The 72,089-nt window shown below is 37.6% G+C and overlaps 1 pseudogene; it reads right to left on the bottom strand.

Moving 5' to 3' along the window:
* Positions 1 to 12,883: 12,883 nt before the first annotated feature.
* Positions 12,884 to 42,219, bottom strand: LOC112840200 (NXPE family member 2-like; annotated as a pseudogene).
* Between the last annotated feature and the right edge of the window lie 29,870 nt (positions 42,220 to 72,089).

The following is a 72,089-nucleotide window of genomic DNA, read 5'->3' as shown; positions in this document are numbered from 1 at the left end:
CTATTTCTGCAAAAAAAAAAAAAAAACACTGGAACTTTGATAAGGATTGCATTTGTAGATTGCCTTGGGTAGTATGAACATTTTAACAGTATTAAAGTCTTCCAGTCCACAACTATGGGATGTCTTCCCATTTATTTGTATCTTCTTCAATTTCTTTTAACAATGTTTTATATTTTTCAGCGTACAAGTCTTTCACCTTCTTGGTTAAGTTTATTCCAAAGTATTTTATTCTTTTTGATGCTGTAGCAAATGAGATTTTTTTCTTAATTTCCTTTTCAAATTGGTCATTGTTAGGTATAGAAATGCAACTAATTTCCAGGTGTTGATTTTGTGTCCTGCAAATGTGCTAAATTTACTAGTTCTAACAATTCTGCTGTGAAATCCTTAGGGTTTTCTAAATATAAGATCATGTCATCTGCAAACAGATAATTTTAATTCTTTTCCAATTTGTATATCCCTTATTTCTTTTTCTCATTTAATTGCTCTGTCTAGAACTTCCAGTACTATGTTGAATTGTGCTACAAGCCCTTGTTTTGTTCCTGATCTTAGAAGAAAAGCTCTCAGTCTTTTTCTTATTGAATTTTGTTAGTTGTAGGCTTTTGATAATACAGCTTTTATTATTTTGAGGTAGTTTCCTTCTATTCCTAGTTTGTTGAATGTTTTTCTCATAAAAGGACATTGAATTTTGTCAATTTTTTTCCTGTATTAAGATGATGTGGCTTTCGACATTTTGTCAGTGTGGCATGTTACATTGATTTTAATATGCTGAACTATCCTTGTTTCTAGATATAAATTCTACTTGTCACAATGTACAATCACTTCAATGTGCTGATGAATTTACTTTGTTAGTATCCTGTTTAAGATCTTTGCATCAGTATTCATCAGGGGGGATATTGGTCTATAGTTTTCTTTTTGGGTCTTTGTCTGTTTTTTGTATTGAAGTAATGCTGGCCTCACAGAATGAGTTAGGAAGTGTTCCCTCCTCTTCTATTCTTTGTAAGAGTTTGGGAAGGACTGATGTTAATTATTCTTTAAATGTTTGTTAGAATTCTCCAGTGAAGCCATCTGGTCCTGGGATTTTCTTTGTTGGGAGGTTTTTGATTACTGCTTCAATCTCCTCCTTGTATTAAATGTAATTATGTTTTTTCAGATTTATTCTTTCTTCATGAGTCAGTCTAGGTAGGTTACATATTTCTAGGAATTCATTTCTTTTGGGTTGTCCAATTTGTTGGCATATAATTGGTCATAAACTTTTGTAGCACTTTTGCTGCATCCCAGAAGTTTTGATATTGTTTTTATTTTCACTTGTCTCCACATATTTTCTAAATTTTATTTCTTCTTTGACCTATTGATTATGAGTGCATTCTTTAATTTCCATATATTTGAGAATTTTTGTTTTCCTCACGCTAATGATTTCTAGTTTCATTCCATTGTGCATACATGGGTTTTTGAAAGAGGCCTGATAATACCAGTAAGGAACCTTTTTTACCATTTCAAATGGCTTACTCAAGTCTTACATATGAGCGATATAGTCAATGTCTGCAGTAACCTGAAACTATCACTTTAAGGCCAAAACATTATAAAATATGTAGATACCAGGATTTTTTTTTTAAAGCCTGAGCTGGAAGTAAATGTCTTAAAAGTTAGGAGTTTGACACTTAACATTTGATGAATTCTTTTACTCACCATAAAATTAATAAAATATCACTGGTTTATTTTTAAAAAACACATCCAAATACTACAACAAAACTTAAAAAAAAAAAAACTACTCTCCAGAGGCAATGCAAGCAAATATTGTGGTTTCAGTACAGTGCCACTAGGCACATGTGTCTATTGAACACTTGAAATGTGATTGCAACCAAGGAGCTAATTTTTAATTAAACAGTCACATGTGACTCGTGGCTATGATGTTGCACAGTGCAGGTCTAGAACAAGAGAAGTGATAGATTCTCATTTTATACTAATTGATCACATTTACGTTGGGGCATGTGAGATGGGGTGGAAGGCATGTTGTAGAGTGACGTAGACAAACTTCAGTGTATTCAGAGAAGAGCCATGATAAGTAAAGTAGACACTTTGTTCTATTAGAACTAGGATGAAGGAATTTGAAGTGGCCTTGGTGGGGAAATGCTAACTCATGTAAGCAGGTAAGAGTACAACAGCTGGAAGAATGGATTTATTTTGAAAGTTTCCTTTAGGGGCTCCTGGCTGGCTCATTCAGTAGGGCATGTGACTCTTGATCTTGGGGTTGGGAGTCCAAGCCCCATGTTGGGTATAGAGATTACTTTAAAAAAACTTAAAAAAAAGTTTCGTCCAAAAAGAATTAGAACTAGTGGGTAACTTGATACAAGAAAGAGCTTTCTAATGTGTGTTCCCTTGTTGAGAGGAGCCCAGTCCTAACCTGAACTTGGCCATGGCACTATTACTATACTACCAGAGTGTGTGTGTGTGTGTGTGTGTGTGTGTGTGTGTGTGTGTATGTATGTATAAATACACACTCACTATAATATATATAATCACTTCCTCTCACTATGAAACACATTCCAAACAAAGTAATCATCCTGGAGTCACAACAGTTCCACTCTTGAGACCTTGAACATGTTAATGGGGAGAGTGCATACTTTCATGCTGAAAGGAATATTTAGAGACAAAGTTCATAAAGTCATTTCAGGTTCTCTGCAGGGGATCTCACCTCATACTTTTAGGGTCTACAAGAATCAGTGTTTCAGGATCTGTATCTTGATCTAATACTTAGTTTCTCTCAATGCACTTGTGCATTTTTGACTGTGATCTCTGACTCTTACAGGGATCCAAAGGACAACTGGTTACCAAATTCCAAATAATTAAGACTTCTTTTATGAGTCCACCAAGTTTTCTCCTACAGATCACTTTTCTTCTAAACTTAATTTAGGCTATTCAGGGCGCCTGAGTGGCTCAGTCATTAAGTGTCTGCCTTTGGCTCAGGTCATGACCCCAGGGTCCTGGGATCGAGCCCCGCATCGGGCTCCCTGCTCAGTGGGAAGCCTGCTTTTCCCTCTCCCACTCCCCCTGCTTGTGTTCCCTCTCTCGCTGTGTCTCTGTCAAATAAAATATTTTTTAACAAATTATTTAGACTATTCATGTCTGGGCCAGGCATTTCTTTCAGTTAAATTATGAATGATGATCTGCTATTCTGTCACCACACTCAGCACTGGAGACATTCCTTTAAGTTTGGGTTCCTCTTCATTGCAACATTATTCACAATTACCAAAAAGTAGAAATATCCATCAACAGATGATATCCATCAAAAGATGACGGATAAACAATGTGGTTTGTACATAGAATGAAATGATACTCAGTCTTTAAAAAAAAAAAAATCTGACACATGCCACAACATGGATAAACCTTGAGGACATTATATTGAATGAGATAAGTGGATACAAAAGACATACTGTATAACTCTACTTATATGGGCTACTTAGGATAGTCTAATTCATAGAGACAGTAGAATGGTGGTTGCCAGGTGCTCGGGGTAAGGGATAATGAGTTTATGGATACAGAGTTTCTGTTTTGGATGATGAAAGACTGGGGGGAAAAATCATGGTTGCACAATATTGTGAATATATCTGAATTGCACAACCACTGAATTGTACACTTAAAAATGGTTTAAATGGTAACTTATGTATATTTTACTATATTTTTTAAATTTCATTTCTTCATACTTAGATTGCATTTAACTGTCCTTATAATGTAAGTTAGGTCATTATAGAGAATGGCTAGTACTGGTTTTTCTGTATTTTTTCCTCTAGCAATATAGTTTAAGAATGTGGTAATCCAATTTCCAAACACATAATCAGGTGGATGGGCATTATTAGTGCCATAGGCAATAATCATGTCCCAGGCATCAATAATACCCACTTTGAGATCAGGGATGGAGCAAGATGGCGGAGGAGTAGGAGACCTGGATTTCGTCTGGTCTCAGGAATTCAGCTGGATAGGGATCAAACCATTCTGAACACCTACGAACTCAACAGGAGATCGAAGAGGAGAGTAGCAACAACTCTCTGAACAGAGAAGCGACCACTTACTGGAAGGTAGGACGTGCGGAGAAGTGAATCTGAGGCCATATTCGGGAGGATAGACGGCAGGGAGGGGCCTCCGTCGGCCGCTTCTGGCAAGTGCTAGAGCCGCGGAGCACAAAATCGGAACTTTTAGAAGTCGGCTCCGCTGAGGGACGTCGCTCCAGTGGCTAAGCGGGGGGTGGAGTCCTCCCGGGACAGTGTGGTCTCAGGACCCTCGGGGTCACAGAAAGACCCAGGGGTGCCTGAGTGCGCCAGAGCTCCCAGGTATCGGAGCGGGGAAGCCGGCTGCAGAGACGGAGCCGAGGCGCGGGCTCTCAGCTCGGGGTGGCCATAAACTGTGATCCGCGGCCCAGTCAGACCACTGCTCCTCCAGCAGGAACCCAACAAGCGGCAGATCCGGGGAGACTCCCCTCCCTCCCCCGGGAGGAGCGGGGCGGGAGCGCACCGCAGGGATCTCCTGGGTTTGGAGACTCCGCACGGGGTCGGGTGCCAGAGATAGAAACGCTCGGTCACAGGCCGGGTGAGCAAGAGTGTGGCCGGAGACTGGGGAGATGGGAGTGATTGACTTCTTTAATCTGGGGGCGCACTGAGGAGCGGGGCCCCGAGTTCTCAGCTCCTCCGGGCGGAGATTGGGAGGCCACCATTTTCACCCTGGTCCTCCAAAGCTGTGCCGAGAGCTTGCAGGGAACAAAAGCTCCTGAGAGCAAACCTGAGCAGCTTGCTTAGCCCGGACTCACAAGGGCAGGGCAATTCGGCCTCCAGCAAAGACATTTGGGAACCACGGCAACAGGCCCCGCCCGAGAATATCAGTACGAACAGCCAGCAAGCCAAGACCAAGTTTACCGATCAAGGAGAACAGGAGAACTCCAGCGCTAGGGGAGTACTGCACATAGAATTCATGGCTTTTTTACCATGATTCATTAGTTTTCCAAAGTTAATTTTTTTAACTGCTTTTTGTTTTTTTTTTTGAATTTTTCGTTTTCTCTTTTTCAACCAACATCTTATCAATCCCTTTTTTAAAAAAACATTTTTCATTTTTAGTCATATTTTATCCCTTCATAGTAGTTACCCTTATTTTTGGCATATATATGTAAGTTCATCTCTCTTTAAAATTTTTATATACAGTTTCTCCTAACAGATCAAAATATACCCTAAATCACTAGTGTATGGCTTTGTTCTAGTCTCCTGCCTGATCACAGTCTTTCCCATTTTTTTTTCTTTTTTCTTTTTTTTTAAATCATCTTTCTTCTTTCAAACAACTTCTTATCAATTCCGTTTATAAAACCTTTTATAAGTTTCATCTTTACATTCATCTTCCATCCCTTTATTGTATCAACCCTTATTTGAACATATATGTCTTTCTTCCTTTAAAATTTTAGGAGGCACTTTCTTTTAACAGGCCAAAATACACCCAAAATCTAGTGTGCGACACTGATCTATGCACTAGCCTGATCATATTTGATCATATTGGTTTTTTTCTGTTTTTGTTTGTTTTTATCTTTTTTTTTTCTCTCTTTTCTTTCTTTCCCTTTCTTTTCCCCTTGTTTCAGGTCTTTTCTGATTTGTATAGAGTATATTTGCTGGGGACGTTGTTACCCTGTTAGCATTTTGTTCTCTTATTTATCTGTTCTCCTCTGGACAAAATGACAAGATGAAAAAAATCACCTCAGCAAAAAGAACAAGAGGTAGTACCGTCTGCCAGGGACCTACTCAATACGGACATTAGTACGATGTCGGACCTAGAGTTCAGAATCATGACTTTAAAGATATTAGCTGGGCTTGAAAAAAGCATGGAAGTTATTAGGGAAACCCTTTATGGAGAAATAAAAGAACTAAAATCTACCCAAGTCGAAATCAAAAAGGCTATTAATGAGGTGCAATAAAAAATGGGGGCACTAACTGCTAGGATAAATGAGGCAGAAGAGAGAATCAGTGATATAAAAGACCAAATGATGGAAAATAAAGAGGCTGAGAAAAAGAGAGAGAAACAACTACAGGATCACGAGGGCAGAATTCGAGAGATAAGCGATACAATAAGACGAAAAAACATTAGAATAATTGGGGTCCCAAAAGAAGAAGAAAGAGGGGCAGAAGGAATATTGGAGCAAATAAATCAAAATCCAGGAGGCACAGAGAACCCCTCTCAAAATCAATAAAAATAGGTCAACACCCTGACATCTAATAGTAAAACTAACGAGTCTCAGAGACAAAGAGAAAATCCTAAAAGCAGCTCGGGAGAAGAGAGAGGTAACCTACAATGGTAGAAACATCAGATTGGCAACAGACCTATCCACAGAGACCTGGCAGGCCAGAAAGGACTGGCATGATATATTCAGAGCACTAAATGAGAAAAATATGCAGCCAAGAATACTTTATCCAACTAGGCTGTCATTGAAAATAGAAGGAGAGGTAAAAAGCTTCTAGGACAAACAAAAACTAAAGGAATTTGCAAACACAAAACCAGCCCTCCAAGAAATATTGAAAGGGGTCCTCTAAGCAAAGAGAGAGCCTAAAAGCAGCATAGATCAGAAAGGAACACAGACAATATACAGTCACAGTCACCTTACAGGCAATACAATGGCACTAAATTCATATCTTTCAATAGTTACTCTGAATGTAAATGGGCTAAATGCCCCAAGCAAAAGACACAGGCTATCAGATTGGATTCAAAAACAAGACCCATCAATATGCTGTCTGCAAGAGACTCATTTTAGACCTAAAGACACCCCCACATTGAAAGTGGGGTGGAAAACCATTTACCATGCTAATGGACACCAAAAGAAAGCTGGGGTGGCAATTCTTATATCAGACAAATTAGATTTTAAAACAAAGACTGTAATAAGAGATGAAGAAGGACACTATATCTTAAAGGGTCTATCCACCAAGAAGATCTAACAATTGTAAATATCTATGCCCCTAACACGGGAGCAGCCAATTATATAAGGCAATTAATAACAAAAGCAAAGAAACACATTGACAACAATACAATAATAGTGGGGGACTTTAACACCTCCCTAACTGAAATGGACAGATCATCTAAGCAAAAGATCAACAAGGAAATAAAGACTTTAAATGACACCCTGGACCAAATGGACTTTACAGACATATTCAGAACATTCCATCCCAAAGCAATGGAATACAAATTCTTCTCTAGTGCCCATGGAACATTCTCCAGAATAGATCATGTCCTAGGACACAAATCAGGTCTCAACCGGTACCAAAAGACTTGGATCATTCCCTGCATATTTTCAGACCCCAATGCTTTGAAACTAGAACTCAATCACAAGAGGAAAGTCGGAAAGAACTCAAATACATGGAGGCTAAAGAGCACCCTACTGAAGAATGAACGGGTCAACCAGGAAATTAAAGAAGAATTTAAAAAATTCATGGAAACCAATGGAAATGAAAACACAACTGTTCAAAATCTTTGGGATACAGCAAAGGCAGTCCTGAGAGGAAAGTATATAGCAATACAAGCCTTTCTCAAGAAACAAGAAAGGCCTCAAATACACAACCTAACCCTACACCTAAAGGAGCTGGAGAAAGAACAGCAAATAAAACCTAAACCCAGCAGGAGAATAGAAACAATAAAGATCAGAGCAGAAATCAATGAACTAGAAACCAAAAGAACAGAACAGATCAATGAAACTAGGAGCTGGTTCTTTGAAAGAATTAACAAGATTGATAAACCCCTGGCCAGACTTATCAAAAAGAAAAGAGAAATGACCCAAATCAACAAAATCATGAATGACAGAGGAGAGATCACAACCAACACCAAAGAAATACAAACAATTATAAGAACGTATTATGAGCAACTCTATGCCAGCAAATTAGATAACCTGGAAGAAATGGGTGCATTCCTAGAGATGTATCAACTACCAAAACGGAACCAGGAACAAATAGAAAACCTGAACAGACCTATAACCACTAAGGAAATTGAAGCAGTCATCAAAAATCTCCCAACAAACAAAAGCCCAGGGCCAGATGGCTTCCCATCTATCAGATGGGAATTCTATCAGACATTTAAAGAAGAATTAATACCTATTCTCCTGAAACTGTTCCAAAAAATAGAAATGGGAGGAAAACTTCCAAACTCATTTTATGAGGCCACCATTACCTTGATCCCAAAACCAGACAAAGACCCCATCAAAAAGGAGAATTACAGACCAATATCCTTGATGAACATGGATGCAAAAATTCTCACCAAAATACTAGCCAATAGGATCCAACAGTACATTAAAAGGTTTATTCACCATGATCAAGTGGTATTTATCCCTGGGCTGCAAGGTTGGTTCAACATCCGCAAATCAACCAACGTGATACAATACATTAACAAAAGAAAGAACAAGAATCATATGATCCTCTCACTAGATGCAGAAAAAGCATTTGACAAAGTACAGCATCCTTTCTTGATCAAAACTCTTCAGAGTATAGGGATAGAGGGTACATACCTCAATATCATAAAAGCCATCTATGAAGAACCTACAGCGAATATCATTCTCAATGGGGAAAAGCTGAGAGCTTTTCCCCTAAGGTCAGGAAGGCGGCAGGGATGTCCACTCTTACCACTGCTATTCAACGTAGTATTAGAAGTCCTAGCCACGGCAATCAGATAACAAAAATAAATGAAAGGCATCCAAATCGGCAAAGAAGAAGTCAAACTCTCGCTCTTTGCAGATGATATGATACTGTATGTGGAAAACCCAAAAGACTCCACCCCAAAACTGCTAGAACTCATACAAGAATTCAGTAAAGTAGCAGGAGATAGAATCAATGCACAGAAATCAGTGGCGTTCCTATACACCAACACCAAGACAGAAGAGAGACGAATCAAGGAGTCGATCCCATTTACAATTGCACCCAAAACCATAGATACCTAGGAATAAATTTAACCAAAGAGGCAAAGGATCTGTACTCAGAAAACTATAAAATACTCATGAAAGAAATTGAGGAAGGCACAAAGAAATGGAAAAACATTCCATGCTCATGGATTGGAAGAACAAACTGTGAAGATATCAATGCTACCTAGAGCAATCTACACATTCAATGCAATCCCCATCAAAATACCATCCACTTTTTTCAAAGAAATGGAACAAATAATCGTAAAATTTGTATGGAACCAGAAGAGACCCCAAATAGCCAGAGGAATCTTGAAAAAGAAAAGCAAAGCTGGCGGCATCACAATTCCGGACTTCCAGCTCTATTACAAAGCTGTCATCATCAAGACAGTATGGTACCGGCACAAAAACAGACACGTAGATCAATGGAACAGAATCGAGAGCCCAGAAATGGACCCTCAACTCTATGGTCAACTCATCTTTGACAAAGCAGGAAAGAATGTCCAATGGAAGAAAGACAGTCTCTTCAACAAATGGGGTTGGGAAAATTGGACAGCCACATGCAGAAGAATGAAACTGGACAACTTCCTTACACCACACACAAAAATAGACTCCAAATCATTGAAAGACCTAAACGTGAGACAGGAGTCCATCAAAATCCTAAAGGAGAACACAGGTAGCAACCTCTTTGACCTCAGCTGCAGCCACTTCTTCCTAGAAACATCGCCAAAGGCAAGGGAAGCAAGGGCAAAAATGAACTATTGGGATTTCATCAAGACAAAAAGCTTTTGCACAGCAAAAGAAACAGTCCACAAAACCAAAAGACAACTGACAGAATGGGAGAAAATATTTGCCAATGACATATCAGATAAAGGGCTAGTATCCAAAATCTGTAAAGAACTTATCCAACTCAACACCCAAATAACAAATAATCCAATCAAGAAATGGGCAGAAGACACGAACAGACATTTTTCCAAAGAAGACATCCAAATGGCCAACAGACACATGAAAAAGTGCTCAACATCGCTTGGCATCAGGGAAATCCAAATCAAAACCTCGTTGAGATACCACCTCACACCAGTCAGAATGGCTAGAATTAACAAGTCAGGAAACGACAGATGTTGGCGGGGATGCAGAGAAAGGGGAACCCTCCTACACTGTTGGTAGGAATGCAAGCTGGTGCAACCCCTCTGGAAAATAGTATGGAGGTTCCTCAAACTGTTGAAAATAGAGCTACCATACAATCCAGCATTTGCACTACCGGGTATTTACCACAAAGACACAAATGTAGGGATTCGAAGGGGTACATGCACCCCGATGTTTATAGCAGCAATGTCCACAATATCCAAACTGTGGAAAGAGACAAGATGTCCATCAACAGATGAACGGATAAAGAAGATGTGGTATCTATACACAATGGAATATTATGCAGCCATCCAAAGGAATGAGATCTTGCCATTTGCAATGACGTGGATGGAACTGGAGGGTGTTATGCTGAGTGAAATAAGTCAATCAGAGAAAGACATGTATCATATGACCTCACTGATATGAGGAATTCTTAATCTCAGGAAACACACTGAGGGTTGCTGGAGTGGTGGGGGGTAGGAGGGATGGGGTGGCTGGGTGATAGACATTGGGGATGGTATGTGCTATGGTGAGCGCTGTGAATTGTGCAAGACTGTTGAATCACAGATCAGTACTTCTGAAACAAATAATGCAATATATGTTAAGAAAAAAGAAAGCAGAAGATAGCAGGAGGGGAAGAATAAAGGGGAGTAAGTCGGAGGGGGAGACGAATCATGAGAGACGATGGACTCTGAAAAACAAACTGAGGGTTCTAGAGGGGATGGGGTTGGGGGGAATGGGTTAGCCTGGTGATGGGTATTAAAGAGGGCACGTTCTGTGTGGAGCACTGGGTGTTATGCACAATGAATCATGGAACAGTACATCAAAAACTAATGATGTATGGTGATTAACATAACAATAAAAATTAAAAAAAAATAATACCCACATTGAGACCCACAGAAATATCCCTCATAAGATTTTGAATACAGACATGGAAATCACTAAACATCTCTGTTCAGATATATCCCCCTGGTATTTTCAGTTTTAGGGGTCACCTTGGTCTCTGTGCTTTTCAAGAGTAGACAGTCAACACCTTTTGAACATTGATGGCCCTATGAAGAAAATCGTGACAGAAAAGGATCTAAAGTGCTGGCCAAGGGTAATAACAATGGCTGTGTCACCCTCTCTGGCCACCAGATCAATTTCTCTTGGGATATATAGTTTTCATCTGTCACTGAAAACAGATTTTTGGTAATAAATGGATAATCATGTCTTTCCACTGAATCAAAATACATCTTTCAGCATCACGAAACATGTTTTTCCCCCCTCATGGTTAGTTTTGTTTCTTCCACAATATTCAGATGTGCAAGAAATTTCACAAGAAAACAAGTCAGCAACCTCATAAGAGGCAGCAAATTCTTTACAAGTCAACAGGCTCTTAAACCCACAAAAAGACAAGAAGCAAATAAGATCATAAAATGTTAAAGATGAAATTCCAACACAATGTCCTTTTTTTCAGCTCTACTGCAAATTTAACATAAATATCGGTGTTAATTATACTTTGTCATATGATTTGAGATTGCTTTAACCTCATACACTGAATAGAAGGCTCATTTCATACCCAAAAGCTGTTACAGGTCTGGCTTACTTAAAACCACAGGTGAACATTTCCAGTGCCAAAAAGAATTTAGCAAAGCTAAACTACAGGAAAACGCAAGTTAGTAAGTTTTCCTTGGCGCTTCTGAGTAACAATGTAAAGTCATCAAACTGATACTTAGAAATGGTAAAGACATTATCTTGACAATTTCATTTTAGTTTCAAAACCAAACATTGTAGAAAGCATTCATGTTTCTGTTACCATTTTCTAATTTAATCATGATGATCAATATTTAAGGTCAAAAGGTAAGTGCCCCAATTCTTTTTCTTTTCTCAAGATTGATTATTTGAGCGTGAGCATGCTCACCTGAGAGCACAAGAGGGGGAGAGGCAGAGGGAGGGACAATCCTCAAGCGGACTCCATGCTGAGTGCCACAGGGCTCCATCTCAAGACCCTCCAAGATCATGATCTGAGCCAAAACCAAGAGTCAGACGCTTAACTAACTGAGCCACCTGGGTGCCCCAAAGTGCCCCAATTCTATTTCAAGTTTTGCCATGTGTCTTCCATTAGTGTGACCATATTTATGCCATTTACCTTCTCTTCAATAAGGTTGTTGCTGAGGGTGCTTCTGCTAGTTTTCGATGCCTGCAGTTTTGAATACTTACCGTACATTGAAGACCCCAGCTCTATGATGATCAAAATATTTTAAAGCTGATGGAAAACAAACCGATAAATCTTTTTAACAAAAGGAAAAGAATCATTTTAAAATGCACACATTTTTAAAATTCTAACCAAGAGAATTTCTAACTATAATAGCATTACTGCCTTTGGGACGAAAACTATATCAGATACATTAAAATCTTAACACAATTTTTGGGGGCAGCTGGGTGACTCAGTTAAGCGTGTGCCTTCAGCTCAGGTCATGATCTCCGGGTCCTGGGATTGAGCCCCATGTTGGGCTCTCTGCTCAGTGGGGAATCTGCTTCTCCCTCTCCCTCTGCCTCCTCCCCGCTGCTCATGCTCTGTTTCTTTCTCTCTCTCTCTCTCTCAAATCTTAAAAAAAAAAAATTAAAATCTTAACACAGCTTTTAAACTTTTTATTAGGATATAGGAAGAGGAAAAACGTTAATATTTGTAAGTGAAAAAAATAAAATTGAACTTTATTAAAAGCCCAAATCCAAATGTTTGACAAATTTTTAAAAAAGTAAAACCAGCATCAGGAAAGAAGTATAATTATTATAAAAACAACCTTAGAAGCCAACTGTAATTTCAAAATAAAAATACATACTTTTCACCACTTTTTGTAAGTAATAAATTTACTGTTACAGTGTTGAATCTCCCATGAGGTAGAGAAGTTTTCTCTTCAAGCAGTCATTTATATTTTGCATTTAATTTAATCTAGTTACAAAATGCTATAATCCACCTTCTTTTTACAATATAACCACTGGGGAAAGGAGTCTTCATTCCAATCTGACCTTTCTTTTCTATGTTCTCACTCTCTGGTATAAAAAAAAAAACAAAAAACAAAAACAAAACAAAAAAAACACCCACAGTAAATCATTATTACCACAAATTATTTCTGAAACAAATTCTTCATTTATTCCCTTTTCCTCCTTTCCCTCCATCCTTCTCGATTTATACTCTCCCATAAATATTTATTTAACAAGATCATGTTAAAGGGAGGACTTAAAAACTCTCACTGTTGAATAGTCTCACTAATGAATAGTTTATCCTAGAGTGGGGATAATTTTTCTTGTGCATTTGCAATATCTCCCTCAGTCTTTACCTTGTCCCCAAAGCTACTCAACAGCTAGCCAAATCAGGAGGAAATGTATGGGCATGAAATAGCAGGATTCAGTAGCCCAGCTAAATATTGTACCAATAACATGACCTTGTTAAATGGTAGATCTTCTCCTCAAACTCTACTTATCCATGAAGAAATCTTGAACGTGTTTCTGAAATGATGTCCCACATTGCTTGAGTGTACCAGAATCAGGTTCTCAGGTTAAACATTTCATTGTGCCCAGGCTGAACATAATATTACCAGTGTGGTCTGATTAGTGCTGAAAAAGGGAAGACCTCTCTATTCTTAATACTCTACTATGAAATTAGCCTAAGCTTATTCACTGATTCATATCAAGCTTTCACCCACCTAAGACTCAGGTCATTTAAAAAAAATTATTATTGAAGTATAGTTGATATAAAATTATATTAGTTTCATGTGTACAACATAGTGATTCCACAGTTCTATGCATTACTTAGTGTTCACTGCAATAACTATAGTCACCATCTGTCACCATACATACAGTATTATTGACTGCATTCCCTATGATGTACTCTTCATCTCCGTGACTTAATTTATTTTATAACTGCAAGTTTGTACATCTTAATCCCCTTCACCTATTTCATCCATCTTCCTAGCCCTATACCCTTCTGGCAACCAACACTTTGTTCTCTCTACTTATGAGTCTGTTTCTGGCTTTCTGTTTTTGTTTTGCTTTGTTTAGATTCCACACAAAAGAGAAATCATATGGTATTTGTCTTTCTCTGTCTGACTTCTCTCACTTAACATAATACCCTCCAGGCCTATCCATATTGTTGCAAATGGTAAGATCTAATTCTTTTTATGGCTGAGTAATATTCCATCGTATTTATATATATCACATCTTTTTTTTTCCCCCATTCATCTACGGATGGACATTTAGGTCGCTTCCATATCTTGGCTATTGTAAATAAGGCTGCAATAAACATAGGGGTGTATATATCTTTTTGAATTAGTGTTTTCATTTTCTCTGCATAAATACCCAGTAGTGAAATTATTGAATTACATGGTATTTCTGTTTAAGTTTTGGTTTAAACTTGAATTAGCGTGTAGTATAATATTGGGTTTAGGAGTAGATTTAGTGATTCATCACTTACATAGAACACCCAGTGCTCATCACAGCAATTTTTTGTGGAACCTCCATACTTTTTCCACCAGTGAATGCACCAATTTACATTCCCACAAACAATGCACGAGTGTTCTCTTTCATCCACATCCTCACCAACACTTGTTATTTCTTGTCTTTTTGATTCTAGTCATTCTGACAGGTGTAAGGTGACCTCACTGTGGTTTTGATAGGCATTTCCCTGATTTGTGATATTTAGCATCTTTTCATGTGTCTGATGGCCATCTGTATGTCTTCTTTGGAAAAAATGTCTATTCAGGTCTTCTGATTTTTTAATGGAATTGTTTGTTATTTGGGTGTTGAATTATAAATGTTATTTCTATATTTTAGATATTAGCCCCTTAAAAAATCTATCATTTGCAAATATTTTTCTCACATTCAGTAGGTTGCCTTTTAATCTCGTTGATAGTTTCTTTCAGTTTGCAAAAGCTTTTTACTTTGGTGTAGTCCCAATACTTTTTTTTTGCTTTTGCTTTTGTTTCCCTTGCCCAACATCTAAAAAAATGTTAAGGCTCACTTCAAGAGATGACTGCCTGTTTTCTTCTAGGAGTTTTATGGTTTCATAAAGGTCTCTAATCCAATTTGAGCTTAATTTTGTGGATGAAGTGAGAAAATGGTCCAATTTCATTCTTTTTCATGTAGCCCTTCAGTTTTCCCAGTATCGGTTACTGAAGACACTATTCCCCATTATATATTTTTATCTCCTTTGTCATAGATTAATTATATAAGTGTGGATTTATTTCTGGGCTCTCTATCCTGTTCCTGCCAATAGCAGACTGTTTTGATTACCATAGCTTTGGAGTATATCTTAAAATCTAGGATTGTGATACCTGCAGCTTTGGTCTTATTTCTCAAGATTGCTTTGACTATTCAGGGTCTTTTGTGCTGCATACAAAATTTAGGATTATTCTAGTTCTGTAATTTTGTAAAAAAATAGTTCTGTAATTACAGAACTATTCTAGTTCTGTAATAGATTGTTTGGGGTGATATGGACATCTTAACCATATTCTTCCAATCTATGAGCATGGACTATCTGTTCATTTGTTTGTGAAATCTTCAGTTTCTTTTATTAATGTCCTATAGTACTTTTCAGAGTATACCTCTTTCATTTCCTTGGTTAAGTTTATCCCTAGGTATTTTATTCTTTTTGGTAAAATTGTCAATGGATTTTTAATTTCTCTTTCTGATGCTTCATTATTAGTGTATAGAAATGCAGCCAATTTCTGTAAATTTTATATCCTGAGACTTTACTAAATTCATTTATTTCTAATAGTTTTTTGGTGAAGTCTTTAGGGTTTTCTATATGCAGTATCATGTCATCTGCAAATAGTGATAGTTTTACTTCTTTATCAGTTTGGATGCCTTTTATTTCTTCTTCTTGTCTGATGACTGTGGCTAGGACTTGTAGTACTATGTTAAATAAAGGTGGTGAGAGTGGACATCTTTGTCTTTTTCCTGATCTTAGAGGAAAAGCTCAGCTTTTCACCATTGAGTATGATGTGAACTGTGGGTTTGTCCTATATGACCATTTTATGTTGAGGTAGGTACCCTCGAAACCTACCTTGAGGGTTTTTATCATGAATATATGTCGAATTTTGTCAAGTGCTTTTTCTGCATCTATTAAGATAATCATATGGTTGACCTCACTGATATGAGGAATTCTTAATCTCAGGAAACAAACTGAGGGTTGCTGGAGTGGTGGGGGGTGGGATGGATTGGGTGGCTGGGTGATAGACACTGGGGAGGGTATGTGCTATGGTGAGCACTGTGAATTGTACAAGACTGATGAATCACGGATCTGTACTTCTGAAACTAATGCAATATATGTTAAGAAAAAAAAAAGATAGCAGGAGGGGAAGAATGAAGGGGAGTAAGTCGGAGGGGGAGACAAACCATTAGAGATGATGGACTCTGAAAAACAAACTGAGGGTTCTAGAGGGGAGAGGGGCGGGGGGATGGGTTAGCCTGGTGATGGGTATTAAAGAGGGCACATTCTGCGTGGAGCACTGGGTTTTATGCACAAACAATGAATCATGGAACACTACATCAAAAACTAATGATGTAATGTATGGTGATCAAGATAACAATAAAAAATTATTAAAACAAACAAAAGATAATCATGGTTTTTATCCTTCCTCATCTTAATGTGATACATAATATTGATTTGCAAATATTGAGCAATTCCTGCATCCCCAGAATAAATCCCACTTGATCATAGCAAAAAATCATTTTATTGTTTTGTTACATAAGTACAGTTGACACGTTACATTAGTTTCACATGCATAACATAGTGATTGGACAACTATATGTTCATCTGTGCTCACCACAAGTATAGCCACCATCTGTCACCATGCAGCATTACTAAAATACCATTGACTCTATTCCCTATGCTGTACCTTTCAAGCTAATGGTTTGTTTATTCCTTAACTGGAAGCCTGTACCTCCCACACCCCTCACACTTTTTGACCATGGCCTTACCTTCTTCCCTCCAGCAACCATCAGTTCGTTTTCTGTACTTATGGGTGTGTTTCTGTTTTTGTTAGTTTCCTTGTTCATTTGTTTTGTTTCTTGGGTTACACATATAAGAGAGATCATATGGTATTTGTCTTTCTCAGACTTATTTCACTTGGGGTAATGCTCTAGGTCCATCCATGTTGTTGCAAATAGCAAGATCTCATTCTTTTTTTTTTTTTTTTTATGCCTGGGTAATATCCCATTGTATTTATATACCACATCATCTTTATCCATCCATCTATCAATGGACACTTGAGTTGCCTCTATAATTTGGCTAAGATAAATAATGCTGCAATAAACATAGGGGTACATATATCTTTTCAAATTAGTGTTCTTATTTTGGGGGAGTAAATACCCAGTAGTGGAATTACTGGATCATATGGTAATTTTTCAAGGAACATCCATACTGTTTTCCACAGTGGATGCCCCAGTTTCCCACCAACAGTGCACAAGTGCTTCTTTTTTTCTACATCCTCACCAACACTTGTTATTTCTTGTCTTTTTGATTAAAGCCATCCTGACAGGTGTAAGGTGATAGCGCATTGTGGTGGTGATTTTCATTTGCCTGATAATCAGTGGTGTTGGGCATCTTTTCATGTGTCTGTTGGCCCTCTGTATGTCTTTTTTTTGGAAAAATGTCTATTCAGGTCCTCTGCCCATTTTTTAATCAGTTTTTTTTTTTTTTGGTGTTGAGTTGTAGGAGTTCCTTATATATTCTTGATATTAACCCCTTAGGAGATATATCATTTGCAAATATCTTCTCCCATTAAGTAGGTTACCTGTTCATTTTGTTGGTTTTTCTTTCCTGAAGCTTTTTATTTTAGTGTACTCTCACTAGTTTATTTTTTCTTTTGTTTTCCTTGTCTGAAGAGACCTATCTAGAAAAATGACGCGAAGGCTTATGTCAAAGAGACTACTGCCTGTTTTCTTCCAGGAGTTTTACGGCTTCAGGGCTCACATTTAGGTTTGTAATCCATTTTTAGTTTATTTTTGTGTATGGTATAAGAAAATGGTCCAATTTCATAATGAAGTAGCTGAAAGAGAAATTAAGAAAACCATCCCATTTAAAATTGTACCAAAAAAAAAAATACCTGGAAATAAACTTAACCAAGGAGGTGAGAGGTCTGTACTCTGAAACCTGTAAAACATTGACTAAAGAATTGAAGATGACACCAACAGGTGGAAAAGTATTCCATGCACGTGATTAGAATAAAAGGTCCATATTACCCACAATTTACAGATTTAATGCAATCCCTATCAGACTTCCAGTAGCATTTTTCACAGAACTAGAACAAATAATCCTAAAATTTGTATGGAGCACCAAAGACCCTGAATAGCCAAAGCTGTCTGGAGAAAGAAGACCAAAACTGCAGGTATCACAATCCCAGATTTCAAGACATACTAGATAGCTATAGTAATCAAAGCAGTATGCTACTGCCACAAAAACAGATATGTAGATCAGTACAACAGGATAGAGACACAGAAATAAACCCACACCTGTATGGTCAATTAATCTATGACAGAGGAGGCAAGAATATACAATGGGGAAAAGACAGTCTCTTCAATAAATGGTATTGGGAAAACTGGACAGCTACACACAAAAGAGAAGCTTTTTAAATGTATTGTTGAATTTGGTTTGCTAATATTGAGAATTTTTGCATCTATATTCATCATGGATATTAGCCTATAGTTTTCTTTTTTCATAGTGTCTTTATCTGGTTTTGGTATCATGGTAATGCCAGACATGTAGAAGGAGTTTGGAAGTTTTCTTTCCTCTTCTGTTTTTTGGAATAGTTTGAGAAGAGTAGGTATTAGCTCTTCTTTAAGTGTTTGGTAGAATTCACCTGTGAAACCATTTGGTCCTGGACTTTTGTTGATTGAGAGTTTTTTGATTACCAATTCAATTTTGTTACTAGTAGTCTATTTGAGTTCTCTATTTCTCTCTAATTCAGTTTTGAAATATTACGTTTCCAGGAATTTATCCATTATTTCTAGGTTGTCCAATTTGTTCACGTACAATTTTTAATAGTATTCTCATAATCCTTTTTGTATCTATGGTATTGTTTGTTATTTCTCCCTTTCATTTTTTATTTTGAGTCCTCTCTTGTTCCTGATGAATCTGGCTAAAAGTTTATCGATTGTATTTATCTTCTCAAAGAATCTGCTCTAATTACATTGATCTCATCTATTTTTTAATCTCTATTTAACTTATACGGTGATCTTTATCATTTCCTTTACTGATTTTGGGCTTTGCGCCCCCCCTCCCTTTTTTTAGTTCCTTTAGGTGTAAGGTTAGATTGTTTTAGATTTTTATTTTATGAGCTAGGCCTGTATTGCTATAAACTTTCCTCATAGAACTGCTTTTGTTGTGTCTCAAAGATTTGCGACCGCTGTTTCCATTTTCATTTTTCTGCAGGTATTTTATTTCTTTGATTTCTTCATTAGCACATTGGTTATTTAGCAGCACATTGTTTAGCCTCTACGTGTGTGCATTTTTGCATTTTCTTCTTGTAACTGATTTCTCATTTCATAACTTTCTACAGATCACGTTAGGCCATAAAACAAGTTTCAATAAATTTAAGATTGAAATCATATCGAGCATTTTTTCTGATGAATGTTCCATGCACATTTGAAAGAAATACACATTCTGCTGTTTACGGATAAAATGTCCTGTATATATCTGTTAAGTCTGTCTGGTCTAATGTATCATTCAAAGCCCCTGTTTCTTTATTGAATTTTCTGTCTGAATTCTATATCCACTGATGTAAGGGGGGGGGCCTCAAAGTCCCCATCTAGTATTGTTATGGTCAATTTCTCCATCTGTTAATTTTCGTTTTATGGATTTAGGTGATCCTATATTAGGTGCATAGATATTTATTACATCCTTTTGTTAGAGTAATCTTTTTATCATCATGTAATACCCTTCTTTATCTCTGGCTACAGTTTTCAAGTCTATTTTGTCTGATATAAGTAGTGCTACCACAGCTTTTTCTTTTTTTTTTTTAATTTTTTTATTGTTATGTTAATCACCATATATTACATCATTAGTTTTTGGTGCAGTGTTCCATGATTCATTGTTTGTTCATAACACCCAGTGCTCCATGCAGAACGTGCCCTCCTCAATACCCATCACCAGGATAACCCATCCCCCTCACCCCCTCCCTTCTAGAACCCTCAGTTTGTTTTTCAGAGTCCATCATCTCTCATGGTTCGTCTCCCCCTCTGACATACTCCCCTTTTCTTCCTCTCCTGTTATCTTCTTCTTTTTCCACAGCTTTTTCTTTTTTTATCTTTTTGCTTCCATTTGCATGGAATATCTTTTTCCAGCCCTTACAGCTTCAGTCTGTATATGTCTTTAGGTCTGAAGGGAGTCTCATGTAGGCAGCATATAGATGGATCTTGTTTTTTTGTTGTTGTTTTTGTTTTAATGACTGGCATACTATATCTTTTAATTGGGGCATTCAGACAATTTACGCTTAGAGTGACTATTGATAGGGGTGTGTGTGTGTGTGTGTGCGTATACATACATTTTAGTGGGTATTTTTTTGTTTTTGTAGTTCTGTTGCTTTCTTGTCCTCATGTTTTGATAGCTTTCTTTAGTGTTACGCTTGGATTACTTTCTCATTTTTTGTGTATCAATAAGTTTTTGATTTATGATTACCACAGGGTTCATATATAATATCCTATGTGTGTAGCAATCTATATTAAGTTTATGGTTACTTAAATTTAAGCACATTCTAAAAGCACTACATTTTTACTGTTCCCTCCACGTTTTATGTATATGATGTCATTTTACATCTTTTTTACTTTTTGTATCCCTTGATTAGCTTTTGTAGATATAGTTGATTTTACTACTTTTATGTTTTAATCTCCATACTAGCTTTATAAATAATTATTCTGCACTTACTGTTTGCTTTTACCAGTGAATTTTTTCCTTTCATAATTTTATTCTAGTTATGGCCTTTTCTTTCCATTTAAAAAATTCCCCTCAACATTTCTTGAAAGGCCAGTTTAGTGATGATGAACTCCTTAAGCTATTTTTTTGTCTGGAAAACTCTTTATCTCTCCTTTTAATCCTGAATCTTGAAGGGCAGAGTATTGTTTGTTGTACATTTCTTCCTTTCAGCACTTTGAATTTGTCATGCCATTCTCTTCTGGTCTGCAAAGTTTCTGTTGAAAAATCAGCTCATAGCCTTATGGGATTTCTCTCGTACATCACCGGCTTCTTTTCTCTTGCTGCTTTTAAGATTCTGTCTTTATCTTTGATTTTTGCTTTTTAAATTGTTATGTGTCTTGGTATGGACCTCCTTGGGTTCATCTTGTTTGGGGCTCATCTGTTTTGAATCCGGATGTCTGTTACCTTCCCTCAGATTAGGGAAGTTTTAAGTTATTATTTAAGTTTTCTGCCCCCTTTCTCTCTCTCTCTTTCTCTCTGCATCCTCTAATTTGCTGTTGAATCCCTCTGCTGTATATTTTATTTCACTTATGTATTCTTTAGCTTCTGACTGGTTACTTATATTTTCTACCTCTTTGTTGAAGTTCTTACTGAGTTTATCAAATCTTCTTTCAAGTCCAGTGAGTATTTTTATGACCGTTACTTTGAACTCTTTATCAGGCATATTGCTTAACTTTGTTTCATTTCTCTTTATGTGATTTTTTTTTCTAATTCTTCATTTGGAACATTTTCCTCCATTTCTTCATTTTGTTTATCTTTCTGTGTGGCTTTTTTTTTTTTCCCCTGTGTATCAGGTAGGTCAGCTATGTCTCCTGGTCTTAGAAGTAGTGGCTTTAAGAAGAATTTCTGTGGTGTGCTGTAGCATAATCTCCTTTGGTCACCATCTCTAGGCCCCCCATGGGTTTCCCCTGTGTAAGCTACATGTACCATCCTGTTATGGCTGAGCCATAATTGCTATAGGCATGCTGGTGAGTTAAGCTGGCCCTCAGCCCAAACTGCTGTAATGACCCACTTTGTTTATTGTGGGAGCACTGGTGGGCCCAGGTGTGCTCCTTATGCTGCTAGAAGACTCAGCTACAGACCCACTGGAGGGTGGGACCAGCCCTCAGCCCACCTGTCTGCTTTTAGCCACTGTGACAGCTGTGGGAGCATCAAAGAGCAGGGCTCATTCTCTACACAGGCAACTGAGAGGCCCAGTTGCAGGAACTGTGGGATGCTAGTGTGTGGGCTTAGTTTCCACCCTCTTCAGTGCGTGAGGGGCTGCCCACTGAGTGTAACAAGGTGCTTTGGAGGGATGCCTCCTGGGGCAAGTGGATTGGGTGATACAGGTCTGCAGGGGAATGCTGGCTCCAGTGAGCATTTGGCTATGTAGGCTGGGGAGGGTAAGAAAAATGGCACCTACCAGCACTTTCATTCCTATAGAAAGCTCCTGCCCCACCCCAGCACACATCCTGAAATTAATAATAGATCTCCTTCACATATACCCCAGACACTTCTCAAACTGCTGCTCTTGTACTATGTCTCAGGCTGAATTATCTAGTGGCTAGCTCTTTAAGGGATGGGATTCCATTTCCTATTGCCCTCTGGCTCTCCTGGAGTTAAATCCTCTGATTTTCAAAGCCCGACGCTACAGTGACTGGTCTTCCCAGTGCAGGTCTCCAAGACCAGGGATGCCCAGTATGGAGTCTGATTCTTTTGTTCCTCTGTGCTTGTGATGTCCTTCCCATTTGTGGTCAGTTATGTCAGGGGTTTGGTTTCCAACTGCATCTGCACCCCTCCTGCCCTTTCTGATGTGACTTTCTCTCTACAACTAGCTGTGGAAGATCTCTTCTGCCAGTCTTCAGATGGTTTTTGGAGTCAGTTGTTGTACATATAGTTGTTGCCTCATTGTGTCCGTGGGACGAGATGAGCTCAGGATCCTCCTAATTTACTATTGTTCCTCTCTCAAGAATCAGGTCATTTATATATTTTTCCACTTAAGTGACTATATCTTTTTTGTCATCTACCTGCATTGTTGGGACTTGTGATATAAGTTTAGGAACTTAAATTAATGCATATTGTTATATCACGTTTATAAATGGCTCAAAAAATAATAATCTGACATTATCTTCTAGAAATTGTGGTCCAGGTAATAGGGAAACCATAGAAATGTTAAGAGGACTCAAGTTGTCTTGAGTCTAAGAACTTTCTTCAGTGTAAAAGTTGGGCATGGATGATGGCTGCCATGGCAGAGAGAAGGGCTCTGTCTTTTCCATAGACTGTGAGCTTTCAGTGGGTTCATGATTTATTTGTATGTTCTCCACAGGGTTTTGCAAAGTTCCTTGCATACAGTAGGTCCTTAGTAAACATTTGCTGAACACATGAGAAAGGGGCAATAGGTAAATGGATACACCATTGATTGTTATAACGAAAGTCATTTGATTTTTCTGAAATTCACTTTAATTCCAGTATAGCAGAAACATCGCTTTTATGAGTGAGATGGCTTTGTGTTGACCACTGAATTTCCTGTGATAAAGTTGAAAACATCCACAGAAATTGCTAGTTTGTAGAACTTTAATCAAGATGGTTTGGCTGAAACAGATCTGAGAAACCACCAAAGAAACTTTCTAACTCAGTAGCTTATCTGAGACATTTTCACATTACCCAATTATTGGATTTTCAGGCATAAAATTTAAGTTTAAATAAAAACCTGTACATTTTGAGAGTAGGCAGCTGAAATTAAGAGTTGCTTAGACTTTTAGATCTGACTCAAGGTGAAAATTGGTTAAAATTGATATGAAAATAATTTCTAAGAATAAAATCCTTCCTGTAAAACCCAAGATGATTGGTACTCTTTGCTCCAATAAAGACGAAAGTGGTTAACGTCAATTTTCTCAAAGTAAGAATGTCTTTTAGATGGATAAATTGTGAACACAGCAAGCAGCAGCACAATAGACTTACTGTTACATGGTAAAATCTCAATGGAGGTAAAGTTCTTCATCATTTCTACACCCATGTTTGACCTTCAGAAAATGGGAAAATAAATTAACATGGTATCTGCCCAGATAGTAAAGTAAAAATCACTAGCAGGGGGATGTGGGGTGGGGCATGAGGTGCTACCAAGGGATGGAGGGAGAGATTAAGCCACTCTTAACTCTCTGCAAATGTTTGTTTTTTTCTTTACCTTGATATATTTAAGATATTCTGAGAAAGTAAATGGGTCAGGATTCTGGAAAACTGTTCTCCTAGTAATAGCAGGGATCCAAAGATCCAGAAAGAGACATGTGCAACTAATCCAACATGTCTTTGGTTTTTATCTCCTAAAAGATTTTCTACTGCAAGCCAGCCTTTCTGTCTTTACCACCTGTGGTAATTCAGGCCTTCATCAACATTCTCCTAGGCCAGTACTTCTCAAACTTGAGAGTACATCAGAATTATCTGGAGAGCTTATTACAACTGAGATTGCTGAACTTCCTCCCCAGAGTTTCTGATTCAATAGTTCTGGGGCACTTGAAGAGCTATCTCTACCCCCATATTCAAAGCATCATTAATTCACAATAGCCATGTTATGGAAACAACCTAAGTGTCCATTGATGGATGAATGAATAAAGAAAATATGGTTTATATATACAATGAAATATTCAGCCTTAGGAGTGTGCTAGGCTGAGAACATCTCCAAAAAGCACATGAACAATACATACAGCATGATTCTGGTTAGTTAAAAAAAACCCAAAAACCTGGGAGGAATAAAACAAGATGAAACTAGAGAGGGAGACAAACCATAAGAGACTTCTTAAGCATAGGAAAGAAACAGGCTTGCTGGAGGGGAGGTGGGGGGGATGGGGTGACTGGGTGGTGGGCACGAAGGAGGGCATGTGATGGAATGAGCACGGGTGGTTGTATGCAACTGATGAATCACTGAACTCTAAAACTAATAATACACTATATTGTTAATTAATTGAACTTAAAATTAAAAAAAAGGAAACCCCAAAAAAAAAAAAAGAAATATTCAGCCTTAAAAAAAAGAAAAAGAAATCCTGTCATTTGCAATAACATGGATGAGCCTGGAGGACATTATGCTGAGTGAAAACAAGCCAGATACAGATTTAGATAAGCTAGATACAGAAAGACAAATATGCATGATTTCACTTATATGTGAAATCTAAGCAAGTCAAACTCATGGAAACAGAATGGTGGGGACACCTGAGTGGCACAGTCGGTCAAGTGTTGGCTCAGGTGGTGATCTCAGGGTCATGAGATCAAACACCACCTGGGGTTCTGCACTCATAGAATGGTCATTGTCAGGGGTTTAGCAGAGGGGAAAATGGGGAGATGTTTGTTAAGGGGTATAAACTTACAGTTATAAGATGACTAAGCTCTGGGATCTAATGTACAGCCTGGTAACTATAGCTAATGTATTGTAGGCTTGAAATTGGCTGAGAAAGCAGATCTTAAGTGTTCTTACAACACCCAGGGGCACCTGGCTGGCTCAGTTGGTAGAGCATGCCACTGTTGATCTCAAGATTGTAAATTTGAGCCCCATGTTAGGTGTAGAGATTACTTAAAAATAAAAATTAAAAATTAAAAAATACAAAAATGCTGATTATGTGAGGTGATGGATATATTATTCAGCTTGATTATGGTACCCATTTTACAATGTATATATCAAAATATACTGTATACCTTATTGTGTATAATTTTATTGGTCCATCACACCTCAAAAAAGCTGGGAAAAAATAGTTCTGGGCTGAGGTCCAAGAATTTGGATTTCTAACAAACTTTCAAGTGAAGCTGAGGCTGCTGATCCAAGGATATTACTTTGAGACCCTTGCCCTAAATTACTATATTCCTGCTCCTTTAGTTTATCCCGCCTAAAAATATGCTCTGTGCTGCCCATTTTATTCCCCTAGACAAAATACTTCCGTGACGTTCCATTATCAACCTACAGTATTAGGACCAAGCTCCCTTGCTGGCTTACAACCTCCTATGAGCGTTCACTTCTCCAGCCTCCTTTTCATGAACTCTACCTTCACAAGACCCCCAGAGGCTATTTTCTGTACTTTATCATCTCCTTGTGTGTAAGACTTAGGTCATTTATTCATTATAATATTTTAATTGTCTAGCGCTGTGAGCTTCACCTCAAGATATGGGTCCTACCAATTAAGACGGTGACTATATCTGGTCAACTGAATTCATTCCATCAACATAAGATCCATCTAGGGAAAGGAAGGGCTTCCAGAGCCAGAGAAAGGATTGATTTTTTTTTTTTTCCTCAAGTGAGAATAATACTCCGCTCGTCGAGGGCACCAGAGGACTGACAAAGTGAGGGACCAGGGTGTCTGGACAGTGACAGGTGAAGTGGTGGAGTCATGGGGACAGGGCTATAGCCCCTTTACTTGAGAATAAAGTAGATTGGGATTCCGGGTCCAACTCTGCCACTTGCTTGGTGTAACTTACTTTGGCCAAGCTATTTAGTATGTCTGTGTTTAAATTTCCACATATGTGAAATGAGCATAATAGTCATTCCAGAGTGTTTTTATTGAGGATCTTATCAGACCTCTCTCTGGCACAAGGTTAAAATTTGTCTCAGTGGGGAACTTGAACTTCTGAAATTTGAAACATTCTCCCATATCTATCCCAGGTAAGGTTGAAATTGACAAAAGAGACCAATACCTGGCTACCTTGTAAATTTCAATATCAAAGCCAAACTTTGGGACATTAAAAATAAGGTTAAAAATAGGTACTCATGGTATAGAAAGGCATTCATTTCAATGTGTCTTGTCTTAGTATTAACCATGCATGTGTGTACATATATATATACATATTACATTTCAGAAGGGGATCTGTAATAGACCATGATGGAAACTGAAAGATGTATCAACTGTGTTTCCTGTATGAAGTCTTCCTGTATGGCAACCCCTGGTTTATTTTCCCACCATGATTATCAATAAAACCCTTAAAATTAAAAAAAAATTTTTTTTTTAACCTTGAGGAAGTGAGTATTTGAGGAGGTAGCTTCTAATTGAGGAGGTAGCCAGGCTTGAGAGAGGGAATACTAGTGAGAAAATGTATTTACTATGTTAACAAATGAAAGAGAAACAGGCTTAGTCCTGGGACTTGTCGGAAGGAATGAAGTCATAGAACCTAACTTGGGCCTAAGAATGGGGCTTAGAATCTAATGATAGAATGATCTGCAAGAGTTCTTGGATATGGAATTAACCATGAAGCCAACCATTCCTTGTGTATGCACTAAATCACCTGTGAGGAAACTTACATCTCTACTTATATGCAGTGGGAGAAAAAACTGGACAGCTTGAATAAAGCAGGGAATCCAGAAGTAAATGTGTCTATTAGAAAGTAAAACGGTCAGGCATATTATTGTCATAAATATAGCCCACTTTAGAAGCATAATTGGACCCAACATACATGCAGTGTGCCAGTCCAGGAATTTAGGATTTTCTATGAACAGGCAGGAAAGTGTGTAAGGAGAACTCCCCAAATCCAGGCTGCAATGATCATCTCAAGAGGGAGCCATATGTAGCCAACAGGGAAAAAAATGAATCAGCCTGGGTAGACTCTTCCCGTAGATTTAAGACAAGGCCTTCAAAATGGGAAGGCCTCTATGTCTCCATGATTAGGTCTCCTTTAGTTATTAGTAAAATATATATATTTTTTAAAGTCCGGCCTCTTCTGTCTGAGCCATAGGATAAAGAGATTATTCCATACCTTGATCAGGAAAACAAGTGAAGGTGACATAGGGGTGAAAGGGAAATCTTACAGAGATGTAGGGTCAGTTTTGCCCTGTGCCCTGCCCTTGTATCATCATAATGTTTAAAATGGATTTGAATTTGAATTTCCAGGATACTATGTTATCCTGCTTTTCTAAACCCACATCACAAAAACAAGGTCTTTCTATAGCAGCAATTACCAAACTATGGAACCAAAATCTCTTAAAATGATCCATTAAATAACTGTTCCACAGTCAAATAATTGTGAAGTTCTGCATTCTAGCCCCACTTGAAGGGATAGATACTACAGTTAATGAAAAGGCACTGTAAATAAACCTATTTAATTATTTTCCCAGGTTGTATTTCACTTATTTTTCCATTCAACAGTTGAGAATCTTCCAGGTGGCAGATATCACACTAGGCTAGGAGACAAAATGGTGGCCCTCAACGGCTTCCTATTATATATAGATGGCCTCTAAACAATGCCTATTCCTCTGACCTTCTCTCTCCCTCATTCATTGCATGTCAGCCTCAGTGATTCCCTTCACAGTTCCTGGAACATTCCAGCATGCTCTTGTTTCAGTTCATATACCCTCTCTTAAGACTGGTATTTCCCCCCAAAATTCCCCTGGCTCACTTCCTCACTTCATAGAAGGTGCTATTCAAATGTCCCATTCTCAGGTTAGTATTCAAGGCAGGCCTTACCTGGCCTCTTTTAAAACTGCATTCATTAGGGGTGCCTGGGTGGCTCAGTCAGTTAAGTGTCTCTCGATTTCAGATCAGGTCATGATCTCAGGGTGGTGAGGTCGAGCCCCGTGTCAGGCTCCATGCTGAGTGTGGAGTCTGCTTAAGATTCTCTTTCTCCCTCCCTTGGGCCCTCCCTCTTACCCCTACATGCACATGCTCTCTTCCTCCCTCTCTCTAAAAAAAAAAAAAAAAAGAAAGAAAAAAAATAGCATTCACCATTACTTTGAAATTCTTTATTCTGGAACTTTGTTACAAACCTGTTTGTCTTTTTGTCCCGCTAGAATGTTGAATTCCAAACAGCTAGAACTATGCCTGGGATGTAGAAAGTCGTAACTATTGATAAGTTGAATAAACAAATGTTGAAAATAGTTATGGTTTTTGCCTTACAGAGCTCAGAAGATTAAAAAATGTTTGAAATTTAGTAGTATAATGAGTGTTATCACTGGGGGGAAGAAACAGAATGTAATGAAAGAATATGGGACTAGCACTTTACCCTAACATGGAAGAAATGACAATTAAGCCAAGGCTTGCAAAGTGCCAGAGTTGAGAGACAGCATGGTCTGTTTGTGAAATAAAAGTTGAGTTTGCCTGACAGAGCAAGGCAGCATAAGGGTGAGACAACAGGCTTCTGAGCTGGGCAAGTCCTTGTAAACATTAAAGAGTCTGGATTTCATCCTTAGAACAATGAGATCTTATAAAGGGTTTTAAGCAAGGAAAAGTAAAAGTCATCTAGATTTTGGAAACTTTAGTCTGGGGGCAGTGTGGAGAGTAGATTGAAAGCTATATGAGAGGTACAATTCATAGGGTTTGGTGATTTATTTAATGTACAGGGTCAAGTAACTAAAGAATGATACCATTCACCCCCTCCTTTTTTTTTTTTTTTTTTTTTTTTACATAGCATCTATTAATATCCTGTAAGATTGGTGTTCCATGGAATATGTCATAGAAAATACTGGTCTCTAAAAAGTTACCAACTCTAGAAATACTACAAAAGATGGAGAACTTAGTATATGTAAAATGCATCATTGGTTATACTCCTTAAAGCCACAGTGTAGAGGTGACCTGCATGGGGCCCTAGCTGCTGACCTGACCCTGAGCAATGGATGAATTTATAACCCAGTCACATTCATTGACCTAAGGGACTTGATTAGGAAAAGTTTCTAGGCAGAGTTGGTTTGAACCTAAGCCTCCCTCTTTGTATCAATTATTGTATATGAAGGCCTGTTTGCCTGTGGAAAAGACTTCGTTCTTCTTTTCTAAGATAGGAAGTGTTTCCATTGCTGGTGGTCCTGTGGGTCAGGGCCTCACGGGGAACATATGGAGGCCTCATGCAGTAGAAGCCTTCTTGGTCTCAATAGTCCAGGTATTTGCAAAGTTCGGCACTTGAGTTTAGAGTCAGACCATACTCAGAGAGGACCCAGGAGGTATTATTGTCAAACTGGCCTGTGAATATCACCCTGTCATAGTCTTGGTTCCTTGCCCTCCAGAGAGCTCTTATATTCCTTCACTGGGGTGGATGAGCAGGAGAGACAGACCCAGCCTTCCCAGAACAAAGTGATGCTGACAAGGTAGCTGCCATTGTTGAAGTCTGTCACCTTTCCTGAAGCACCTGCCTTCAGGGCTGGGGAGGACATCCTGACCCTCAGGAGATCCCCGCCATATTCCTTCCTGCTTCCCAAGTGGTCCCTCCCCTGCAGCAGGATGTCTAGCTGAACCTCCTGCAGTAGGCATCTGGTGGGGAGGAGGGTGGCTGTGCTGTGTGCAGCACTGGTGGTGGGGTTCACGTTGGTGAAAGGTCTGGGTGGGATCAGCTGGTCTAGTTTCTCCATGATTCCTTTTATTCTCAGTCTCTGTTAGTGAAACTGCTGGATCCAGTGGTACTTCGAGGTGTAAGGACTTTCTGAAGATGTTCTATTGCTTCAGGGGAGTAGGGCTTCTCAAACTGAATAAGAACAGAACTATTGAGGGACAAGGGATAGATTATCAACAAATAATATGGCTTGTTTTCAGTATAAATTATTATGGTCTAGCTTATACACATTTCAGTAGATATAATTACATATCAAAAATGGATTCTAACAGTTTTCAGTTTTGGAATCATAAGAATCAATTTCCATGAAATGTGACTCCCACTGCTGCCAACAGATGATTTTTGAGGGGAAGTCATTGGCTTAAAATTAATTATATAAATAAATATGATTTTTGTGATGTTTATTGAAACTAAACTGCCCCTTTAATCAAAAGGACCCTGTGAGGGGCGCCTGGGTGGCTCAGTCATTAAGCGTCTGCCTTCGGCTCAGGTCATGATCCCAGGGTCCTGGGATCGAGCCCCACGTTGGGCTCCCTGCTCCGCGGGAAGCCTGCTTCTCCCTCTCCTGCTCCCCCTGTTTGTGTTCCCTGTCTCACTGTGTCTCTCTCTGTCAAATAAATAAAACCTTAAAAAAAAAAAAAAAAAGACCCTGTGGGTCTCACTTCCCTGAAGTGGGAGTTTGGGTGCTGAGGGAACTACCCGCTGACCCCACGCGGGTGGACTTGTGCCCCTCGTTCATCAGGTCATGGTCTACATATTCTTCGTTCAAGACACCACTCCAACTTCTCAACACACAAAGAATAAGAGTTACATATAGCGCTCTTAATAATACAGACACAAATATTTAATCAAATGAAATAGGTTTAGCTGACAATGTCATTGGATTCACCTGAACAACAAGGTAACTGGAGAGAATGTCATCACCAATTTATAAATCTGTTCAGGAGTCTCCCAAGCCCCATAGAGGTCCATTTAGCCATCGCCTAAAATGACATGGGTGAAGCCAGACTTGGAAACCCACCCCTGCTTGTTAATTGGCTTGGGTTTTTTTGTTTGTTTGTTTTCTTTTACTTTTTAAGTTGACTGCTTTTTTTTTTAAACTGAAAATGCCTTTATTATTTTTATTGAAATGTAACCTACAGTGTTATATGTTAGTTTCAGGTGTACAATATAATGATTCAATAATTCTATACGTTTCTCTGTGCTCATCAAAATAAGTGTGCTCTTCATTCTGCATGGAGCACTGGGTGTTATGCACAAACAATGAATCATGGAACACTACATCACAAACTAGTGATGTAATGCACGGTGATTAACATAACAATAAAAATTTAAAAAAATAAATAAACTTTAAAAAATAAAAAATAAAAAAAAAATAAGTGTGCTCTTAATCCCTGTTATCTTTCCTACCCTCTATCTTCCTCCCTACTCCCCTCCTGGAAGCCACCAGTTTGTTTTCTCTATTTAAGCATAATGTTTTTTGTTTTTGCTTTTGTCTCTTTTTTTCATTGTCTTTGTTTCTTGAATTCCACATAACCCCTTACGCCTGTCAGAATGGCTAAAATGAAAATCACAGATAATAAGTGTTGATGAGGATGCATCATGCACTGTTGGTGGGGATGCAAATGGGTACAGCGCTGTGGAAAACAATATGGACTCTTGCCATTATTTGGCTATGGTTGATAATGCTGCCTTAAACATCAGGTGCATGTATCCCTTTGACTCAGTATTTTTTGGGTAAATGCCTAGTAGTGCAATTGCTGGGGCATAGGGTAGTTCTATTTTTAACTTTTTGAGGAACCTCCATACTGTTTTCCACACTGGCTACACCAATTTGCATTCTTCAAGTTTCCTCAAAAAATTAAAAATAGAACTACCCTATGGTCCAGTATTTCCACTATTGGGTTTTAACGAAAGAAAATGAAAACAATAATTCAAAAAGATATGTGCATCCCTATATTTGTTGCAGCATTTTTTACAATAGCCAAGATATGGAAGTAACTCAAGTATCCATCCATAGATGAATGGCTAAAGAAGATGTGGTATGTATATAATATATCTATATATAACCTTTATCCATTCATCTATGGATATATGTGTGTGTGTGTGTGTTTGTACACATATATATAATGGGATATTACTTAACCATGAAAAAGAGATCTTGCCATTTACAGCAACATAGATGATCCTAGAGGGTATAATGCTAAGTGAAAGAAGTCAGAGAATGACAAACACCATGATTTCACTCATGTAGAATTTAAAAAATAAATGAAATTGATTGCTGTTTAATATTCACACATAAAGTCTTGAAGTCCAGGTATACTACTTCCCCTCATAATTGTTATCAAAGACTTTTCTGGAATATGATATTTAGTTATGCCAAAAATATCCTGTAACACCTCCTATATGATATGCTATTAATTAGTTGCCTGAAAGAAAGATTCACACAAAATCCATCTTCTGGTTGATGAATGAATAATTGCATGCTCACCGAGATTGTACTTGGATGTCTGTCATCAATTTAAATATTTTTGGTTAAATTATAAAATGTTATTAAAAATGTTTGCAAATTTGACAGATGAAAATGGAGACTTACACTGGTACTAAAATAAAAGTAATTTAAAATAGTATTTCAACTGCATTTCCCCTCATACTTTTTTTACTGATATATTTCTTCTGAATGGTCTATTTCCTTTGTCCGTTTTTTAATTTCGATGTCAATGTTTGATGTCAATTTCTGAGTTGACAGTTCTTTATATAACAAACATCTTAACATTCAGTCTCTCAATTTTGCAGATAATACTTGATTAATTGCTTGACATTTTAGAAGTATTTAATATTTGCAGTTAAAGCACTGAAGAATTCCTCTGTGACATATTTCTATTACCTCTAATCTTCGACTCTTCTCTACACTTTGATTTCTAAATATTTAATTTTATTTTAATATTTCTATGATTGGACTTTTTATTCTTTTGTATACCTAGATTCAGCCAAGTGGTTAGAAAGGTCTACTCTACTGGTTATTATGATAAAGATACTCTCTGCCCTCTTATTGATCTTAATAATTTAATTTAATTATTAATTTAATTATTATTAATTATGAAAGGAAGACACACAATTATCATTTGCGGCTGATATGATTATATCCCCAGGAAAGCCAATCTAGGGAAAGGAGCAAACATGTAAACTTGCTACAAAAAGTAAATAACTTGAAAGATACATAAGCAAAATTTCATGGGTACCTAAAATACTGTAGCAAATTTGGCCTGGGACAGTTAAGAATGGCTTCATGGGGGTGGGGGATGGAATAGAAGTTATAGTTCAATATACATGAATGATATATGCTGAATATATCTGTATATATGAATATGTATGAATATATATGTATAGGGTGTTTCCATGTGGAGTGATGAAAAAGGTCTGGAAAAAGAGTGGTGATGGTTGCATAATACTATAAACATAATTAATGCCATTGCTTTGTACATTTCAGTGGTTAAAATAGAAAAGCTTTATGTTATCTATACCCACAATGTTTATAATTAATAATGTACCAGAGACCATTGAATTATAGACTTTAAATGGGTGAATTATGTGGTAGGTAAATTATATATCAATAAAACTTTTTTTTTTTCTTTAAAGAATGGCTATACAGAGCTGATGACATTTGATTCTCAAAAGACTGGAAGGAGACTACCAGATAGGAGAAAAAATTTTTTTTAGATAAGAAAAGCTATCTTTGGCATGGGGATTTTTCTTTTCAGAAAAAATGTTATTTTCACTCTATTTCTGTAAACCATGTTCGTAAGTCCAGAACCACTGACCTTTCTTTAAGAATAATTTTTTGAGTAAAGAAAGTGACTAGAGTCCAAAAAAGATTCTAACCTAAATATTTTAAGATTTGAAGGTCTTGGAGAAGCTCTGAGGAGCAAACTTAATAAAGACAGTCATCCATCTTAGTTTCCTTGTGTCTGACATAGGCGGTCACTGATTATAACTAAGCAGTGCTGCTCCCTGATCTTTTTGTAATAAGAAATATCCTAAAGTTCTTACATGAGAAAGATCCAGGTAATAACCAAATTAAAAAAGTCTAGGCTAGGGGCACCTCGGTGGCTCAGCTGGTGAAAGGACTGCCTTCAGGCTCAAGTCATGATCCCAGGGTCCTGGGATCAAGCCCTGCATGGGGCTTCCTGCTCAGTGGGAAGCCTGCTTCTCTCTCTCTCTCTTTTTTTCTCTGCCCTTCTCCCCTGCTCATGCGTGCTCTCTCTCTCAAATAAATAAATAAAATCTTAAAAAAAAAAAAGTCTGAGGGCACCTGGGTGGCTCAGTCAGTTAAGTGTCTACCTTCAGCTCAGGTCATGATCTCAGGGCCCTGGGATCAAGCCCCGCACCGGGCTCCTTGCTCAGTGGGGAGCCTGCTTCTCCCTCTCCCTCTGCCTGCTTGTGTTCCCTCTCTCTCTCTCTCTCTCTCTATGCATCAAACAGATAAATAAATCTTCAAAGTCTAGACTAATAGGTGATGAAGACATTCTGGATGATTTTGAAGATCATAACTTATTTTTTTAATTGAACTATAAATAACATACAGTGTTATATTAGTTTCAAGTGTGCAACATAATTAACATTTCTGTACATTACTCAGTGCTCATCACCATAAGTTTACTCTTAATCTTTATTTATTCCACTCAACCCCTCACCCATCTCCCCTCTGGCAACCACAAGTTTATTCTCCATATTGAAAAGTCCATATTTTTTGTCTCTTATCTGCATTTGTTTTGTTTCTTAAATTCCACATATGAATGAAACCATATGGTATGTGTCTTTGATTTATTTCATTTAGCATTATCCCTTCTAGGCTCATCCAAGCCATTGCAAATGGCATTATGGAGTAATATTCCATTATATAATATACACACACCATTGCTTATGGCGCATATATACATACACAGACGCACACACACCCACACTTCACATCTTCTTTATCCATCTATTGATGGACAGTTGGGTTGCCTGGTCCATATCGTGGCTATTGTAAATAACATTACAATAAACATAGGGGTGCATATATATTTTTGCTAGTGTTTTCAAAGAATGGTAACTTTTTTAAAAAATTTTTTTGTTATGTTAATCACCATACATTACATCATTAGTTTTTAATGTAGTGTTCCATGATTCATTGTTTGTGCATAATACCCAGTGCTCCATGCAGAACGTGCCCTCCTTAATACCCATCACCAGGCTAACCCAACCCCCCACCCCCCCTCCCCTCTAGAACCCTCAGTTTGTTTTTCAGAGTCCATCATCTCTCATGGTTCATCTCCCCCTCCGATTTACCCCCCTTCATTCTTCCCCTCCTGCTATCTTCTTTTTTTTTTCCTTAATATATATTGCATTATTTGTTTCAGAAGTACAGATCTGTGATTCAACAGTCTTGCACAATTCACAGCGCTCAAGGAATGGTAACTTATTTTTAACATGGAACTTCCAGAGCAGAGTGTTCATCTGATTACTCAGGGCTAACATGTTTGTCCTTGAGTCTGTTAAAATTCTTGCCTTTAGGACTCATTTCCTAACACTGGGTCCTAAATGACTGAGGGGAAAAACTCTGAAGATGAAGAGTTGGAATCTCCTCCACTAGCCAATGGTCATCCCTGAAATCCAGCTTAGTATTACCAGTAAGTGAGATTGCCAAGGATTCAGAATAGGCCACTTAAGACATCAGATATTCCAAGAAAATAAGGACTTTTCCTTCAACATGATCACAATAATGATTACATGCTCCAGTAAAAACACTTAGTCTTGATTCTCGCTATCACCATTTACTACCTGTGTAATAATACATTAGACAAAGCTCCATTTCCTCATCGTTAAAGCAGGGTTCTTTACACATGAGACGTTCGTGTTGAAACAAAATAATAGAATACATCTGTTTAATGCCAGATACGTCTATAAATAACAAATCACCAGATCATCTTTAAAAATGTTTTTCCTTTGGCCCATTTTTTTGTGTTAAAATATACATGACATAACATTTACCATTACAACTATTGTAAGTGTACAGTTTAGTGCCATTAAGTGCATTAAGCAATATATTGTCATTCTTAAGATATTTTCACTTTTTATTACAGATATTAAAAGCATACAGAAGCAGAGAGAAGTGTAAGCACCACTTAGTTCTGCATTGTTTGCATCACTCAGCTTCAGAAACCTCTTTCAGCGTGCCCAGAATCAATTCCACTTGATCACCATGAATGATCCTTTTAGTGTATTGTTGAATGCAGTTTGTTGATATTTTGAGAATTTTTGCATCTTGTTCGTGTAGTTTTTTTGTTTTTGTTTTTGTTTTTTTTTGGTGTGTTTGCCTGGTTTGGGTATCAGGGAAATGATAGCCTTGTAGAATGTATTTAGAAGCTTTCCTTTCTCTTCTGTTTTTTTTGGGGATAGTTTGAGAAGAATAGGTATTAACTCTTTAAGTGTTTGGTAGAATTTATCTGTGAACTCATCTGGTCTTGGAATCAATGTGAGTTTTTAATTATTGATTCCATTTCATAAGTAATTGATTTTAGATTTTTGTATTTCTTTCTGACTCAGGTTTGGAGGATTGTATGTTTTGAGGAATTTAGCAATTTCTTCTACTTTGTCCATTTTGTTGGCATATGATGACCAATCCTATTTCATCTATATTGCTATCCACTTCCTGCCAATACACCTCTTACTGGATTATTTCAAAGAAAATCATATTTTTAATCTACAAATATTTCAGAATGAGTTAGATGCTCAATTTTTTTTATAAAAAAACATAAACACAAACTGTCATTTTATCCAAATACATAATAATTTCTTAAGGTTAGTGTACAAATATCCCTTAGTATTTCATAAGTGATTTTTTCTTTTTATTAAAGTATAGTTGAACAATATTATATTTCAGGTGTACAACATAATGATTCAACAATTCTATACATTACAAAATACTTAACATGGTAAGTATGGTTACCATATGACACCATATTTTATTAAAATATTAATAACTGTACTCCCCATGCTGTACTTTTCATTCTCAGGACTTACTTTATAACTGGAAGTTTGTATGTCTTACTCTCCTTCAACCATTTTGTTCATCCCTCACACTCCTCCCTCTGGAAACCACCAGTTTTCTGTATTTTGTGTCTCTTTCTGGGGTATTTTTGTTTTGTTTGTTCACTTGTTTTTTTATATTTTATATATAAGTAAAATCATATGGTATTTGTCCAGCTTATTTTACTAAGCATAATATCTTCTAGGTCCTTCCATGTTTTAATGACTGGCAAGACTTCATTCAAAATGTCTGAGTGATAGTCGACTGTGTGTATACACACACACACACACACACACACACACACACACACCTTTATTCATTAATTTGTTGATGGACACTTAAGTTGCTTCCATATCTTGGTTATTGTAAAGAATACACTAAGCATTGGGGTGCATATATATTTTTGAATAAATGTTTTGGGTAATAACTGGGTATTTGGGTGTAACTGGGTTTTCTTTGGGTAATAACCCAGTAGTGGAATTGCTAAATCATATACTATTTCAATTTTTTTTAAGATTTTATTTATTTATTCATGAGAGAGAGAGAGAGAGGCAGAAGGAGAAGCAGGCTCCCAAGGAGCAGGGAGCCCGATGCAGGACTCGATCCCAGGACTCTGGGATCATGACCTGAGCCGAAGGCAGACGCTTAACCATCTGAGCCACCCAGGGGCCCTACTATTTCTATTTTTAGTTTTTTGAGGAACCTCCATACTGTTTTCCATAGTGGCTGCACCAATTTACCTTTCCACCAAGAGTGCACAAGGGTTCTCTCCTCTCCACATCCCCACCAACACATTGTCTTTTTGATACTAGCCATTTTGACAAGTGCAAGGTGATATTTCATTGTGGTTTTGATTTGCATTTGCCTGATGATGAGTGATGTTGAGTATCTTTTCATGTGTCTCCTGGCCATCTGTATGTCTTCTTTGGAAAAATGCCTATTCAGATTGCCCATTTTTTATTTGGATTAGTTCAGGACGGGTTGTTGTATGATTTTACATATATTGGATGTTAACTCCTTATTGCATGTATCATTTACAAATATCCTCTCCCATTCAGTAGCTTGCCTTTTCATTTTGTTGGTTTCCTTTGCTGTGCAAAAGCTTTTTATGTTGTTGTAGTCCCAATAGTTGATTTTTGCTTTTCTTGCCCTTGCCTGAGGAGACATAGCCAGAAAGATGTTGCTAAAGCTGCTGTCAGAGATTACTGCCTATGATTTCTTCTAGGAGTTTTATGGTTTTAGGTTTCACATTTAGGTCCTTAATCCATTTTGAGTTTATTTCTGTGTATGGTGTAAGAAAGTGGTCCAGTTTCGCTTCTCTAATATGTAGCTGCCCAGGTTCCCCTGCACCACTTCCTGGAGATTGTTGTCTCCTTGTGTATATCCTTGCCTCCATTTTTGTAGATTAATTGGCCATAGAAGTGTAGGTTTATTTCTGTCTCCTTATTCTGTTCTGTTGATCTGTGGGTCTATTTTTCTTTCAGTACTATAGTGTTTTGATTATTATAGCTATGTAGTATATCTTGAAATCTGGGATTGTGATACCTCTGGCTTCATTCTTCTTGCTCAAGATTGCTTTGGCTACTCAGGGCTTTTGTGGATCCATACAAATTTAATATCATTTCTTCTAGTCCTGTGAAAAAAATGCTATTGATATTTTGATAGGGATTCCGTTGAAAGTGTAGATTGCTTTGGGTGGCATAGATATTTTAACAATATTTTTCCAATTGCTTAGCATGGAGTATCTTTTCATTAGTGTCCTCTTTAATTTCTCCCATCAATGTTTTATAGCTTTCAGAGTGCAGGTCCTTCATCTCCTTGGTTAAGTTTATATCTATAATTTTATTCTTTTTCATGCACTTATAAATGGGATTCATAATTTGTTTCTGGTACTTTTGTTAGTAGTATATAGAAATGCAACATATTTCTGTATATCAATTTTGTATCCCACAACTTCACTGAATTCATTTATCACTTCCAAAAGTTTATTTGACCGAGTCTTTAGGGTTTTGTATGTACAGTATCATGTCATCTGGAGATAATGAGTTTACTTCTGCTATTCCAATTTGGATGCCTGCTACTTTTCCCTGTCTGATTGCTGTGGCTAGGACTTCTATTACAGTGTTGAGTAAAAGTGGCAGAAGTTGACATCCTTGTTCTCTTCCTCATCTGTTTTTCACCATTAAGTATGATGTTAGCTGGGGGTTTGTCATATATGGCCATTATTATGTTGAGGTATATTCTCTCTAAACCCATTTTGTTGTTGAGAATTTTTATCATGAATGGATATTGAATTTTATCAAATGCTTTTACTGAATCTATTGAGATCATCATAAGATTTTTATCCTTCATTTTGTTAATGTGGTGTGTGTCATGTTGATTGATCTGGGGATGTTGAACCACACTTGCATCCCCAGAATGAATCCCACTTGATAGCTGTGAATGATCCTTATAGTGATTGTTGAATGCAGTTTGCTAATATTTTGTTGAAAATTTTTTGCAGCCTGTTCATCAGAGATACTGGCCTGTAGTTTTCTTTTTTTATATTGTGTTTGCTGTGAGTATCATGGAAATGCTGGTCTTGTAGAATGTATTTGGAAGATTTCCTTTCTCTTCTATTTTTTTGCAATAGTTTGAGAAAAATGGGTATTAACTCTTTTTTAAATGTTTGGTAGAATTTATCTGTGAACTCATCTGGTCCTGGAATCAATACAAGTTTTTAATTATTGGTACCATTTCATTACTAATAATTGATTTTAGGTTTTTGTATTTCTTTCTGACTCAGGTTTAGAGGATTGCATGTTTTGAGGAATTTAGCCATTTCTTCTACCTTGTCTACTTTGTTGGCATATGATTTCTCAAGTAGTCTCTTCTAATCCTTTGCATGTCTGTGGTGTTTGTTGTTACTTCTCTTTCATTTCTGATTTTATTTGGGTCCTGTCTTTTTTTTTTTTTCCCTTAATGACTCTGGCTAAAATTTTATCAATCTTGTTTCTCTTTTCAACAATCCATCTCTTGGTTTCATTGATCTTTTCTACTGATTTTTTAGACTCTATTTTATTTCCACTCTGATCTTTTATTTCCTTCCTTTTACTAACTTTGGGCTTTGTTCTTCTTTTTCTAGTACCTTTAGATGTAAGGTTAGATTGTTTATTTGAATTTTTTTATTCCTTGAGGTAGGTCTGTATTGCTGTTAAGTGTCCTTGTCCGAACTGCTTTTGCTTTGTACCAAAGATTTTAAAGCACTGTGTTTTCATTTTCATATGTCTTCACGTATTTTATATCCTCTTGGATTTCATTGACCCAATGGTTGTTTAGCAGCATGTTGTTCAGCCTCCATCTGTTTGTTTGCCAGTTTTTTTTTTTTCTTGTGATTGGTTTCTAGTTTCATACCATTGTGGTTGGAAAAAATGCTAGTTATCATTTCAACCTTCTTACATATATTGAGACTTGTTTTGTGGCCTAACATCTATCCTGGAGAACGTTGCATGTGCACTTCAAAGGGAGGTGTATTTTGCCATTTGGGGACAGAATGTTCTGTATATGTCTGTTAAATCCACCTGGTCTAATCTGTCATTCAAAGACACAGTTTCTTCATTAATTTTTCTGTATGGATGATCTATCCATTGATATCTGTGTAAAGTCCCCTACTATCATTGTATTACTGTCCATTTCTTCCTTTATGTCTTAGTATTTGCTTTATGTATTTACACGCTCCAGTGTTGGGTGCATAGATACTTAGAATTGTTTTATCATCTTGTTGATTGATCCTTTTGCCATTATATAATGCCCCCTTTTGTGTCTTGTTACTGTTAAAATCTGTTTCCTTAGTATTGCTACTCCATGTTGTTGTTGTTGTTTTTGTTGTTGTTGTTAGAAGAACTCAGCAAAACAAATTCCGGTTTACTGTGAGATAACATTGTTTCACACATACATCAAACAGGCCAAAAATAAATAAGTTAATTATTAATAATAACTTCATAGACAAAAAAAAAAAGAAACTTTACCTTTGGCCTTTTTTACCATCTCATACAAACTGACTACTTAGAGTAGAGCTAAGTACAAACACAAAAAAATTTCCTAGAATGCTCAGAATAAAACTTTTGTTGCTCTTTTTGCCTATTTTTACAAGGTTTTTTTTTTTTCCCCTCTCCTTTGAGATTATAACGAACATGGTCACACCACAAGTAGGACAGAGGACTGTCTGATGGCTGGTTTGGTTACCCAAGATCATTAAAAATGGCTGACCCCTAGCAATATGTACAAAAATATAAAATGTAAACAAAAATACACATTTTCCTTTTTAAAGTACTTTGAAGAAAGAAAGAGGAGGGCCTTAGAAGTTTGGGTTCTTTTTTCCACCCCTGTTGCAAATTGTGGCTTTGGTTGGGTGGTGGAGAGCCTGTGTCATCTGTGGTTGGCCCTGCCCGCGCGGGGCGGCAGGACAAGACCCTACCGGAAGGTGACCACGTTTAGATTCTGAGACAGGAAGTGGAGGGTGAACAGGTCACGGTGGCCTTTTGTTGTTAAGTTGTTGTTAAGTTTAACTTTTTCTTTTTTGCCGTCTAGTTCTCCTCCTCGGTCTTCTGCTTCTTGGTGTCAGCATCATCATCCTCATCATCTTCAGCTGCCTTTTGCGCCAGCTGCCCCAGCCTCCCCATCTTCATCTCCATTCTCTTCCTCACCCCCTTCTTTCTCTTCTTCATTTATCTCATTGTTGCCCTCCTGTTCCCCATTTTCCTCATTAGTGTTCCCTTTAGCAGGTGCATCTCTTCCATTCTCTGCCTCCTCCATAACTTCCTTTCTCTCCTGTAAGTCCTTGGTGATGATTTCAGAGCTGGTGTCTGAAGTAAGTCTCTTGTAGGCTGCATATAGCTGGGTCTGATATTTTTCTATCCATTCCATTACCCTATGTCTTTTGACTAAAGCATTTAGTCTATTTACATTTAAAGTAATTTTTGATAGGTATGTACTTATTGCCATACTGTTCATTGTTTTCCATTTGTTCTTATAATTCTTCTTTTTTCCCTTCTTCTCTCACTCCCTTCCCTAGTGATTGATGACTTTTTATAGTGTCATGCTTGGCTTCTTTCTCTTTATTTTTTGCATGTCCTAGGTTTTGGTTTGTAGTTACCATGAAGTTCGTTTATAACATCCAAAGTATAAAACAGTTTGTACTAAGTGAATGGTCACTTAAATTTGAACACATTCTAAAAAATCTTTAGTTTTACTCCTTCCTCCATGTTTTATGCATATGCTGGCGTATTTTACATCTTTTTATTTTGAGTCCCTTTATGTAATTTCTTAGATCTAATTGATTTTACTATCTTTGTCTTTTAATCTTTATACTAGCTTTATAAGGGATTAATCTTCTACCTGAATGTTTGTTTCTACCAGTGAATTGCTTTCCTTTTATAATTTCTTTCTTCTACTTATGGCCTCTTCTTTTCCATTTAAAAAATTCCCTTTAATATTTCTTTTAAGGCTGGTTTCCTAGTGATAAACTATTTTAACTTTTTTTCTTCAAATTTTTATTTAAATTCCAGTTAGTTAACATGCAGTGTAACATTGGATTCTTGTGTAGAATTTAGTGAATCATCACTTATATACAACACCCAGTGTTCATCACAAGTGTCCTCCCTAATACCCATCTCCCCTTTGGAAATAGTTCGTTAGCTGTAGTTGAGTCTGTTTTTTGGTTTGCCTCTCTTCCCCCACCCCATGTTCATTCTTCTGTTTCTTAAATTCCATATATGAGTGAAGTCCTATGGTATTTGTCTTTCTGACTTATTTTGTTTAGTGTAATATGCTGTAGCTCCATCCTCATCATTGCAAATGGAAAGATTTCATTCTTTTTGATGCCTGAGTAATATTCCAGTGTGTGTGTGTGTGTGTGTGTGTGTGTGTGTGTGTGTGTGTGTATAATCCTTTGTCAAGGATTAGTTGACCATATAATTGTGGGGGATTCATTTCTGGGTTTTCTATTCTGTTGCATTGATCTATTTTTGTGCCAGTATCATACTATAAACCCTAGCCAGCCTTATCAAAAAAGAAAGAGAAATGACCCAAATAAATAAATTCACAAATGAGAGAGGAGAAATAACGACCAACACCAAAGAAATTCAAACAACCATAAGAATATTATGAAAAACTGTATGCCAACAAATTGGATAAGTTGGAAGAAATGGATAAATTCCTAGAAACATATAAACTAGCAAAACCAAACAGGAAGAAATAGAAAATTTGAGCGGACCAATAACCAGCAAGAAATTGAATCAGTAGTCAAAAGTCTCCCAAGAAACAGAAGTGCAGGATCAGATGGCTTCACATATGAATTCTACCAAATATTTAAAGAAAATTTAGTATCTATTCTTCTCAAACTAGTCCCAAAGATAAAAATGAAGGAAAACTTCCACATTCATTCTAAGGCCTGTATTACCCTGATATCTTTATCTTTAATCTTGACATTTCAATTATTATGTGTCTTGATGTGGACTTCCTTAGGTTCATCTTGTTTGGGATTCTCTGTGCCTCCTGAACATGAATGTCTGTTTCCTACCCCAGATTAGGAAAATTTTCAGCTATTATTTCTTCAGATAAGTTTTCTGCCCCTTTCTCTCCTTTCTCCTTCTTGAACCCCTATTATGTAAACATTTGTTCACATGATCTTATCCAAGAGATCCTGTAACTTATCCTCATTTTTTAAATTCTTTTTTCTTTTGCTGTTCAGTTGGGTGCTGCTTTTCATTACCCTGTCTTCCAGGTCACTGAGCCAAGGTACACCTGGTGTTGATTCCCTCAGTGTGTTTTTCACTTCAGTTATTGTATTCTTCAGCCTGATTGGTTCTTTTCTATGTTTTTTCTTTGTTGAAGTACTCACTGAGTTCATCCACTCTTATCTCCAGTCCACCTATCATCTTTATGACCATTACTTTGAACTCTTTATCTGATAGATTACTTATCTCCATTTCATTTAGTTCTTTTTATTCTGAGGTTTTGGTAGCCATCAGAGGCGGAGGTTCCCTTTGTTACTGTGTCTCTGTCTCTCTTGCCATTTTCCGTGTGGTCTCTTTATCTTTTGTTGTGCATAAGCTGTCCGTCAGCCCTCAGTTCTTCTTCAGCAGGACTTGCTCTGTATATAGGTATAGATTTGGTTTGTCCATGGAGGAGGTAAGTTCCTCATCACCATCTTAGACTGGAACTCTATATGTTTTGAATAGTAACCCGCTATTTCATATATCATTTGCAAATATATTTTCCCATTCAGTAGGCTGTCTTTTCATTTGCTGATGACTTCCTTTCCTGTGCAAAAGATGGCCTTTTGTGGTTCTGTATAAATTTTAGGATTATTTGTTCTAATTTTGTGAAAAATACTATTGGTATTTTTTATAGGGATTGCATTGAATCTATACATTGCTTTTGGTAATATGGACAATTAAATAATTATTCTTCCAGTTTATGAGCATGGTATATCTTTCAATTTCCTCATGGTATATTTAATTTCATTCATCAGTGTCTTACAGTGTTCAATGTACAGATTTTTTTTTTATCTCCCTGGATAAATTTCTTTTTAGATATTCTTTATGCAATTGTAAATGGAATCGTTTTCTGAATTTCCCTAGCATTTAATAGTTAGTGTAGAGAAAACACTTCCTGTATATTGATTTTGTATCCTGCGACTTTATTGAACTTGTTTATTAGTTATAATAAATTTTGTGAGTCTTTGGGGTTTTCTATATATAATATGTCCTCTGCAAATGGTGATGGTTCTACATCTTTGTTACAAATTTTGATGCCTTTTATTTTTTGTCTGTTTGCTGTGGCTAGATCTTCCAGTACTGTATTGAGTAAAAGTCATGAGAGTGGACATCCTTGTCTTGTTCCTGGTCTTACAGGAAAACCTTCAGCTTTTCATAATTGTGAGTTAGCTGTGCATTTTTTTAATATATGGCCTTTATTATGTTGAGGTATATCTCTTCTAAACCTACTTTGTTGAGAATTTTTATCATGAACAGATGTTGAATTTTGTCAAATGCTTTTTCTGTATCAATTGAGATCATTTTTATCCTTCATTTTGTTACTGTGGCATATCATACCACGTATTGGTATGTTGACTGATTTGGGAATATTAAACTATCCTTGCATCTCTCACTTGATTGTGGTGAATAATCCTTTCAATGTATTGTTGAATACATTTTGCTAATATTTTATTGTAGGTTTTTGCATCTATATTCATCAGAGATATTGGCCTGTAATTTCCCTTTTCATAGGGCTTTTGTCAGATTTTGGTATTAGGGTAATGTTAGCCTTGTAGAATGAATTTGAAAGCTTCCTTCCTCTTCTATTTTTGAAATAATTTGAGAAGAATAGGTGTTAACTCTTAAATGTTTGAAACAATTCACCTGTGAAGCCATCTGGTCCTAGACTTAATGTTTGTTGGGAGTTTTTAATCACCAGTTTAATTTCATTACTAGTATCAGTCTGTTCAGATTTTCTGTTTCTTCCTAATTCAGTTGTGGAAGATTGTATATTTCTAGATTTTTATCTAGTTCTAGTTTATCCAATTTGTTGGTGTACATTTTTTTTGTAGTTGTCTCATAATCATTTGTATTTCTGTGATGTCAGTGGTAGCATCTCCAGTCTTATTTTTTATTTCTGCTCCTCTTTTCTTTCCTTCATGATTCTGCCTAAAGGTTTATCAATTTTATCTTTGAAGAGCCAACTCTTTGTTTTATATATCTTTTCTGGTTTTTTTTTTTTTTTTTTTACTCTATTTCCACTCTGATCTTTGTTACTTCTTTCCTTGTACTACCTTGGGGCTTTGCTTATTCTTTTTCTAGTTCCTTTAAATATAAAGTTAGATGGTTTGAGGTCTTTCTTGTTTCTCAAGATAGGCAGGTATTGCTTTAAATGAACTACTTTTGCTTTGTATCAAATACTTTGAACCAATGTGTTGTTATTTTGTCTGAAAGTTTTTAATTTCTTCTTTGACTTCTTTGACCATTGGTTATTGAGTAGCATGTTTTCTAGCCTCCATTTCTAGTTCTCCAAGTAAGAATAAGTCTTATTTGTTCTTGTAATTTTTAATTTCATACTGTTGTGGTCAGGAAATATGCTTGATATAGTTTCATTCTTCTTAAATGTATTGAGACTTTTTTTGCAGCCTAACTTATGATCTATCTTGAAGAATGTTCTATGTACATTAGAAAAGAAAGTGTACTTTACTGTGTGGTGATGGTATGTTCTGATATATCTGTTAAGTTCATCTAGTCTAATGTGTTCAACTCTATTTCCTTATTGATTTTTTTCTGGATAATTTATCCACTGATGTAAGTAGGGTGTTAAAGTCCCCTTCTTCATTGTATTACTGTCAGTTTCTCTCTTCATTAATTTTTTTTAAGATTTTATTTGTTTGTCAGAGAGAGAGAGTGAATGAGCACAAACAGAGGGAGCAGCAGGCAGAGGGAGAAGCGGGCTCCCCACTGAGCAGGGAGCCTGATGTGGGGCTCGATCCCAGGACCCTGAGATCATGACCTGAGCCAAAGGCAGATGCTTAACTGACTGAGCCACCCAGGCATCCCCCTCCCTTCATTATTATCTACTTTATGTATTTAGGTGCTCTAAAACTGGGTGCATGCACATTTATAAATGGTTTTATTCTCTTGTGGGATTGTTTCCTTTATCATTATGTAATACCCTTTTTGTCTCTTGTTATAGTCTTTTTTTCCCCATGTTCTAAGTTTTTATTTAAATTTTAGTTAACATATAGTGTAATATTGGTTTCAGGAGTAGAATTTAACGATTCATCACTTAGTCTTTTTTTTAAATCTATTATTTTCTTTTTTTTTAAGATTTTATTTTTTAAAATTTTTTATTGTTATGTTTATCACCATACATTACATCATTAGTTCTTGATATAGTGTTCCATGATTCATTGTTTGTGCATAACACCCAGTGCTCCACGCAGAATGTGCCCTCTTTAATACCCATCACCAGACTAACCCATCCCCCCCACCCCCCTCCCCTCTAAAACCCTCAGTTTGTTTTTCAGAGTCCATCGTCTCTCATGGTTCGTCTCCCCCTCCAACTTACTCCCCTTCATTCTTCCCCTCCTGCTGTCTTCTTCTTTTTCTTTTATTTTCTGATAGAAGTATTGCTCCCTCAGGGTTTTTTTGTTTTGGGGTTTTTTTTTTTTTTTTTGCTTTAATCTGCATGGAATGTCTTTTTCCAACCCTTCACTTTTAGTCTGTATGTGTCTTTAGGTCTGAAGTGAGTCTCTTGTAGGCAGCATATAGATGGGACTTGTTTTTATCCATTTAGTCACGCTGTGTCTTTTGATGAGAGAATTTAATCCATTTACACTTAAAATAATTACTCTTAGGTATGTATTATTGCCATTTTATTGTTTTCTTGGCTTTTTAAATTCTGGGGTTTTTTTACTGAAGTATAATTAAAATACAGTGTTATATTTCAGATGTATAATATGATTCAACAATACTGTACATTTCTCAGTGCTCATCAAGATAAGTGTACTCTCAATCCCCTTTATTTCACTCATCCTACCACCCACCTTTCTTCTGACAACCACCAGTTTATTCTCTGGTATTTTTTTTCCTTAAACTGTACATATGAGTGAAATCATATTTGTCTTTCTGTCTTATGCCACTTAGTATTATAACACTCTAGATCCATCCATGTTGTTGCAAATGGCAATATCTCATTCTTTTTATGGCTGAGTAGAGTGTGTGTGTGTGTGTGTGTGTGTGTGTATCACATCTTAATTCACCTATCTATGGACACTTGTGTTGCTTCCTTATCTTGGCTATTATAAATGATAGGGGTACAATAAATATAAGGTTGAATATATCTTCTTGAATCAGTGTTTTCATTTTCATTGAGTAAATACCCAGGAGTAAAATTACTGAGTTATACGGTGTTTCTGTTTTTAATTTTTGAGGAAACTCCATGCTATCTCCCATACTCCCAGTGGCAGTTGCATAGTGGCAGTTGCATCCCACCCCCCGCAACAGCGCATAAGTGTTCTTTATTTTCCACATCCTCACCAACACTTATTTCTTGTGATTTTTTTTATTCCAGACATTCTGACAGGCATGAGGTGATATCTCGTGGTTTTGACTTGCATTTGCCTGATGATGAGTGATTTTTGAGCATCTTTTCATGTGTCTGTTGATCATGTGGATGTCTTCTTTGGAAAAACGTCTCTTCAGGTCTTCTGCCCATTTTTAAATTGGGTTACTTGGGGGGTTTTTTGGTGTTGAGTTGGTTGTATAAGTTCTTTATATATTTAAGATATTAACCCCTTATTAAATATATCATTTGGAAATATTTTCTGCCTTCCAGTAGATTGCCTTGTCCTTTTGTTGATGGTTTCCTTCACTGTGCAAAACATTTTTATTCTTGTGTAGTCCCAATAGTTTAATTTTGCTTTTGTTTCCCTTGTCTGAGGAAGCATATCTAGAAAATTTTTTTGGCTGGTGTCAGAGAAATTATTGTGTATGCTTTCTTCTAGGGTTTTATGGCTTTAGGTTTCACATTTAGGTCTTTAATGCATTTTCAGTTTATTTTTGTATAGTGTAAGAGTAGTCTGTTTTCATTCATTCACATACAGCTGTCCAGTTTTCCCACCACCATTTGTTGAAAAGACTGTCTTTCCCTGATTGAATATTCTTGCCTTCTTTGTTTTAGATTAATTGACCATAGAAATGTGGGTTTATTTCTGGACTCTTCATTCTTTTTCATTAATCTGTGTTTATTTTGTACCAGTACCATAACATTTTTGATTACTATAAATTTGTAGTTTATCTTGAAATCTGGGATTCTGATACCTCTAGCTTAGTTCTTCTTTCTCAAGATTGCTTTGGTTATTTGAGGTCTTTTGTGGTTTCATACAAATTTTAGGATTATTTTAGTTCTGTGATAGATGTTGTTGGAATTTAATAGGGATTGCATTAAATCTGTAGATTGCTTTGGGTAGCAGGGACATTCTGACAATATTAGTTCTTCCAATCCATGTGTATGGAATATCTTTCCATTTGTTTGTCATTTTTAATTTCTTTCATCCATATTTTATAATTTTGAGTAAAGGTCTTTTCACCTCTTTGGTTAAGTTTATTCCTAGTTATTAAATTATTTTTAATGCTATTATTTTTTTGTTGTTGTTCTTTTTGGTGTTTGACTTGGTTGTTTTACATTACACTGTCGTTCAGATCACAGATGTGTTCTTCTGCCTCCTCTAATCTGCTATATATATAAAAACATACTAGAGGGTATGTTTTTGCAGTTATTGAGTTCTTCATCTCTGACTGGTTCTTTATATATTTTCTATCTCTTTGTTGATGGTCTCACCGAGATCCTCCACTCTCTTCTCACACCCAGTATCTTTATAACCATTACTTCAAATTCTTTATCAGGCATATTGCTTATCTTTGTTTCTTTTCCTCTTTCTTTCTTTTCTTTCTTTTTTTTTTTTTTTTTTTTTTTTGCTTATCTCTGTTTCATATAGCTCATTTAGGTCTTTTGTTGTGGTTTTGTCCTCTTTTCATTTGGAACATATTCCTTTGTCTCCTCATCTTCTGTCTCCCTCTCTCTCTGTTTGTTTCTAGGTATTAGGAAAATCAGCCATATCTCTTGATCTTGAGAGTAGTGACTTTATGAAGAAGAGGTCATTTGGTATCCTGTGGTACAATGCCCCCTGTTCACCAGAGCCAGGCACTTGAGTGGTGTCTCCTATGGGGGTTGTGTTCTTCCTACTATTGTAGCTCATCCATGTTTGCCTTCAGATCAGTTGACTGCAATGGCCCACTTTGCCTTTTGTGGGTATGCCAGGAAGGGTTTGGTCCCTGTGCTGTTTAGAGGCCAGTCTGGGGCTGCTTTGGGGCTGCTGATATCAGCAGTCAGACAAGATGCCTGTCCTCAGCTCATCTGCCAGTGCTGCAGTTGCATTGAAGTGCAAAGCATCCTCCCTGCCTTGTCCCCTGTGAGTCTTTCACTGGTAGGCAAGACCACCAATCAGACCCGGTGCCTGTCCCCAATCCCTCTGGCATGGTTGCAGTTGCACTGATTGGAAGGGCACTCTCTCTGTGCTGCCAGCTATAAAGTTTGGCTGCTGGGACTGAGGGCACTTTGGTGTATGTGGTTATCTTCCCCTCTCCTCAGGGCAGGAGTTACTTTAGAGTGGTGCTGGTCTGCCAAGACTTCTTACAGGGTATGTAGGGGCAGGAAGCTTTAGAGGAATGCCTGCAGAGTGGGGCAGGTTTGACAGGTACAGATTCCTAGGAGAATATGAAGGTGATGGGGTGTGCAGTGCTAGTAAGATAGGTAGAGAGTGTTTGCTCTGGTTCCTGCAAGTGCTTGGCTATCTAGGCTGAGGGGTGGATAAATGGCACCCCCCAGCTTTTTTTTTTTTTTTTTTTTTTTTCAGAGAGAGAAAGGGAGGGAGGGATGGAGGGAGGGGAAAGGGAGGGAGGGAAGGGAGGAAGGGAAAGAGACAAGTCCTGAGATGAGTAAATCTCCTTCTTGTACACCCCAGGTGCTTTGCAAACTGCTGCTTTTATGCTGTATCTCAGTGAGGGTATTTGTTCCACTGGCTCTTTAAGGGCAGGGAATCAGTTCCCTATTGCCCTCCAGCTCTCCCAGAGCTAAGCCTGTTGATTCTTAAAGTACCCAGAGTTAAGCCCTGCTGATTGTAAAAATGCACAAAATTAAGCACCACTGGTTTTCAGAACCAAATGTTACGGGAATTTGTCTTCCCAGTGTGGGGCCCTGTGCCTGGGTGCCTAGTGTGGGGTCTTATTCTCTCATTTCTCCATGCTTGTGGTGTCCCTGCCATTTATGATAAATCACACAGATCACAGATATCTCCACCCCTTCTACCCTTTTTGATGTGGCTGCCTCTCTACAATTAACTGTGGGATGTCTGTTCTGCTAGTCTTCTGGGCGGTTTTCTTAGTTAGTTGCACTGATATGGCCATTATGGCAGTGTATCTGTGTGATGAGGTGAACTCAGCATCCTACCACTCCACCATCCTCCCAAGGCTATTCTTTCTTCTCTTGCTCTCTTCCTTTGTAATTGATGATTTTTGTTATTATTGTGCTTTGATCACTTTTTAATTTTAAGTTTTTGGTGTATCATAGGTTTTTGGCTTATGGTTACCACGAGGTTCATACATAACATTCTAACTACATAGCAGTCTATATTAAGTTGATGGTTGCTTAAGTTTAAACATTCCAAAAGCACTAAATTTTGCTCCCACCCACCATGTTTTATGTATACGATATCATATTTTACATCTTTTTCATTTTGTGAATCCCTTCATTTTTTAGATATAACTGAATTACCATTTTTGTCTTTTGACCTTCATTCAAATTTTATAAGTGATCAACCTACTACCTTTCTGGTATGTTACCATTTATCAGTGACAATTTTTCCTTTTATAATTTCTTCTAAATATGGCCTTTTATTTTCTGCATAAATAAATTCCTTTAAAATTTCTTATGAGGCCAGTTTAGTGGTGATGAAATCCTTTTTTGATTGAGAAACTTTCTCTTCAGTTCTGAATTACAACCTTACTGGGTACAGTGTTCTTGGTTAATGGCTTTTTTTTCCTTTTGGCATGTTCAATATATCATGCAGTATTTCTCCTGAAAAATCATCTGATACCCTTATGAGGGTTTTCCTTGGTTTTCTCTTACTGCTTTTAAAATTCTCTTTCTCAGGGTGCTTGATGGCTCCCTTGGTTAAGCATCTACCTTCGGCTCAGGTCATGATCTCAGCGTCCTAGGATGGAGCCCTGCACTGGTCTCCATGCTCAGCAGGGAGCCTGCTTCTCCCTCTCCCTCTGCTGCTCCCCCTACCTGCACTCTCTCTCTCTCTGTGTCAAATAAATAAATGAAATCTTTAAGAAAAAAAAAAGGTTCTCTTTCTCATGAATTGTTGACATTTTAATTATTATGTGTCTCTGTGTGGACCTCCTTGGGTTCATCTTATTTGGGGCTTTCTGTGATTCCTAGATATGAATGTCTCCTTCCCCAGGTTAGGGCACTTTTCAGCTATTATTTCTTCAAAAAATTTTTTTCACATAATTTTCTGCCCCATTTCTCTTTTCTCCTTGTGGAATCTGAACAATGCCTATGTTAGTATGCTTGATGTTGCCCCAGAGGTCTTTTAACCTATCTCCATTTTTAAAAATTATTTTTTCTTTGGGGCGCTTGGCTGGATCAGTTGTTAAGCATCTGCCTTCGGCTCAGGTCATGGTCCCAGGGTCCTGGGATCGAGCCCCACATTGGGCTCCCCGCTCCGCGGGAAGCTTGCTTCTCCCTCTCCCACTCCCCCTGCTTGTGTTCCCTCTCTCACTGAGTCCCTGTCAAATAAATAAAATCTTAAAAAAATTTTTTTTTCTTTTTGCTGTTCAGCATATGTGCTTTCTACTACCCTGTCTTCCAAATTGGTGATTGCTGCATCCTCGAATGGGTTTGTTGATTCTCTCTAGTGTAATTTTCATTTCAGTTATTGTATTCTTATTTTTTAAAAAAATATTCTCTTTTGAAGTTCTCAGTAGTTCACTCTTTGCTCAGGTCTGGTGAACATCTTTATAATTATAACCGCATTTATTTTTTTAATAAAGATTTTTATTTGAGAGAGAGAGAGCATGAGAGGGGGGAGGATCAGAAGATGAAGCAGATTCCCTGCCGAGCAGGGAGTCTGATGCCGGACTCGATCCCAGCACTTCAGGATCATGACCGGAACCAAAGGCAGTTGCTTAACCAGCTGAGCCACCCAGGCACCCCTATAACCGAATTCTTTATCAGGTAGATTACTTATATTCATTTTGTTAAGTTCTTTTTCTGAAGTTTTTGTCTTGCTCTTTCATTTGGAGTGTCTTCCTGTTTCTCCTCATTTTGATTTTATATGCTTTTTTCCTTTTATGAATTATGTGAAATAGCTACCTCTTGCAGTCTTGAAAAATTGTGCTTTTGTGTGGTAGTCTCCCTTCTAGACTGTGCGTGGTGGCTTTGGCTGGAACTGTAGCAGGCATGAGCTGTGGATCTCAGGGCACTCCATGCCAGGGCTGCCTTGGTGGAACAGCTGGAGGTGAAGCAGGCACAAGCAGGGGGTCCTGGGGCACTGTGCCCAGGTGCCACCATAGTGGGATGGCTGGAGCTAAAATAGGCACAGCCTGGGTGGTCCCAAGGTGTTCTGCACAGGAGGTTCCTTGGCAGGATGGCCATAGGTGAAGCAAGCATGGCCCAGTGTTGGCTAGGGCACTCCACCTGGGATCCCTGCTGGGATGGCTGGAGCTGAAGCTGGCATGGGCCAGGTGTGTACTGGAGTACCTTGTACCCAGGCCACATTGGCAATATGATTGGAGCTGTGGGCACAGGCTGAGGGTTTCTCAGTGTGTACTGCACCAGTGTATGCTTGCTGGGACAGCTATCACTGGGACAAGTGCAGGGGGGGACCCTGCCTTGAGGGAGTAATCTGGAGCTGGTGTAGGCTAGAATCCTGGAGGTCTGAGGTGGCAGGCTTACTAGCACACCAGGACTCTGCTTCTGCCTGTGCTATTGTGGTGGAAAGGAAATGTAAACAATGGAGCTTGTCATTACCACCAACCCCAGAGAGTTCCAGCAATATTTGGTGGGCACTGTAGGGACACTGTAGGGTTTTCTTAATTTATGCTCTACTTTGCCCTTTAAACCACAAGGATTTTTTTTTTCTTTTCTGTGCTCCAAGACAGGTGAATCTGTGCAGGGGCTCCTCAGTGATATCCCTCCCAACTGCAGTTTTCAGTGTTGGTAGAGAGGTTACCAACATAACCGTCCCCATCTCTCCTGCTCTTCTCTACCTGGCCTCTCTATCCTTTGTTGTGCAAAAGCCCTTTGATACAGTTCCTCAGGAGGAATGGCTCTAAATGTAGGTATAAATTTAGTGTGTCTGTGGGAGGGTCTTCCTATGCTGCCATAGGACCCTCTCCCCCTTTTTAACCTTTAATCCAATATGAAAACCTAATTCCGCCCAACTATTATCTCTTTGGAAATGGGGCTAAAATTTCTCTTTTTATTTCAAGCATACCTTAGTATTTTGTATAAGACATTGGAATGATAAAGGAAGCATCAGAGGCAAGAATCATTGAAATACATGATACTGAGTGACCAAGTACAGACTCTATGCCTTTATCATGTTTCCAATATTCTCATTTTCATTTCTATCCTGACCCTAGCTAGATTTACCAAATTTACACAAGGCAGGAGCTGGTGTGGACAGACCTGGGATATATATGCTGTATTTTGTTTCAACTACAAATACAATAAAACTTACTACTTAGTGTACAGTTCTATGAGGCTTTGTTTTTTTTTTTAAGATTTTATTTATTCATTTGACAGAGAGCACAGCAGGGGAAGGGGCAGAGACAGAGGGAGAAGCAGGCTCCCTGCCAAGCAGGGAGCCCAATGCGGGGCCCCATCCCAGGACCCTGGGATCATGACCTGAGCCGAAGGCAGACGCCCAACCGACTGAATCACCCAGGTGCATCTGTACAGTTCTATGAGTTTTAACATGGGGTCTAGGTTTGTGTAAGCACAGTCACAATTCAGACCAGTTCCATCATCCTGATAAACTGGCTCTTCGTATTTACACTGTCCCTCCTCCTCTGACCTTTGGCAACCACTGATCTATTCTCTATAGTTATAGTTTAAATGGACTCATACAGTACGTAATCTTTTGAGACTGGCATCTTTCCATCAGCATAATGTACATGAGATTTGTCGGTATTGTTGTATGTCTCAATATTTGTTTATTTTTATTGCTGGACAGTACTCCATTGTATGAATGTACCAGTTTTTTTGTTTTGTTTTAACCCATTCACTAATTGAAGAACATTTGCTTGTATCCAGCTTGGGGTAATTATGAATACAGCTACTATAAACATTCATGTACAGGTTTTGTGTGAATGTAAGTCCTCATTGCTCTATGGCAGTGATTCACAGTCAGGGCTAATTTTGTTCTTCAGGGAAATTTTGGCAATGCCTGGAGAACATTTTTGATTACCACAACTAAAGCAAGATCGGTGTTGTGGAGGGAAGAATTGCTAGGCATTTAACGGATAGGAGTCAAAGTACATTATCTTACAATGGACAGGATAGCGCCCCCCACCACCAAAGCAAAGATTTATTGGCCTAAAACATCAATAATTCCACAGTGAGAGACTCTACTCTACAATTCATGTATAAGAATGAGATTTACTATGTACCATTTACTAGAGTATATGGTACATAAGTGTATATTTAACTGTATAAGGAACTGCCAAACTTTGCAGACAGGGTATAATTTTTGGCATTCTCACATTCCACATTCTTACAAGAAGTTGATATTGCAGGATTTTCTTTAGTTTTTTGGGGGTTTTTTGGGGGGGGAGTTTGGCGGGTTTTTTGTTTTGTTTTTTTGGCCATTCTGATAGGGATAGCTCATCAGGGTTTTATTTGGTGTTTCCTTAATAGTAAATAATATTGATTATCTTTTTTATTCCTTTATTTTCCATCCATATATCCTCTTTGGCAAAGGATGTATTCAAATTTTTTGCCCAATTTTTTATTGTTTGCATTCTTACTGTTGAATTTTGAGAGTTCCTTATATATTAGTTACAAGTGATTGGTTAAATGTGTGATTGGCAAATATTTTCTCCTGCTCTGTAGTTTGTCTTTTCATTTTCTCAACACTCGTTCACAAAGGAAAATGTGTTAACCTTCATGAAGTTCAAGTTAATATTTTTTTTAATTTATGGATTATGCGTTCAGTATCCTATCTAAGTACTCTAAGCACAGGTCATTAAGATATTCTGGTTTTTTATTTTTAAAGAAAATTCTGTGGTTTTAAATTTTACATGTAGCTCTATGATCCATTTAAGTTAATTTTTATATAAGGTATAAGGCTTAGATTGATATTCATTTTCTTATTGTATGGATGGCAGATTGTTCCAACCGTTTCTTGTAAAACTATCATTTTTCCATTGAATCTCCTTTCTGCATTTGCAAAAATGTCAATTAGCCATATTTATATGGTTACATTTCTGAACTTTCTATTCTCTTCTTCTCATACTTGTTTATCCTTCCATTAATTCTACACTGCACTATTGTAGTAAGCCTTGAAATTTTGTATGACCTCCAATTTTCTTCTTTTTAAAAGTTATTTTATGTATTATAGTTCCTTTACTTTATGTAAATTTTGGAATCAGTTTATCTAGATCAGCAAAGCTTCCTGTGGGGATTTTGTTCCAAATTGTTTTAAGTCTATAGTTAGGAGACAATTAAAATATTAGCTATATGGAAGTCTTCCAATCCATAAATATGATTTGTTGCTTCATTTATATAAATCTATAATTTTTATCAACATTTTATAGTTTTCAGACTATATTTTATCTAGTTTTTTAGAATTTTATCTCAGGATTTCATTTTTTAACCACTTGTATATGGTATTATTTATTTTACTTTCATTTCTAAATTTTCTTTAATAAAAATACTATATATGGAAATGCAACTGAATTTTGTGTGTTGACCTTCTATATACTATAATCGATAAACTTTCGTATTAGTTCTCAGAGTATTTTGTAGGTTCCTTTGGATTCTCTACATAGATAATCCTGTCCTCTGCAAATAGGATGGGTTTTATCTCATGTCTGGCCTACATGTGCTTGATTTCTTTTTCTTTCTCCATGCAATGGCTAGCCCTTCTGGTATGATGTTGAATAGGAGTGGTAAAAGTAGACATCTTTGCCTTATTATGAAAAAGCACTCTATTTTTAACCACTGACTGTGATGTTTGCTGTATATTTGCTGTGCGTGTTGTTTAATGGATTAAGAAAGTTCTGGGTTTTGGGGTCCCTATGTGGTTCAGTCGGTTAAGTATCTGCCTTCAGCTCAGGTCATGATCCTGGGGTCCTGAGATTGAACCCCGCGCTGGGCTCCCTGCTCAGTGGGGACCCTGCTTCTCCCTCTCCCTCTCCCTCTGCCTCTGCTCGTTCTCTCTCTCTCAAATAAGTAAAATATTTTTTAAAAAAAGTTCTGGGTTTTTAAAAATTGAGGTATAGTTGACATACAATATTATACTAATTGCTGGTATACAACGTAGTGATTCAACAAATACATACATTTCAAAATGCTTCCCATGATAAGTATAGTTACCATCTGTAACAATACAAAGTTATTAAAATATAATTGAGGATATTCCCTCTGCTGTACTTTTCATCCTCATGACTTACTTTATAACTGGGGGTTTGTGCCTCTTAATCTCCTTCTCCTATTTAGCCTGTTTCCTCGCCACCACACCTCACAGGCAACCATCACTTTGTTTATGAGTCTGTTTGGTTTTTGTTTGTTCCTTTGTTGTGTTTTTTAGATTGCAAATATAAGTGAAATCATATGGTATTTGTCTTTTTCTGACTTATTTTACATGGCATAATATCTCTAGGTCCATCCATGTTGTTGCAAATGACAAGATTTCATTCCTTTGATGCATGAGTAATATTCCATCCTAAATATATATACCATCTCTTCTTTATCCATCAGCAAAAAAATACTTGGGCTGCTTCCATATCTTGGCTATTGTAAATAATGTTATCCATTTGGTCACACTATGTCTTTTGATTGGAGCATTTAGGCCATTTATGTTTAAAACGATTGATAGGTATATACGTATTGCCATTTTCTTGTTTTATAACCATTTTTGTAGTTCTTCTCTGTCCTTCTCTTTCCCTGTTGCCCTGTGGTCTGATAGCGTTCTTTAGTGTTATGCTTGGATTCCTTTTTCTTTATTTTTTGGGGTGTCTATTATAGGATTTTGATTTATGGTTACCTTTAGGTTCATATATAAAACATCTTATGCATCTATCAGTCTATATTAAATAGATGGTCTCATAAGTTTGAACTCATTCTAAAAGCACTAAACTTTTCTCCCTGCCTCCATGTTTTATGTATATGATGTCATAATTTATATTCTTTTATGAATCTCTTGACTGATGTTTGTAAATATAATTGTTTTTACTGCTTTGTGCTTTTATTTCCATACTGGTTTTACAAGTGATTAATCTACTACTTTTATTGTATGTTTGCATTTACCTGTGAGTTTTTTTCATAATTTTCTTAGTCCTGATTATGGTCTTTTCTTTCCACTCAAAGAATTCCCTTTAACATTTCTTGTAAGATTGGTTTAGTGATGAATCCTTTAACTTTGTCTGGAAATTCTTTATCTCTCCTATTCTGAATGATGATCTTTCTGGGTAGAGTATTCTTGGTTGCAGATTTTTTTTCCTTTCAGTACTTTAAATATACTGTGTCACTTTCTTCTGGCCTGTAAAGTTTCTGTTGAAAACTCAGCTAATAGCCTTATGGGATTTCCCTTATATGTAACTGTTATACCTTGTTGCTTTTAAAATTCTCTCTTTATTACTACTTTTTGCCATTTCAATTTTTTTTTTATTTTGGTGTGGGCCTCCTTGGGTTTTGTTTGGGGCTGTCTGTGCTTCTGGATCTAGATGTCTGTTTCCTTCCCCAGATTAGGGAAGTTTTCAGCTATTTCCTTAAATACATTTTCTGCCCTCTTCTCTCTTTTCCTTCTGAGATTCCTATAGTGAGGATGTTATGATGCTTATGTTCTGTGTTCCCTTAACCTATTCTCATTTTTTATTCATTTTTCTTTTTGCTGTTCAGATTGGTTGCTTTCTATTACTGTCTTCCAGATTGCTGATCCATTCTTATGCCCGCTGAGGTCCTGCTGATGCTTGTTTGCCATGTTGAGAACAGTGTCATTTCAATGACTAAAAATGACTATTCTGCAGTGCATGTAGATATGTTTAAGAACACTTATAATAAAGATGATACTTCCATCTTCCATGCTATGTTGAGAACAGTATTACCATCATTTAATGGAAGTTTTGCAAAATCTGCAATGCATGTGAAAAAGTGTTTAAGAATGCCTGCAATAGAGAAGCATAGGTAGAGATGTGTTTAAGTATACATGTAGTAAAAATGATTCTAAGAACGCTACTTGCTTACTATGTTGAGAACAGTATTATTTCAGTAAATGGATGTATCAACCAGACTATATTGCATGAAGAGAGTTAATAAAATATACTTGTACATATAAAAAAAAAAAGAGGTCCTGTGGTGCCCCATAACACAAAGCCCCCTATTCACCAGAACCAGGCACTTGAAGAGCATCTCCTATGTGGGTAGGATGCACACTACCGTTATAGCTGAGCTGGTTTGCCTTCAGTCCAGTTAGCACTGATGGCCCATTTGCCTTTTGTGGATGCACTGGGCAGTGTTTGAGCCCTGTGCTATTAGAAGTCCTGTCTGGGGCTTCCATGGACTTACACTTGGGTGGTGTCAGCAGTCAGACAAGGTCCTGCTCTCAGCCTGTCTTCCAAGGCAGCAGTCACACTGAATTGCAGGGTACTTTTCCTATTCTGCCCCCTGAGAAGCTTTCTTTGGTGGGCAGGGGTGGCAGTCAAACTGATGCCTACTCTAAGTCCATCTGCTGGGGCTGCAGTCACCCCAACCTGCAGGGTGTTCTTCCTATATTGTCCCCAGTGAGGCTTTTATCAGTGGGCAGGGCCAGTGGTCAGACTAGATGCCTGCTCCTAGTCCCTCTGGCATGGCTGCAATTGCACTGATTGGCAGAGCACTCTGTCTGTGCTGCCAGGTATAAGATTCAGCTGCTGGGTCTATGGGCACATTAATGTGTGTGGTTATCTTCCCCTCTCCCCGGGTCAGGAGTCACTTTAGAGTGCTGCTGGTCCCTGCTGGAACTGTTTGCAAGGTGTGCAGGAGAAGGAACTGCTTTGTAGGGGATGCCTTGGAGTGGATCTGCAAGAGAACATGAAAGTGGGGCCCGCAGTGCTAGTAAAATAGGTGGAAAATATTTGCTCTGATTCTTGCTACGTCAGCTTGGGGGGTGGGGGAGGAAAGAAATAGCACCCACCAGCACTTTTGTTCTTGACGAAGTCTCCTAAAGGTCTCTGCCACCCCCACCCCAGAACCTGTTCTGATATTAGTAAATAAATCTTATATGCTCTGGGTGCTTTTCAAACTGCTGCTTCTATGCTATATCTCAGCCAGGTTATTTATTATCCTGGCTCTTTAAGGGTGGGACCCCATTTCCTATCACCCTCTCCCAGAGTTAAGCCTGCTGAGTTTTAAAGTATGCAGGGGGTGCCTAAGTGGCTCAGTTGTTAAGCATCTGCCTTTGGCTCAGATCATGATCCCAGGGTTCTGGGATTGAGCCCTATATTGGGCTTCCTGCTCAGCAGGGAGTCTGCTTCTCTCTCTCCCACTCCCCCTGCTTGTGTTCCCTCTTTCGCTGTGTCTCTCTGTCAAATAAATAAAATCTTCAAAAAAAAAAAAAAAGTATGCAGAGTTAAGCCCTACTGATGGTAAAAATTCCCAAAGCTAAGCCCCACTGGTTTTCAAAGTGAAAATGTTATGGGGACTCATCTTCCCAGTGTAGGTATCCCATGTCTGGAGTACCTGTTGTGGGGTCTGATCCTCTCCTCCACACTTGTGGAGGAGACTAACCCATTTGTGGTTAGTCCAGCAGGGGGTTTGGTTTCCAACCGGGGTTTGGTTTCCAACCAGGGTTTGGTCTCCACCCCTCCTACCTTTTTGGATATGGCCTCCTCTCTACAATTAACTGCGAGAAGTTTGTTCTGTTGGTCTTTTGGTTTTTTTTCAGCATTCGTTGCACTAATGTGGCTGTTATCTTGGTGTGTCCATGTGATGAAGTGAGCTCTGGATCCTCCTATTCTGCCATCTTCCCAAACTTCTTCCCTTATATTTAGAGTCCATGATTTCTTCAGTAATATCCCTTCTTTCATTCCTGATATTGGTTATTTATGTCTTTTATTTCCTTTTAAGTTGGAAATTGATAAAGGTTGTAGATGTAATTAAGTTAAGGATCTCAAGAGGAGATCATCCTGGATTAGGGTGGGCTCTAAATTTTTTGTTATGTTTTATTTTTTAAAGATTTATTTATTTTATCAATTTCATTGATCTAGTTTTAGTTCTATTGATTTTTCTCTACTGTGTTTCTCTTCCCTATTTTAATAATTTCTACTGTACTATTTATTGCCTTCTTGCTTTCTCTAGATTTTTAGGATGGGATATTAGGTTTTGAACTGATACCTTTTTTCTTTTCTAGACTAACCACTTAATGTTATAAATTTTACTCTAAGCACTGCTTTACCTCTGTAAATTAAGTTATATTGCCATTTTTGTTCAGTTCAAAGTGTTTTCTAATATCCCTTGAGACTATTGCTTTGATCCATAGAAGTGTGATATTTAATTTCCAAATGCTTGGAGATTTACCAGTTATTCTGTTATGTATTTCCAGATTAATTTCATTATGGTCAAAGAGCTTACTTTGTATGATTTCAATTATTTTAAAATTTCAGGTTTGTCTTATGACTCAAAGATGTTTTATCTTGGTGAATGTTTGATGTGCATTGAAAAGAAATGTATATTCTGCTGTTGTTGAGTGAACTATTTTTAAATGTCAATCAGGTCAAGTTAATTGATTATATTCTTTAGTTCTTTTATATTTTTGCTTACTATTAGTTTCCTTGGGCTGCCATTACAAATTACCACAAATTTGGTGGCTTAAAACAACATTATTCTCTCACAGTTATGGAGGCCAACAGTCTCAAATCAAGGAGTCAACAGTTGATTCCTCTGGAGGTTCTGAGGGAGAATCTATTCAATGCTTCTCTAACTTCTAGTAGCTGCTAGAAATCCTTGGTATTCTTGTATAGATGTATCATTTTAATCTTTGCCATTATCTTCACATCATCATCCCCTCTGTATGTTGTCTCCCATTCTCTCTTAAAAGGGCACTTGTCATTAATTTAGTGTCCACTCTAGGGGTGCCTGGGTGGCTCAGTTGGTTAAGCATCTGCCTTTGGCTCAGGTCATGATCTCAGTGTCCTGGGATTGAGCCCTGTATTGGGCTCCCTGTTCAGTGGGGAATCTGCTTCTCCCTCTCCCTCTGCCCCTCCCCACTACTCATGCTCTCTCTCACATGCGTTTCCTCTCTCTCAAATAAATAAATCTTAATAAAACATAAAAAATTTAGGGCCCACCCTAATCCAGGATGATCTCCTCTTGAGATCCTTAACTTAATTACATCTGCAAAGAGTATTTTACTAACTAGCAGGTGCCTGGGTGGCTCAGTTGGTTAAGTGACTCAGGTCGTGATCCTGGAGTCCCGGGATCGAGTCCTGCATCGGGCTCCCTGTTGAGCAGGGAGTCTGCTTCTCCCTCTGACCCTCCCCCCTCTCATGCTCTATCTCATTCTCTCTCTCAAATAAATAAATAAAATATTTTTAAAAAGAGTATTTTACTAACTAGCTTACATTCAGTGGTTTTAGGTAGACCTATATTTTTTGGAGGATACCAGTAAACCTACTACATTACTAAGAGCATTGTGGAAGTCACTGGCTATTACCAGTTTTGGATTTGTCCTTTCATTTTTCATTCATATGTGCTTTTGATATATTTTGAAGCTCTCATGTCAGCTGTACACAAATTTATAGTTAAGAATTTAGGGTGAATTGACCCTTCTATCATTGTATAATGATCCTATTCACTTCTGGTGACTTTTCTTTTTCTAAAATCTACATCTGATATTTACAAATCAATACTAGCATTATTTTGGTTAATACTTGAATGGCATATCTTCACACCATCATCCGCTCACAACTAGCATGCTGACATTGATATATAGAGTCAAGACACAGAACATTTCCACCACCACGAATCTCCTTCACATTTCCTTTCTTAACACTCTTACTTTCCTCCCACCCCCACACCTTCTTAGCCCCTTTAGCCCCTGCCAACCATTTACGTGTTCTCCATTCCTATGATTTTGTCATTTCAAAAATATTATGTAATGGAACCACACAACATATGAGTCATAAAGATGAACAAAAACAAAGAATTTTTGTGCCAAACCTTAAAGTTAGACATATAAAGAGGAAAATCTCTTTAAAATAATAGTAGCAGGGCTAGAGTCAGCAGTCAATGCTCAGTTTCACTCTTAGTTCATTGCCTCAATCTTTTAATAACATTTTTCAAATAAATGTTAGAGCTGAATATATATGTAATGAATAATGGACATATATAATGGATATATAAACATATATTTATATATATAAATATATATAATGAATATATAAGCATATATATGTGTGTGTATATACATATATATATATATATATATATACTTCAAATACATGTTTTGTATTATTGACTCTAATATGTAGGGTCTTTCTCCGAAAACTCAAAGCTTTTTTGTTCACCATGATCCATCTGACCAAATATCACCTATTACTACATAATTCTCCTTTTCTCTGACTTTCTAACCCATTCTAACCCTTCTACTCATTGACTGAAGATTTTGAAGAATCTAGCTTATAGTCTTTTTCATTATTAAAATCTCTGACATCCTCCAGGTAGACCTCAATGTCCATGGAGACAATTCCTTTGATAGCTAGATCTCTTTGCTCCTTAACCTTCTCAAGTTTAGAGACCCATAAGAGTAGTCAAATGTCAATCCAACTTCCTATTACCCTGCCCAGCTTAAATGTAGCCACACCTTTTCTTTCCTACTGCCTAGATGTTTCTGTTAGTTTCTTTCCATAAGAATTTAACTATAGTCAAGTATCTCCCATATGGGGGAAAAAATATTTTTGAGCCTCCTATTTCCTTTAACTGCTACCCTAACTTCTACTTATTCCCCAACCCCACCCAATTAAGCTTCTCACGAGTTCTCTTCAATCCATGTGCTCACTCTCTCCTACCACTCCTTTAAACAGTGCTTTATTGGTCCCTTCAGGCAACATCATTAGCAACTTTTTCTTCTCACTCTATAGCTCACCCAAGGAACTGTCACAGACTCTAGTGACTTGAACTGCCATTTATATTCTGATACTTCCTAAATCAGTTTTTTAAAACCAGATCTTTCTTGGCTTCAACAGTCTTTTGAAGCAACATCTCCATTTGGATAACCTAAAAACACCTCAAACGTGGACTGTTCATATCTAAATTTATCTTTTTCTTCCAAAACCATTTATCCTGCTGTTCTATACTTCAATGAATGGCATGCATCAGCTATGCATCTGTACATCCCTGAAATAATTCCTGCTTATAACTCCACCTCTTTATCACCACAGTTAATCACTATTTCTGTCAATTCTAGCTCAAACTGACTTTTCTCCATCCTCATTGTTAGTACCTTATTTTAAATCACCATTACTTCCTACCTAGATCACTGGGCGGCCTTATGTTATTTGACAGTTATTTATTAAGCACCTACTATGTGCCAGACACTGTTCTAGGCACTTGATATATACTAACAAATAAATACAGATAATAATCCTTACTCTTATGCAGGTCACCTTTTAGTAGGTGAAGATGGATGACAGTCAATGAACATAAATACAGAAATTATGCAATACTTTAGAAAGTGAAAAGTATTATTGCAAAGAAATCAAATGGAGTAAGGGAAATGTTAAGACATGAGAGTTGGGCTGTTTCTAGTGTTAAATAAAGAAGATGACATTTGAACAAAAACTTGAAGGAAGAGAGTTAGCTATGTGAAAACCTGGAGGAAGAGAAGCCAGAGGAAACAGCCATTGTAAGAATGTCTTGGGCCAGCCTAAGTGGGTTTCTGATTCCTTTAATTAACTGGACCTGAAACACTGTGCCAAGGAGTTTGGACCCTACCATGCTACATGAAGAGCCACTGAAGGTGGTTAGGGTAACAAACCAAATTTTCATTTTTAGAAATATCATCTCAGATTCTTGAACACAAAGATGGCATCCTATATTTCTGTATCCTTTATACCTAGTCCAGCGCCAGACACACAATCTATATTCAACAAATGTTTTTGAATGAATGATGAGAGCAGGCTTAGACTGGAGGCAGGGAAATTAATTAGAAGACTATTTCAACACCAGGGATGAGAAATGACAAAGGACTGAACTAAATCAAGACAATAGAGATGGAGAAAAAAAGGATCGATTTGAGAAATATTTAGGAGGTAGAATTTATGAGGCTTAGTGGCAGATTGTGGAAAGAGTTTTGGTTGTGTTGACTAATGAGCTGTGGCAACACGGGAGAAATGGGAGAAAGAGCAGGGAATTTGTTTTCATTTGATTTTGTTTGTGCCAAGAAGGGTGGTAAGAGAGAGATGATAAATTCAGTGTGCATTTCTTTGGTTACAACTCCAGTGGAAGACTGAAGTGAAGATAACTGATGAGCAGCACATACTCAAAGTGGGGCACAGAAGAGTTTTCAGCTCCTCGGCTACATCAGAGATTCTCAAACTTTAGCAGGCATAATAGCAGGGGAGCTTGTTAATACTTTGTAATCTTAAACTCAAGCCCAGAGATTACTTTTCAGTAGTTCAGGAGCAGGACCCAGGAAACTGCATTTTGCACAATGCACAGATATAGGTATTGTTCTGGTGCATAGAATGTCCAGACCTCACTTTAAGAAACACTAATACTAGTAGTGGATGATGGGACCTGAGCATGTGAATTAAAACGTGTGTGAAAGAGAAGAGGATTGGAGGGAAAAATCTAGAGAGCACAGTTATTTATTATAGAGAGAACTCACTCTGGTCTGAGAGCTCTATTAACCTGTTCACATCTTTGTCTCAATGTCCTAGACTTATGGTGCTTTTTCTTTTCTTTTCTTTTTTAAAGTAATCTCTATACCCAACATGGGACTTGAGTTTACAACCCTAAGATCAAGAATTGCATGCTCTACCAACTGAGCCAACCAGACACCCTTTTTATAGTCCTTTTTGATTAGACCTGGAAGTTTGTATCAGAAAAGGTCAGAGATACCCCTTTAAAAGAAGTTGTGTTCAAATTTAGAAGTGTCTTGAATGGCTAAACTAAGGAGTTTGATCTCATTGGTTCTGTCATCTCTGAAGGCAACTGGTGAAAGATTTTGGATTGGGACAAGAAGACAATGAAAGCAGAAATTTTGAAAGATCAGTTTTGTACTACACACTTGGGAGAAAAAGTGTAAGCAAGATCTGTTAAGAAAGACTGCAGAAAGGGAAAATTAAAAAAAATCAACTGGCTAAACTATGCAAAACAAATAAGAACCCTATGAAGAAGGTAGAGGGCTGAAACAGATTTCAGTGGATTGGAGTCTCAGAGGCCAATGTCGGAAAGAATTTTTTTTAAATTTTATTATGTTATGTTAGTCACCATACAATACATCATTAGTTTTTGATGTAGTGATCCACGATCTATTGTTTCCGTATAACACCCAGTGCTCCATGCAGTACGTGCCCTCCTTAATACCCATCACCAGGCTAACCCATCCCCCCACCCCACCCCCTCCCCTCTAAAACCCTGTTTGTTTCTCAAAGTCCATAGTCTCCCATGGTTCATCTCTCTCTCCGATTTCCCCCCCTTCCCTTTCCCCTTCCTTCTCCTAATGGCCTCCCTGCTATTCCTTATGTTCCACAAATAAGCGAAACCACATGATAATTGACTCTCTCTGCTTGACTTATTTCACTTAACATAATCTCCTCCAGTCCCATCCACGTTGATGTAAAAGTTGGGTATTCATCCTTTCTGACGGCTGAGCAATATTCCATTGTACATATGGACCACATCTTCTTTATCCATTCATCTGTTGAAGGGCATCTTGGCTCTTTCCACAGTTTGGCTATTGCGGACATTGCTGCTATGAACGTTGGGGTGCATATGGCCCTCCTTTTCACTACATCTGTGTCTTTCGGGTAAATACCCAGGAGTGCAATTGCTGGGTCATAGGGTAGCTCTATTTTTAATTTTTTGAGGGACCTCCACACTGTTTTCCAAAGTGGCTGTACCAACTTGCATACCCACCAAGAGTGTAAGAGGGTTCCCCTTTCTCCACAACCTCTCCAACATTTGTTGTTTCTTGCCTTGTCCATTTTTGCCATTCTAACTGGTGTAAGGTGGTATATCAATGTGGTTTTGATTTGAATTTCCCTGATGGCTAATGATGATGAACATTTTTCATGTGTCTGTTAGCCATTTGTATGTCTTCTACAGAGTGTCTTTTCATATCTTCTGCCCATTTTTTGACTTGATTATTTGTTTTTTGGGTGTTGAGTTTGAGAAGTTCTTTATAGATCTTGGATACCAGCCCTTTATCTGTAGTGTCATTTACAAATATCTTCTCCCATTCCGTGGGTTGCCTCTTTTGTTGACTGTTGCCTTTGCTGTGCAGAAGCTTTTTCTCTTGATGAAGTCCCAAAAGTTCATTTTTGCTTTTGTTTCACTAGCTTTTGGAGATGTATCTTTTTTTATTATTATTATTATGTTAGTCACCATACAGTACATCATTAGTTTTCTTTTTATTTTTTTATTGTTATGTTAATCACCATTACATTACATCATTAGTTTTTGATGTAGTGTTCCATGATTCATTGTTTGTGCATAACACCCAGTGCTCCATGCAGAATGTGCCCTCTTTAATACCCATCACCAGGCTAACCCATCCCCCCCAACCCCATCCCCTCTAGAACCCTCAGTTTGTTTTTCAGATTTTCAGAGTCCATCATCTCTCATGGTTCGTCTCCCCCCTCCGACTGACTCCCCTTCATTCTTCCCGTCCTGCTATCTTCTTCTTTTTCTTTTTTCTTAACATATGTTGCATTATTTGTTTCAGAAGTACAGATCAGTGATTCAACAGTCTTGCACAATTCACAGCGCTCACCAGGGCACATACTCTACCCAATGTCTATCACCCAGCCACCCCATCCCTCCCACCCCCCACCACTCCAGCAACACTCACTTTGTTTCCTGAGATTAAGAATTCCTCATATCACTGAGGTCATATGATACATGTCTTTCTCTGATTGACTTATTTCACTCAGCATAACACCCTCCAGTTCCATCCGCGACGTTGCAAATGGCAAGATCTCATTCCTTTTTATGGCTCCATAATATTCCATTGTGTATATATACCACCTCTTCTTTATCCATTCATCTGTCGATGGACATCTTGGCCTCTTTGGAGATGTATCTTGAAAGAAGTTGCTGTGGGCGATGTCAAAGTGGTTACTGCCTATATTCTCCTCTAGGATTTTGATGGATTCCTGTCTCACATTGAGGTCTTTCATCCATTTTGAGTTTATCTTTGTGTATGGAGTTAGAGAATGGTCGAGTTTCATTCTTCCGCATGTGGCTGTCGAATTTTCCCAGCACCATTTATTGAAGAGACTGTCTTTTTTCCATTGCATGTTTTTTCCTGCTCTGTCAAAGATTATTTGACCATAGAGTTGAGGGTCCATATCTGGGCTCTCGATTCTGTTCCATTGATCTATGTGTCTGTTTTTGTGCCAGTACCATACTGTCTTGATGATGACAGCATTGTAATAGAGCTGGAAGTCTGGAATTGTGATGCCACCAGCTTTGCTTTTCTTTTTCAACATTCCTCTGGCTATTCGGGGTCTCTTCTGGTTCCATACAAATTTGAGGATGATTTGTTCCATTTCTTTGAAAAAAGTGGATGGTATTTTGATGGGGATTGCATTGAATGTGTAGATTGCTCTAGGTAGCACTGACATCTTCACAATGTTTGTTCTTCCAATCCATGAGCATGGAACGTTTTTCCATTTCTTTGTGTCTTCCTCAATTTCTTTCATGAGTATCTTATAGTTTTCTGAGTACAGATCCTTTGCCTCTTTGGTTAGATTTTTTCCTAGGTATCTTATGGTTTTGGGGGCTATTGTAGATGGGATTGACTCCTTAATTTCTTTGTCTTCTGTCTTGTAGTTGGTGTATAGGAATGCCACTGATTTCTGTGCATTGATTTTATATCCTTCCACTTTACTGAATTTCTGTTTGAGCTCTAGCAGTTTTGGGGTGGAGCCTTTTGGGTATTCCACATAAAGTATCATACCATCTGCAAACAGAGTTTGACTTCTTCTTTGCCAATTTGGATGCCTTTGATTTCTTTTTGTTGTCTGATTGCTGTGGCTAGGACTTCTAATACTATGTTGAATAGCAGTGGTGAGAGTGGACATCCCTGCCGCGTTCCTGACCTTAGGGAGAAAGCTCCCAGCTTTTCCCCATTGAGAATGATATTTGCCGTAGGTTTTTCATAGATGGCTTTTATGATATTGAGGTATGTACCCTCTATCCCTATACTCTGAAGAGTTTTTTTTTTTTTGACTTTTGATCAAGAAAGAATGCTGTACTTTGTCAAATGCTTTTTCTGCATCTATTGAGAGGATCATGTGATTCTTGCTCTTTCTTTTGTTAATATATTGTATCACGTTGATTGATTTGCGGATGTTGAACCAACCTTGCAGCCCAGGGATAAATCCCCCTTGGTCGTGGTGAATAATCCTTTTAATGTACTGTTGGATCCTATTGGCTAGTGTTTTGGTGAGAATTTTTGCATCCATGTTCATCAAGGATATTGGCCTCTAATTCTCCTTTTTGATGAGGTCTTTGTCTGGTTTTGGGATCAAGGTAATGGCCTCATAAAATGAGTTTGGAAGTTTTCCTTCCATTTCTATTTTTTGGAACAGTTTCAGGACAATAGGTATTAATTCTTCTTTAAATGTTTGGTAGAATTCCCCTGGGAAGCCATCTGGCCCTGGGCTTTTGTTTGGAAATTTTTGATGACTGCTTCAATTTCCTTAGTGGTTATAAGTCTGTTCAGGTTTTCTATTTCTTCCTGGTTCCGTTTTGGTAGTTGATACATCTCTAGGAATGCATCCATTTCTTCCAGGTTATCTAATTTGCTGGCATAGAGTTGCTCTTAATATATTCTTATAATTATTTGTATTTTTTTGGTGTTGGTTGTGATCTGTCCTCTTTCATTCATGATTTTGTTGATTTGGGTCATTTTTTTTTTTGATAAGTCTGGCCAGGGGTTTATCAATCTTGTTAATTCTTTCAAAGAACCAGCTCCTAGTTTCGTTGATCTGTTCTACTGTTCTTTTGGTTTCTAGTTCATTGATTTCTGCTCTGATCTTTATTATTTCCTTTCTCCTGCTGGGTTTAGGCTTTATTTGCTGTTCTTTCTCCAGCTCCTTTAGGTGTAGGGTTAGGTTGTGTATTTGAGGCCTTTCTGGTTTCTTGAGAAAGGCTTGTATTGCTATATACTTTCCTCTTAGGGCTGCCTTTGCTGCATCACAAAGATTTTGAACAGTTGTGTTTTCATTTTCATTGGTTTCCGTGAATTTTTTTAATTCCTCTTTAATTTCCTGGTTGACTCATTCATTCTTTAGTAGGATGCTCTTTAGCTTCCATGTATTTGAGTTCTTTCCGACTTTCCTCTTGTGATTAAGTTCTAGTTTCAAAGCATTGGGGTCTGAAAATATGCAGGGAATTATCCAAGTCTTTTGGTACCGGTTGAGACCTGATTTGTGACCTAGGACATGATCTATTCTGGAGAATGTTCCATGGGCACTAGAGAAGAATGTGTATTCCATTGCTTTGGGATGGAATGTTCTGAATATGTCTGTGAAGTCCATTTGGTCCAGGGGTGTCATTTAAAGTCTTTATTTCCTTGTTGAACTTTTGCTTAGATGATCTGTCCATTTCAATCAGGGGGGTGTTAAAGTCCCCCACTATTATTGTATTGTCAATGTGTTTCTTTGCTTTTGTTATTAATTGCCTTATATAATTGGTTGCTCCCATGTTAGGGGCATAGATATTTACAATTGTTAGATCTTCTTGGTGGATAGACCCTTTAAGTAGGATATAGTTTCCTTCCTCATCTCTTATTACAGTCTTGGTTTAAAATCTAATTTTTCTGACATAAGGATTGCCACCCCAGCTTTCTTTTGGTGTCCATTAGCATTGTAATGGTTTTCCACCCCCTCACTTTCAATGTAGGGGTGTCTTTAGGTCTAAAATGAGTCTCTTGCAGACAGCATATCAATGGGTCTTATTTTTTAATCCAATCTGAAAGCCTGTGTCTTTTGATTGGGGCATTGAGCCCATTTACATTCAGGGTAACTATTGAAAGATATGAATTTAGTGCCATTGTATTGCCTGTAAGGTGACTGTGACTGTATATTGTCTGTGTTCCTTTCTGATCTATGCTGCTTTTAGGCTCTCTCTTTGCTGAGAGGACCCCTTTCAGTATTTCTTGAAGGGTGGTTTCGTGTTTGCAAATTCTCTAGTTTTTGTTTCTCCTGGAAGGTTTTGATCTCTCCTTCTATTTTTAATGACAGCCTAGCTGGATATAGTATTTTTGGCTGCATATTTTTCTCGTTTAGTGCTCTGAAGATATCATGCCAGTCCTTTCTGGCCTGCCAGGTCTCTGTGGATAGCTCTGTTGCCAATCTAATGTTTCTACCATTGTAGGTTACATATCTCTTCTTCCGAGCTGCTTTCAAGATTTCCTCTTTGTCCATGAGACTCGTAGGTTTTACTATTAGATGTTGAAGTGTTGACCTATTTTTATTGATTTTGAGAGGGGTTCTCTGTGCCTCCTGGATTTTGATGCCTGTTTCCTTCTCCACATTAGGGAAGTTCTCTGCTATAATTTCCTCCAATATACCTTCTGCCCCTCTCTCTCTTTCTTCTTCTTCTGGGATCCCAATTATTCTAATGTTGTTTCATCTTATCGTATCACTTATCTCTCGAATTCTGCCCTCGTGATCCAGTAGTTATCTTTCTTTTTCTCAGCTTCTTTATTTTCCATCATTTGGTCTTCTATATCGCTGATTCTCTCTTCT

Source organism: Callorhinus ursinus, unplaced genomic scaffold (genome assembly GCF_003265705.2).
Source record: "Callorhinus ursinus isolate GAN/ISIS: 27379988/994484 unplaced genomic scaffold, GSC_fseal_2.0 scaffold19, whole genome shotgun sequence".
Classification (NCBI taxonomy): Eukaryota; Metazoa; Chordata; class Mammalia; order Carnivora; family Otariidae; genus Callorhinus; species Callorhinus ursinus.
The sequence above is the reverse complement of the archived record's forward strand: the minus strand, read 5'-3'. Positions and strand labels throughout refer to the sequence as shown.